Consider the following 52,555-nt stretch of genomic DNA (forward strand, 5'->3'; position numbering starts at 1 on the left):
GCTCTAATACAATGCTGACTCCCCTCCTGAGCTCTAATACAATGCTAACTCCCTAATCAAATACACTGCAGACCCCCCACTAATACAATGCCGACCCCCCTCCCCCTGTTATACTGCTGATCCCCTCCCCCTAATACACTGCTGTTCCCCTCCTCTCCCATCCCACCTAATACACTGCTGTTCCCCTCCCCTCCCCTTAATGCTGACCCCATTCCTCTCCCATCCCCCTAATACACTGCTGACCTCCCTCCCATTCCCCTAATACACTGCTCATCCCCCTCCCATCCCCCTAATACAATGCTGATCCACCCTCCCCCTAATACCATGCTGATCTCCTCTCCCCCTAATACAATGCAGATCCCTCTCCACCTAATACAATGCTGATTCCCCCATCCCCCTAATACAATGCTGATTTCCCCATCTCCCTAATACAATGCTGATTTCCCCATCCCCCAATACAATGCTTATTCCCCCATCCCCCTAATACAATGCTGACCCCCCTCCCTTTTCATCCCCCAAAAACCCTGCTGCCATCTCCCTAATACACTGCTGATCACTCCTCCCATCCCCCCTAATACAATGCTGATCCACCCCTCCCCCTAATACAATGCTGATCCCCCCGCCCCCCCCCTAATAAACTGCTGTATCCCACCCCTGTTCCCCTCCACTTTATACAATGCTGTTGTGTCCCCCCCCCCTCCCCCCCCGTCAGGGCCAGATTAAGGCTGCCTGGAAGACGGAGCACTTCTTTATGATGCCCCCCCCCCCCCGACAGATCCTTCACATTAGGTGCAGTATAGTTCCCCCACATTAGGTTGTAGTTCCCCCAGATTAGGTGCAGTATAAGTCCCCGCACATTATTGTTGGCAGTACAAGTCCCCGCACATTAGATGTGCAGTACAGTTCCCCCACATTAGGTGTGCACTACAGTTCCCCCACATTAGGTGTGCAGTACAGTTCCCCCACATTAGGTGTAGTATAGTTCCCCCACATTAGGTGCAGTACAGTTCCCCCACATTAGTTGTGCAGTACAGTTCCCCCACATTACGTGTGCAATACAATCCCCCCACATTAGGTGTGCAGTACAGTTCACCCAGATTAGGTGCTGTATAGTTCCCCCAGATTAGGTGCAGTACAGTTCCCCCACATTAGGTGCAGTACAGTTCCCCCACATTAGGTGCAGTACAGTTCCCCCACATTAGGTGCAGTACAGTTCCCCAACATTAGGTTGGCAGTATAGTTCCCCCACATTAGGTTGGCAATATAGTTCCCCACATTAGGTTGGCAGTATAGTCCTCCACACTAGTTTGGCAGTATAGTCCTCCACACTAGTTTGGCAGTATAGTCTTCATCATTAGGTGCAGTATAGTTCCCCACATTACGTGCAGTATAGTTCCCGACATTAGGTGCAGTATTGTCCCCCACATTAGGTGCAGTATAGTTACCCACATTAGGTGCAGTATAGCTCCCCCACATGGGGTGCAGTATAGTTCCCCACATTAGATGCAGTATACTTTTCCCACATTAGGTGCAGTATAGTTCCCCCACATTAGGTGCAGTATAGTATCCCACATTAGGTGCAGTATAGTTCCCCCACATTAGGTGCAGTATAGTTCCCCCACATTAGGTGCAGTATAGTCCCCCACATTAGGTGCAGTACAGTTCCCCCACAGACATTCAGCCTTCAGCCATATACAGTGTATGGTTGGAGGCTGTATGCCTGTTTACTGCCCCACTTCAGTATTCCGACCCCCACTCCGGGGTCACAATCTACTGCTATGGCCTATGGGCCACAGCAGTAGGTCCCTGGACCGGAGGTTGGATGGTCGGAACACTGAAGATGATGTGCCGCTGGTCATTTACCATGCGCGTGTGTCCTCCTCACTGCTCCGCTCTGCTCTGTTACTATGAGTGCACGCGCGAGATGTCAGTGACGTCCCTGCTTGCACTACCTCCCGGAGGCCCATGCGTTTTTGATGTTAACGCAGGGCCGCAGAGAGGTAACCGGGGCATCCTTGTGTCCTGAAAAGATTTTTCAGGACACAGGGATGTCCCTAATGTGACGCGTGCCCCCTGCGGGCACAGGGTCCGGAGCAGGCGCTGGATGGGGACAAAAATGCAGCCACATCTCAAAGCGGCCCCAGGGCCTGTGGCCCATCGGGAAATTTCCCAGTATTCCCGGAAGGCCAGTCCGGCCCTGTCCCTATGTTACCCATGTACACTCCTCTACACCCCCATCACCCCTCTGTCACCCATATACACCACTTTATCACCCATGTAGACTCCTCTACACACCTGTACACTCCTCTACACACACCTTAGCTCTAATACAATGCTAACTCCCTAATCAAATACACTGCAGACCCCCCCACTAATTCACTGCAGATTTCCTCCCCCTAATTTACTACAGCCCCCCCTAATACACTGCTGTTCCCCTCCTCTCCCATCCCCCCAAAATACACTGCTTTTTCCCTCCCCTCCCCTAATGCTGACCCCCTTCCTCTCCCATCCCCCCTAATACACTGCTGATCCCCCTCCCATCCCCCTAATACACTGCTGATCCCCCTCCCATCCCCCCTAATACAATGCTGATCCCTTCTCACCTAATACAATGCTGATCCACCCTCCCCCTAATACCATGCTGATCGCCCCTCCCCCTAATACAATGCTGAACCCCTCTCCCCCTAATACAATGCTGATGCCCCCTCCGCCTAATACAATGCTGATTCCCCCATCCCTCTAATACAATGCTGATCTCCCCATCCCCCTAATACAATGCTTATTCCCCCATCCCCCTAATACAATACTGATCACCCCCTCCCCCTAATACAATGCAGACCCCCTCCCCTTCCATCCCCCCAAAACACTGCTGCCATCCCCCCTAATACACTGCTGATCCCCCTGCCATCCCCCCTAACACACTGCTGATCCCCCTTCCATCTCCCCTAATACATTTCTGATCCACCCCTCCCCCTAATACAATGCTGATTCCCCCCAGCCCCCCTAATACACTGCAGTATTCCACCCCTGTCCCCCTCCACTTAATACAATGCTGTCCCCCCCCCCGGGCCAGTTTAAGGCTGCCTGGAAGACGGAGCACTTCATTATGATGCCCCCCCTCCCCGACAATTGCCCCGCATTAGGTGCAGTATAGCTCCCCCACATTAGGTTGTAGTTCCCCCAGATTAGGTGCAGTATAAGACCCCGCACATTAGGTTGGCAGTACAAGTCCCCACACATTAGGTGTGCAGTACAGTTCCCCCACAATAGGTGTGCAGTACAGTTCCCCCACATTAGGTGTGCAGTACAGTTCCCCCACATTGTGCATTGCGAGTCTCTCCCCTTTTTTTTTTCTTTACTCTTCAACTTAAGTAGGGGCGCCACGCAAATTTTTTGTCAGTGTTCTTATTCACAGTAATATTCTTATTAAGTGTTTTTCTAGTTTGATTAACCCTGATGGTCGCTTTGTGTGCCTTTATGGCGAATTTTGCCATGTGCCTTTTATATTGGCTGCAATATATCCCTCCCCCATATTCTAGTGATGTATTAAGGAGGGTGGTGTCCTTTATCTCTTCCCTGCCAGATGTGCTCCTTCTTCCGGTAGGAGATTTCAATAATCTTTTGAATCCGTCCATAGATTAATTTGGGGGTAGAGGGGCCCCTATAGAGTCTTCTGTTACCGGTCTGACTAGGTTTGTAGAGGAAGCTGGGTGGGTTGACTTATGGAGTCGGTGCAATTCTGCAGGTAGGCAGTATTCCTGCTACTCTAGTTCCCATGGTACTCTGTCACGTATTGATTTAGCGCTGGGTTATGACCTGTTCTTCCCATGGGTGGCGTTGGTGGAATATCTCCCCTTTCATTTATTGGATCATTCTCCTATTCATGTACACCTTAACTTCAGTTCTTGTGGGGGTCCTTGTGGCATCTTAATCCCTTCTGGTTTCAGGTACCCACAATAGGCCACACCCTGGTAGCGGATATTGAATCTTTCCTGGAAATTAATTGTGGCTCAGCTTCGCTGGGGGTAGTCTGGGATTCTCTGAAGGCTTTTGTCCGGGGTGTGTTTATTAGAGACATTACCACATGTAGATTGAAGAATCAAGGAATACAGGAGTTGTTGCAATTGCAGGTGCTTTCTGCTGAGAGGGAGTTCCTTGGGAGTCCATCTGGTGCTGTTCAGGTTCGCTGGCAGTCTTTGAGTACTCTACTGGATGACATCTACTGCACATGGTCGGATAATAAAGGTTTTTTTCAGCAGCAGCAATATTTTGAAAGTGGGGAAAGCAATGGCCGTTTATTGGCACATATGATTCGGGTGCAGCAGGGGTCCATGGCCATTCTCTTTCTCTGCAATGGTGCTGGGTCTCTGGTGCAGGAAGATGCTAAAATTCTTGGTGTGTTGGTCTCCTTTTATGAGGAGACGTATTCTTCCAAATTGTTTTATGATGATGTTACTGTGTATCAATTTGTTTCCTCTATCCCGGTGGCAGCCCTGTCGCAGACCCAGAGAGACTTCCTGAACATACTTTGAGAGAGTTGGAGGAGGCCCTGGGTAATTTGCAAAATCACCAAGTCATCAGGGGTGGATGGGCTACCCAATGAATATCTTAAACAATATAGTGATTTACTGCTTCATTAGTTACTAGTAGTTCTGCAGGCTGCTGAAGTTGAGAGGGGCTTAACTTCTTCTATGTCAGAGGCATTATTATAGTACTATTGCTGAAGCCTGGAAAGATTCACTTTTGGTGGGTTCTTACCGACCAATCTCATTGTTGTGTTCAAATATTAAACTTTTGCGTCATATGGGCTTCGGTCTTCAATTTCTGAAATGGGTTCAGTTGTTATACGCGGCTCCGGGGCCAGAATCAGGACTAACGGTCTACTCTCCCACTCTTTTCCCCTGGGTAGAGGCATGCGCCAGGGGTGTCCCCTGTCCCCTTTTCTTTTTGCTATAGCCATAGAAACCCTGGCCGTGTTGTTCGATCATCATTTTTCTTTTTCTTAATTTCCTTCCCTTAAAGCCTGGTTTAATATTCTCCTACTCCTAATGTGTCTTCCAACGCTTATCTTTTTCTTTTCTTTTTTGGCGACTGCTACATAGGGTTATAACATGGTGCTCTAGTTTATATTTGTCATAAGAACCTGGAGGTAGGTGTCATTCGTGGGGGTGGGGGGAAGAGGATGGGTGGTTGTTTAGATTTGTTCATGTGTGTTTTTTTATGTTTTGTCAAAAACTAAGCAAAAACCTTAATAAATCTTTCTGATTAAAAAAAATAAAAATATTGTTAAAGGGGATTCCTACAAATAAAAAACAGAGACTAAGGATCATAAATGTTGCTAATCTCTGTACCTGAGACAAGGTTGTGTTATATAAGAAGCTGTTCATAGACGATATACTTATTAACAACACATATATCTTCATGTATAAGGGAGAGACTAAAACATCTCTACAGGTCTAGATTTTACATCTAGCCTGATCGTTATCAGTAATTAATATAAATATTAATTACCTGTCTCGTGGTTCCTTTCTTGCAGCTGATGAGGGTATATGTCACGTTCACCTTCTCACCGGGCATCAGTCACCTGTAAAAAGACACCGGTATGATAACATGCTCCTTATACATGCTACAGACGCTAATATATTTAACACTCTAGGGCCAGAACTACTTATCTCAGGGATTATGAAACCACATAAGAAAAGGGAACACAAAATAAATAAATAAAGGAACACATTGGGATCTAGATTATTATTTTTTCTTACATAAAATGTTTTGTACATTTTAAATACTTTTTTTTATAAAATATTTTATCACATTTTTTTATAATATATAAAACAGTTAATCATGTAATAGGAATGTATGCCCTTTAATTCTGAAAGGGGGGGGCGTTGAATTATTTTATTAATTGTTTTACCCCTCTGTCCACCCTCTTTTATTCCCCTTGTCATCCTTGTCCACCCCTGTTAACTCCCTCCCCCCCGTCTCCCATGTCCACCCCCATTTCTCCCGAGTCCACCCTCTTGTCATCAATGTCTACCTTGGCCAACCCTTTCCAACCCCTGTTACCTATGTTCACCATCTCCGTCCACCCTTCTGACAACCCCCAACCCCCCCCTCCCCACATCTACCTCTCTGTCACCCATGTCCATTCCATATTCTCCCCTCTGTCCCTTTGTCACTCCTGTCCACCCTTATTTTACCCCCCTTGTCACCCTTGTCCACCCTTCTAACCCCCTGTCTCCCATGTACACCTTGGCCACCCCTATGTCACCCATGTTCACCCCCCCGACCCCCCATTCTCCACCCCACTGGCCACAACCTTGTCACCTATGTCCATCTGTTCTGTCCCTTTGTCACCCTTGTCCACCCCTCTGTCACCCCCTACACCCACCTGTCACCCATCTACACTCTTCTACACCCATCACCCTAGTCTTTCTCCCTCAACCTATTTACATTTCCTTCCCCACAAATATATATAAAATTAAAATATATAATCACGGATTTGCTGACCCACCATGTTGGCCTGTATTTGTTATTTTCCATTCTGCGATGATTGTTGCTCTTTTGGCCTATGTGTCGATATTATATGACCCAGTATTCACTTTCTGTACATGATGCGCTGCACTGGAGTTTTTGTTTTACTGTTTACTTTCAATAAAACATGTTTTGAATATATAAAAAAATATATATAATCACCACAGCCCAAGTTGCCTAACTTTAGACCCCTACATAATATAATCTAAAAATGCCTCATCTCAAAATCCCATGTCAGATGTTTCCCATCCTCCACTCTTTCCTGTGCTCTAATACAATGCTGACTCCCCTCCTGAGCTCTAATACAATGCTAACTCCCTAATCAAATACACTGCAGACCCCCCACTAATACAATGCCGACCCCCCTCCCCCTGTTCTACTGCTGATCCCCTCCCCCTAATACACTGCTGTTCCCCTCCTCTCCCATCCCCCTAATACACTGCTGACCTCCCTCCCATTCCCCTAATACACTGCTGATCCCCCTCCCATCCCCCTAATACAATGCTGATCCACCCTCCCCCTAATACCATGCTGATCTCCTCTCCCCCTAATACAATGCTGATCCCCCTCTCCCCCTAATACAAAGCTGATTCCCCCATCCCCCTAATACAATGCTGATTTCCCCATCTCCCTAATACAATGCTGATTTCCCCATCCCCCAATACAATGCTTATTCCCCCATCCCCCTAATACAATGCTGACCCCCCCTCCCTTTTCATCCCCCAAAAACCCTGCTGCCATCTCCCTAATACACTGCTGATCACTCCTCCCATCCCCCCTAATACAATGCTGATCCACCCCTCCCCCTAATACAATGCTGATCCCGCCGGCCCCCCCTAATAAACTGCTGTATCCCACCCCTGTTCCCCTCCACTTAATACAATGCTGTTGTTCCCCCCCCCCCCCCCCCGTCAGGGCCAGATTAAGGCTGCCTGGAAGACGGAGCACTTCTTTATGATGCCCCCCCCCCCCCCGACAGTTCCTTCACATTAGGTGCAGTATAGTTCCCCCACATTAGGTTGTAGTTCCCCCAGATTAGGTGCAGTATAAGTCCCCGCACATTATTGTTGGCAGTACAAGTCCCCGCACATTAGATGTGCAGTACAGTTCCCCCACATTAGGTGTGCACTACAGTTCCCCCACATTAGGTGTGCAGTACAGTTCCCCCACATTAGGTGTAGTATAGTTCCCCCACATTAGGTGCAGTACAGTTCCCCCACATTAGTTGTGCAGTACAGTTCCCCCACATTACGTGTGCAATACAATCCCCCCACATTAGGTGTGCAGTACAGTTCCCCCAGATTAGGTGCTGTATAGTTCCCCCAGATTAGGTGCAGTACAGTTCCCCCACATTAGGTGCAGTACAGTTCCCCCACATTAGGTGCAGTACAGTTCCCCCATTAGGTGCAGTACAGTTCCCCCACAACTTAGGTGCAGTACAGTTCCCCCACATTAGGTTGGCAGTATAGTTCCCCACATTAGGTTGGCAATATAGTTCCCCACATTAGGTTGGCAGTATAGTCCCTCCACACTAGTTTGGCAGTATAGTCCTCCACACTAGTTTGGCAGTATAGTCTTCATCATTAGGTGCAGTATAGTTCCCCACATTACGTACAGTATAGTTCCCGACATTAGGTGCAGTATTGTCCCCCACATTAGGTGCAGTATAGTTCCCCCACATTAGGTGCAGTATAGCTCCCCCACATTGGGTGCAGTATAGTTCCCCACATTAGATGCAGTATACTTTCCCCACATTAGGTGCAGTATAGTTCCCCCACATTAGGTGCAGTATAGTATCCCACATTAGGTGCAGTATAGTTCCCCCACATTAGGTGCAGTATAGTTCCCCCACATTAGGTGCAGTATAGTCCCCCACATTAGGTGCAGTACAGTTCCCCCACAGACATTCAGCCTTCAGTCATATACAGTGTATGGCTGGAGGCTGTATGCCTGTTTACTGCCCCACTTCAGTATTCCGACCCCCACTCCGGGGTCACAATCTACTGCTATGGCCTATGGGCCACAGCAGTAGGTCCCTGGACCGGAGGTTGGATGGTCGGAACACTGAAGATGACGTGCCACTGGTCATTTACCATGCGCGTGTGTCCTCCTCACTGCTCCGCTCTGCTCTGTTACTATGGGTGCACGCGCGAGATGTCAGTGACGTCCCTGCTTGCACTACCTCCCGGAGGCCCATGCGTTTTTGAAGTTAACGCAGGGCCGCAGAGAGGTAACCGGGGCATTCCTTGTGTCCTGAAAAGATTTATCAGGACACAGGGATGTCCCTAATGTGACGCGTGCCCCCTGCGGGCACAGGGTCCGGAGCAGGCGCTCCATAAGCGCCAATGATGATCCGGCCCTGGCGGCCCGCCGGATGGGGACAAAAATGCAGCCACATCTCAAAGCGGCCCCAGGGCCTGTGGCCCATCGGGAAATTTTCCAGTATTCCCGGTAGGCCAGTCCGGCCCTGCCCCTATGTTACCCATGTACACTCCTCTACACCCCCATCACCCCTCTGTCACCCATATACACCACTTTATCACCCATGTAGACTCCTCTACACACCTGTACACTCCTCTACACACCTTAGCTCTAATACAATGCTAACTCCCTAATCAAATACACTGCAGACCCCCCCACTAATTCACTGCAGATTCCCTCCCCCTAATTTACTACAGCCCCCCCCTAATACACTGCTGTTCCCCTCCTCTCCCATCCCCCCCTAATACACTGCTTTTTCCCTCCCCTCCCCTAATGCTGACCCCCTTCCTCTCCCATCCCCCCTAATACACTGCTGATCCCCCTCCCATCCCCCTAATACACTGCTGATCCCCCTCCCACCCCCCTAATACAATGCTGATCCCTTCTCACCTAATACAATGCTGATCCACCCTCCCCCTAATACCATGCTGATCGCCCCCTCCCCCTAATACAATGCTGAACCCCTCTCCCCCTAATACAATGCTGATCCCCCCTCCGCCTAATACAATGCTGATTCCCCCATCCCTCTAATACAATGCTGATCTCCCCATCCCCCCTAATACAATGCTTATTCCCCCATCCCCCTAATACAATGCTGATCACCCCCTCCCTCTAATACAATGCAGACCCCCTCCCCTTCCATCCCCCAAAACAATGCTGCCATCCCCCCTAATACACTGCTGATCCCCCTCCCATCCCCCCTAACACACTGCTGATCCCCCTTCCATCTCCCCTAATACATTTCTGATCCACCCCTCCCCCTAATACAATGCTGATTCCCCCCAGCCCCCCTAATACACTGCAGTATCCCACCCCTGTCCCCCTCCACTTAATACAATGCTGTCCCCCCCCCCCCCCCGGGCCAGTTTAAGGCTGCCTGGAAGACGGAGCACTTCATTATGATGCCCCCCCCCCCCCGACAATTGCCCCGCATTAGGTGCAGTATAGCTCCCCCACGTTAGGTTGTAGTTCCCCCAGATTAGGTGCAGTATAAGTCCCCGCACATTAGGTTGGCAGTACAAGTACCCACACATTAGGTGTGCAGTACAGTTCCTCCACAATAGGTGTGCAGTACAGTTCCCCCACATTAGGTGTGCAGTACAGTTCCCCCACATTGTGCATTGCGACTCTCTCCCCTTTTTTTTTCTTTACTCTTCAACTTAAGTAGGGGCGCCACGCAAATTTTTTGTCAATGTTCTTATTCACAGTAATATTCTTATTAAGTGTTTTTCTAGTTTGATTAACCCTGATGGTCGCTTTGTGTGCCTTTATGGCGAATTTTGCCATGTGCCTTTTATATTGGCTGCAATATATCCCTCCCCCATATTCTAGTGATGTATTAAGGAGGGTGGCGTCCTTTATCTCTTCCCTGCCAGATGTGCTCCTTCTTCCGGTAGGAGATTTCAATAATCTTTTGAATCCGTCCATAGATTAATTTGGGGGTAGAGGGGCCCCTATAGAGTCTTCTGTTACCGGTCTGACTAGGTTTGTAGAGGAAGCTGGGTGGGTTGACTTATGGAGTCGGTGCAATTCTGCAGGTAGGCAGTATTCCTGCTACTCTAGTTCCCATGGTACTCTGTCACGTATTGATTTAGCGCTGGGTTATGACCTGTTCTTCCCATGGGTGGCGTTGGTGGAATATCTCCCCTTTCATTTATTGGATCATTCTCCTATTCATGTACACCTTAACTTCAGTTCTTGTGGGGGTCCTTGTGGCACCTTAATCCCTTCTGGTTTCAGGTACCCACAATAGGCCACACCCTGGTAGCGGATATTGAATCTTTCCTGGAAATTAATTGTGGCTCAGCTTCGCTGGGGGTAGTGTGGGATTCTCTGAAGGCTTTTGTCCGGGTAGTGTTTATTAGAGACATTACCACATGTAGATTGAAGAATCAAGGAATACAGGAGTTATTGCAATTGCAGGTGCTTTCTGCTGAGAGGGAGTTCCTTGGGAGTCCATCTGGTGCTGTTCAGGTTCGCTGGCAGTCTTTGAGTACTCTACTGGATGACATCTACTGCACATGGTCAGATAATAAAGGTTTTTTTCAGCAGCAGCAATATTTTGAAAGTGGGGAAAGCAATGGCCGTTTATTGGCACATATGATTCGGGTGCAGCAGGGGTCCATGGCCATTCTCTTTCTCTGCAATGGTGCTGGGTCTCTGGTGCAGGAAGATGCTAAAATTCTTGGTGTGTTGGTCTCCTTTTATGAGGAGACGTATTTCTCCAAATTGTTTTATGATGATGTTACTGTGTATCAATTTGTTTCCTCTATCCCGGTGGCAGCCCTGTCGCAGACCCAGAGAGACTTCCTGAACATACTTTGAGAGAGTTGGAGGAGGCCCTGGGTAATTTGCAAAATCACCAAGTCATCAGGGGTGGATGGGCTACCCAATGAATATCTTAAACAATATAGTGATTTACTGCTTCATTAGTTACTAGTAGTTCTGCAGGCTGCTGAAGTTGAGAGGGGCTTAACTTCTTCTATGTCAGAGGCATTATTATAGTACTATTGCTGAAGCCTGGGAAAGATTCACTTTTGGTGGGTTTTTACCGACCAATCTCATTGTTGTGTTCAAATATTAAACTTTTGCGTCATATGGGCTTCGGTCTTCAATTTCGGAAATGGGTTCAGTTGTTATACGCGGCTCCGGGGCCAGAATCAGGACTAACGGTCTACTCTCCCACTCTTTTCCCCTGGGTAGAGGCATGCGCCAGGGGTGTCCCCTGTCCCCTTTTCTTTTTGCTATAGCCATAGAAACCCTGGCCGTGTTGTTCGATCATCATTTTTCATTTTCTTAATTTCCTTCCCTTATAGCCTGGTTTAATATTCTCCTACTCCTAATGTGTCTTCCAACGCTTATCTTTTTCTTTTCTTTTTTGGCGACTGCTACATAGGGTTATAACATGGTGTTCTAGTTTATATTTGTCATAAGAACCTGGAGGTAGGTGTCATTCGTGGGGGTGGGGGGAAGGGATGGGGGGTTGTTTAGATTTGTTCATGTGTGTTTTTTATGTTTTGTCAAAAACTAAGCAAAAACCTTAATAAATCTTTCTGATTAAAAAAAATAAAAATATTGTTAAAGGGGATTCCTACAAATAAAAAACAGAGACTAAGGATCATAAATGTTGCTAATCTCTGTACCTGAGACAAGGTTGTGTTATATAAGAAGCTGTTCATAGACGATATACTTATTAACAACACATATATCTTCATGTATAAGGGAGAGACTAAAACATCTCTACAGGTCTAGATTTTACATCTAGCCTGATCGTTATTGTCACGATGCCGGCTGGCAGGAGGCGGATCCTCTGTGCCAGAGAGGGATTGGCGTGGACCGTGCTAGTGGACCGTTCTAAGTCACTACTGGTATTCACCAGAGCCCGCCGCAAAGCGGGATGGTCTTGCTGTGGCGGTAGTGACCAGGTCGTATCCACTAGCAACGGGCTCGCTCAACCTCTCTGACTGCTGAAGATAGGCGCGGTACAAGGGAGTAGACAGAAGCAAGGTCGGACGTAGCAGAAGGTCGGGGCAGGCAGCAAGGATCGTAGTCAGGGGCAACGGCAGGAGGTCTGGAACACAGGCTAGGAACACACAAGGGAACGCTTTCACTGGCACAATGGCAACAAAATCCGGCGAGGGAGTGCAGGGGAAGTGAGGTATACATAGGGAGTGCACAGGTGAACACACTGATTAGAACCACTGCGCCAATCAGCGGCGCAGTGGCCCTTTAAATCGCAGAGACCCGGCGCGCGCGCGCCCTAGGGAGCGGGGCCGCGCGCGCCGGGACAGGACCGACGGAGAGCGAGTCAGGTACGGGAGCCGGGGTTGCGCATCGCGAGCGGGCGCCACCCGCATCGCGAATCGCATCCCGGCTGGAGGCGGTATCGCAGCGCACCCGGTCAGTGGATCCGACCGGGGCGCTGCGGAGCGAGAGTGTAGCGAGCGCTCCGGGGAGGAGCGGGGACCCGGAGCGCTCGGCGTAACAGTACCCCCCCCCTTGGGTCTCCCCCTCTACTTGGAGCCTGAGAACCTGAGGACCAGATTTTTATCTAGGATATTGTCCTCAGGTTCCCAGGATCTCTCTTCAGGACCACAGCCCTCCCAGTCAACCAAAAAGAAGGTTTTTCCTCTGACCTTTTTGGAGGCCAGAATCTCCTTTACGGGGAAAGATGTCAGAAGAACCGGAGACAGGAGTGGGAGAGATAAGTTTAGGAGAGAAACGGTTGATGATGAGTGGTTTAAGAAGAGAAACGTGAAAAGCATTAGGAATACGAAGAGAAGGAGGGAGGAGAAGTTTATAAGAGACAGGATTAATCTGGCACAGAATTTTGAAAGGACCAAGATAGCGTGGGTCCCAATTTGTAGCTAGGAACACGGAAGCGGACATATTTAGCGGAGAGCCATACCTTGTCTCCGGGAGAAAAAATGGGGGGAGCTCTTCTTTTCTTATCAGCAAACTTCTTCATGCGTGATGAAGCCTGTAAGAGAGAATTTTGGGTCTCTTTCCATATGGTGGAAAGATCACGAGATATTTCATCCACAGCGGGTACACCAGAGGGCAAGGGAGTAGGGAGGGGGGGAAGAGGGTGACGGCCGTACACCACGAAAAACGGGGATTGGAAGAAGATTCAGAAACTCTGAAGTTATACGAGAATTCGGCCCATGGTAGAAGATCTGCCCAGTCATCCTGGCGGGAGGAAACAAAATGCCGTAAATAATCACCCAGGACCTGGTTAATTCTTTCTACTTGCCCATTGGATTGAGGATGATAAGCAGAAGAAAAGTTTAATTTAATCTTGAGTTGTTTCAGAGAGCCCTCCAGAATCTAGACACGAATTGGACGCCTCTATCCGAGACGATCTGCGTGGGCAACCGTGAAGACGAAAAATGTGTACAAAAAATTGTTTTGCCAACTGAGGCGCAGAAGGAAGACCAGGAAGAGGGATGAAATGTGCCATCTTGGAGAATCGATCAACGACCACCCAAACAACAGTGTTGCCACGGGATGAGGGTAAGTCTGTAATAAAGTCCATACCAATCAGAGACCAAGGCTGTTCGGGAACAGACAGAGGATGAAGAAGGCCAGCGGGCTTCTGGCGAGGAGTCTTATCCCGGGCACAGACAGTGCAGGCTCGCACAAAATCCACAACATCCGTCTCCAGAGTCGGCCACCAATAGAAACGAGAGATGAGTTGCACGGATTTCTTGATGCCCGCATGACCTGCGAGATGGGAGGAGTGACCCCATTTGAGGATTCCGAGGCGTTGGCGTGGGGAGACGAAGGTCTTCCCTGGAGGAGTTTGCCTGATGGAGGCTGGAGAAGTGGAGATCAGGCAGTCCGGAGGAATGATGTGTTGCGGAGAGGGCTCTACTTCCGAGGCATCCGAGGAACGAGAGAGAGCATCGGCCCTAATGTTCTTATCGGCAGGCCGAAAGTGAATTTCAAAATTAAATCGGGCAAAGAACAGAGACCACCTGGCCTGGCGAGGATTCAGCCGTTGGGCAGACTGGAGATAGGAGAGGTTCTTGTGATCGGTGTAAATAATAACTGGAAATCTTGATCCCTCCAGCAGATGCCTCCATTCCTCAAGTGCTAATTTAATGGCTAGTAGCTCTCGATCCCCGATGGAGTAGTTCCTCTCCGCCGGAGAGAAGGTCTTAGAAAAAAAACCACAAGTAACAGCATGCCCGGAAGAATTTTTTTGTAGAAGGAGCGCTCCAGCTCCTACTGAGGAGGCATCAACCTCCAATAGGAAGGGTTTAGATGGGTCAGGTCTGGAGAGCACGGGAGCTGAAGAAAAGGCAGACTTGAGCTGTTTAAAGGCGTCTTCCGCTTGAGGAGGCCATGACTTAGGATTGACATTCTTTTTGGTTAAAGCCACGATAGGAGCCACAATGGTGGAAAAATGTGGAATAAATTGTCTGTAATAATTGGCGAACCCCAAAAAACGTTGGATAGCACGGAGTCCGGAGGGGCGTGGCCAATCTAAGACGGCAGAGAGTTTGTCTGGATCCATTTGTAGTCCCTGGCCAGAGACCAAGTATCCTAGGAAAGGAAGAGATTGACATTCAAACAGACATTTCTCCATTTTGGCATAAAGTTGATTGTCACGAAGTCTCTGAAGAACCATGCGGACATGCTGGCGGTGTTCTTCTAGGTTGGCAGAAAAAATCAGGATATCGTCCAGATACACAACAACACAGGAATATAAGAGATCACGAAAAATTTCATTAACAAAGTCTTGGAAGACGGCAGGGGCGTTGCACAGGCCAAAGGGCATGACCAGATACTCAAAGTGTCCATCTCTAGTGTTAAATGCCGTTTTCCATTCATCCCCCTCTCTGATGCGGATGAGATTATAAGCACCTCTTAAGTCCAGTTTGGTAAAGATGTGAGCACCTTGGAGGCGATCAAAGAGTTCAGAGATGAGAGGTAGAGGGTAGCGGTTCTTTACCGTGATTTTATTAAGACCGCGGTAGTCAATGCAAGGACGTAGGGAGCCATCTTTTTTGGACACAAAGAAAAATCCAGCTCCGGCAGGAGAGGAGGATTTGCGGATAAAGCCCTTTTTTAAATTTTCCTGGATGTACTCAGACATAGCAAGAGTCTCTGGGGCAGAGAGAGGATAAATTCTGCCCCGGGGTGGAGTAGTGCCCGGGAGGAGGTCAATAGGACAGTCATAAGGCCTGTGAGGAGGTAGAGTCTCAGCTTGTTTTTTGCAAAAAACATCCGCAAAGTCCATATAGGCCTTAGGGAGACCGGTTACAGGGGGAACCACAGGGTCACGGCAAGGAGTACTGGTAACCGGTTTAAGGCAGTCCTTGAAACAAGAGGGACCCCAACTCTTGATCTCCCCTGTGGACCAATCCAGGGTTGGGGAATGGTGTTGAAGCCAGGGTAGTCCAAGGAGAATTTCGGAAGTGCAATTGGAGAGGACCAAAAACTCAATTTTTTCGTGGTGAGGTCCGATGCACATTAGGAGGGGTTCCGTGCGGTAACGCACGGCACAGTCCAATCTTTCATTGTTAACGCAATTGATGTAGAGAGGTCTGGCGAGACTGATCACTGGGATGTTGAACCTGTTGATGAGAGAGGCCAGAATAAAGTTTCCTGCAGATCCGGAGTCCAAGAAGGCCTTAGTGGAGAAGGAGAAGGTAGAGGCCGATATCCGCACAGGCACAGTAAGACGTGGAGAAGCAGAGTTGACATCAAGGACAGTTTCACCTTTGTGCGGAGTCAGCGTACGTCTTTCCAGGCGGGGAGGACGGATAGGACAATCCTTCAGGAAGTGTTCGGTACCGGCACAGTACAGGCAAAGATTCTCCATGCGGCGTCGTGTCCTCTCTTGAGGTGTCAGGCGAGACCGGTCAACTTGCATAGCCTCCACGGCGGAAGGCACAGGAACGGATTGCAGAGGACCAGAGGAGAGAGGAGCCGGGGAGAAAAAACGCCTCGTGCGAACAAAGTCCATATCCTGGCGGAGCTCCTGACGCCTTTCGGAAAAACGCATGTCAATGCGAGTGGCTAGATGAATGAGTTCATGTAGGTTAGCAGGAATTTCTCGTGCGGCCAGAACATCTTTAATGTTGCTGGATAGGCCTTTTTTAAAGGTCGCGCAGAGGGCCTCATTATTCCAGGAAAGTTCTGAAGCAAGAGTACGGAATTGCACGGCGTACTCGCCAACGGAAGAATTACCCTGGACCAGGTTCAGCAAGGCAGTCTCAGCAGAAGAGGCTCGGGCAGGTTCCTCAAAGACACTTCGAACTTCCGAGAAGAAGGAGTGTACAGAGGCAGTGACGGGGTCATTGCGGTCCCAGAGCGGTGTGGCCCATGACAGAGCTTTTCCAGACAGAAGGCTGACTACGAAAGCCACCTTAGACCTTTCAGTAGGAAACTGGTCCGACATCATCTCCAAGTGCAGGGAACATTGTGAAAGAAAGCCACGGCAAAATTTAGAGTCCCCATCAAATTTATCCGGCAAGGATAGTCGTAGGCCTGAGGCGGCCACTCGCTGCGGAGGAGGTGCAGGAGCTGGCGGAGGAGATGATTGCTGAAGCTGTGGTAGTAGCTGCTGTAGCATCACGGTCAGTTGAGACAGCTCGTGGCCTTGTTGCGCTATCTGTTGTGAGTGCTGGGCGACCACCGTGGTGAGGTCAGCGACATCTGGCAGAGGTACTTCAGCGGGATCCATGGCCGGATCTACTGTCACGATGCCGGCTGGCAGGAGGCGGATCCTCTGTGCCAGAGAGGGATTGGCGTGGACCGTGCTAGTGGACCGGTTCTAAGTCACTACTGGTATTCACCAGAGCCTGCCGCAAAGCGGGATGGTCTTGCTGCGGCGGTAGTGACCAGGTCGTATCCACTAGCAACGGCTCAACCTCTCTGACTGCTGAAGATAGGCGCGGTACAAGGGAGTAGACAGAAGCAAGGTCGGACGTAGCAGAAGGTCGGGGCAGGCAGCAAGGATCGTAGTCAGGGGCAACGGCAGGAGGTCTGGAACACAGGCTAGGAACACACAAGGGAACGCTTTCACTGGCACAATGGTAACAATATCCGGCGAGGGAGTGCAGGGGAAGTGAGGTATACATAGGGAGTGCACAGGTGAACACACTGATTAGAACCACTGCGCCAATCAGCGGCGCAGTGGCCCTTTAAATCGCAGAGACCCGGCGCGCGCGTGCCCTAGGGAGCGGGGACGCGCGCGCCGGGACAGGACCGACGGAGAGCGAGTCAGGTACGGGAGCCGGGGTGCGCATCGCGAGCGGGCGCCACCCGCATCGCGAATCGCATCCCGGCTGGAGGCGGCATCGCAGCGCACCCGGTCAGTGGATCCGACCGGGGCGCTGCGGGAGCGAGAGTGTAGCGAGCGCTCCGGGGAGGAGCGGGGACCCGGAGCGCTCGGCGTAACAGTTATCAGTAATTAATATAAATATTAATTACCTGTCTCGTGGTTCCTTTCTTGCAGCTGATGAGGGTATATGTCACGTTCACCTTCTCACCGGGCATCAGTCACCTGTAAAAAGACACCGGTATGATAACATGCTCCTTATACATGCTACAGACGCTAATATATATAACACTCTAGGGCCAGAACTACTTATCTCAGGGATTATGAAACCACATAAGAAAAGGGAACACAAAATAAATAAATAAAGGAACACATTGGGATCTAGATTATTATTTTTTCTTACTTAAAATATTTTGTACATTTTAAATACTTTTTTTATAAAATATTTTATCACATTTTTTTATAATATATAAAACAGTTAATCATGTAATAGGAATGTATGCCCTTTAATTCTGAAAGGGGGGGCGTTGAATTATTTTATTAATTGTTTTACCCCTCTGTCCACCCTCTTTTATTCCCCTTGTCATCCTTGTCCACCCCTGTTAACTCCCGCCCCCCCCCCCGTCTCCCATTTCCACCCCCATTTCTCCCGAGTCCACCCTCTTGTCATCAATGTCTACCTTGGCCAACCCTTTCCAACCCCTGTTACCTATGTTCACCATCTCCGTCCACCCTTCTGACAACCCCCAACCCCCCCCCCACATCTACCTCTCTGTCACCCATGTCCATTCCCTATTCTCCCCTCTGTCCCTTTGTCACTCCTGTCCACCATTATTTTACCCCCTTGTCACCCTTGTCCACCCTTCTAACCCCCTGTCTCCCATGTACACCTTGGCCACCCCTATGTCACCCATGTTCACCCCCCCATTCTCCACCCCACTGGCCACAACCTTGTCACCTATGTCCATCTGTTCTGTCCCTTTGTCACCCTTGTCCACCCCTCTGTCACCCCCTACACCCACCTGTCACCCATCTACACTCTTCTACACCCATCACCCTAGTCTTTCTCCCTCAACCTATTTACATTTCCTTCCCCACAAATATATATAATATTAAAATATATAATCACGGATTTGCTGACCCACCATGTTGGCCTGTATTTGTTATTTTCCATTCTGCGATGATTGTTGCTCTTTTGGCCTATGTGTCGATATTATATGACCCAGTATTCACTTTCTGTACATGATGCGCTGCACTGGAGTTTTTGTTTTACTGTTTACTTTCAATAAAACATGTTTTGAATATATAAAAAAATATATATAATCACCACAGCCCAAGTTGCCTAACTTTAGACCCCTACATAATATAATCTAAAAATGCCTCATCTCAAAATCCCATGTCAGATGTTTCCCATCCTCCACTCTTTCCTGTGCTCTAATACAATGCTGACTCCCCTCCTGAGCTCTAATACAATGCTAACTCCCTAATCAAATACACTGCAGACCCCCCACTAATACAATGCCGACCCCCCTCCCCCTGTTATACTGCTGATCCCCTCCCCCTAATACACTGCTGTTCCCCTCCTCTCCCATCCCCCCTAATACACTGCTGTTCCCCTTCCCTCCCCCTAATGCTGACCCCATTCCTCTCCCATCCCCCTAATACACTGCTGACCTCCCTCCCATTCCCCTAATACACTGCTGATCCCCCTCCCATCCCCCTAATACAATGTTGATCCACCCTCCCCCTAATACCATGCTGATCTCCTCTCCCCCTAATACCATGCTGATCTCCTCTCCCCCTAATACAATGCTGATCCCCTCTCCCCCTAATACAATGCTGATTCCCCCATCCCCCTAATACAATGCTGATTTCCCCATCTCCCTAATACAATGCTGATTTCCCCATCCCCCAATACAATGCTTATTCCCCCCATCCCCCTAATACAATGCTGACCCCCCTCCCTTTTCATCCCCCAAAAACCCTGCTGCCATCTCCCTAATACACTGCTGATCACTCCTCCCATCCCCCCTAATACAATGCTGATCCACCCCTCCCCCTAATACAATGCTGATCCCCCCGGCCCCCCCTAATAAACTGCTGTATCCCACCCCTGTTCCCCTCCACTTAATACGATGCTGTTGTCCCCCCCCCCCCCCCCCCGTCAGGGCCAGATTAAGGCTGCCTGGAAGACGGAGCACTTCTTTATGATGCCCCCCCCCTCCCGACAGTTCCTTCACATTAGGTGCAGTATAGTTCCCCCACATTAGGTTGTAGTTCCCCCAGATTAGGTGCAGTATAAGTCCCCGCACATTATTGTTGGCAGTACAAGTCCCCGCACATTAGATGTGCAGTACAGTTCCCCCACATTAGGTGTGCACTACAGTTCCCCCACATTAGGTGTGCAGTACAGTTCCCCCACATTAGGTGTAGTATAGTTCCCCCACATTAGGTGCAGTACAGTTCCCCCACATTAGTTGTGCAGTACAGTTCCCCCACATTACGTGTGCAATACAATCTCCCCACATTAGGTGTGCAGTACAGTTCCCCCAGATTAGGTGCTGTATAGTTCCCCCAGATTAGGTGCAGTACAGTTCCCCCACATTAGGTGCAGTACAGTTCCCCCACATTAGGTGCAGTACAGTTCCCCCACATTAGGTGCAGTACAGTTCCCCCACATTAGGTTGGCAGTATAGTTCCCCACATTAGGTTGGCAATATAGTTCCCCACATTAGGTTGGCAGTATAGTCCTCCACACTAGTTTGGCAGTATAGTCCTCCACACTAGTTTGGCAGTATAGTCTTCATCATTAGGTGCAGTATAGTTACCCACATTACGTGCAGTATAGTTCCCGACATTAGGTGCAGTATTGTCCCCCACATTAGGTGCAGTATAGTTCCCCCACATTAGGTGCAGTATAGCTCTCCCACATTGGGTGCAGTATAGTTCCCCACATTAGATGCAGTATACTTTCCCCACATTAGGTGCAGTATAGTTCCCCCACATTAGGTGCAGTATAGTATCCCACATTAGGTGCAGTATAGTTCCCCCACATTAGGTGCAGTATAGTTCCCCCACATTAGGTGCAGTATAGTCCCCCACATTAGGTGCAGTACAGTTCCCCCACAGACATTCAGCCTTCAGCCATATACAGTGTATGGCTGGAGGCTGTATGCCTGTTTACTGCCCCACTTCAGTATTCCGACCCCCACTCCGGGGTCACAATCTACTGCTATGGCCTATGGGCCACAGCAGTAGGTCCCTGGACCGGAGGTTGGATGGTCGGAACACTGAAGATGACGTGCCGCTGGTCATTTACCATGCGCGTGTGTCCTCCTCACTGCTCCGCTCTGCTCTGTTACTATGGGTGCACGCGCGAGATGTCAGTGACGTCCCTGCTTGCACTACCTCCCGGAGGCCCATGCGTTTTTGAAGTTAACGCAGGGCCGCAGAGAGGTAACCGGGGCATCCTTGTGTCCTGAAAAGATTTTTCAGGACACAGGGATGTCCCTAATGTGACGCGTGCCCCCTGCGGGCACAGGGTCCGGAGCAGGCGCTCCATAAGCGCCAATGATGATCCGGCCCTGGCGGCCGCCGGATGGGGACAAAAATGCAGCCACATCTCAAAGCGGCCCCAGGGCCTGTGGCCCATCGGGAAATTTTCCAGTATTCCCGGTAGGCCAGTCCGGCCCTGCCCCTATGTTACCCATGTACACTCCTCTACACCCCCATCACCCCTCTGTCACCCATATACACCACTTTATCACCCATGTAGACTCCTCAACACACCTGTACACTCCTTTACACACCTTAGCTCTAATACAATGCTAACTCCCTAATCAAATACACTGCAGACCCCCCCACTAATTCACTGCAGATTCCCTCCCCCTAATTTACTACAGCCCCCCCCTAATACACTGCTGTTCCCCTCCTCTCCCATCCCCCCTAATACACTGCTTTTTCCCTCCCCTCCCCTAATGCTGACCCCCTTCCTCTCCCATCCCCCCTAATACACTGCTGATCCCCCTCCCATCCCCCTAATACACTGCTGATCCCCCTCCCATACCCCCTAATACAATGCTGATCCCTTCTCACCTAATACAATGCTGATCCACCCTCCCCCTAATACCATGCTGATCGCCCCTCCCCCTAATACAATGCTGAACCCCTCTCCCCCTAATACAATGCTGATCCCCCCTCCGCCTAATACAATGCTGATTCCCCCATCCCTCTAATACAATGCTGATCTCCCCATCCCCCTAATACAATGCTTATTCCCCCATCCCCCTAATACAATACTGATCACCCCCTCCCCCTAATACAATGCAGACCCCCTCCCCTTCCATCCCCCCAAAACACTGCTGCCATCCCCCCTAATACACTGCTGATCCCCCTCCCATCCCCCCTAACACACTGCTGATCCCCCTTCCATCTCCCCTAATACATTTCTGATCCACCCCTCCCCCTAATACAATGCTGATTCCCCCCAGCCCCCCTAATACACTGCAGTATCCCACCCCTGTCCCCCTCCACTTAATACAATGCTGTCCCCCCCCCCCCCCCTGGGCCAGTTTAAGGCTGCCTGAAAGACGGAGCACTTCATTATGATGCCCCCCCCCCGACAATTGCTCCGCATTAGGTGCAGTATAGCTCCCCCACATTAGGTTGTAGTTCCCCCAGATTAGGTGCAGTATAAGACCCCGCACATTAGGTTGGCAGTACAAGTCCCCACACATTAGGTGTGCAGTACAGTTCCCCCACAATAGGTGTGCAGTACAGTTCCCCCACATTAGGTGTGCAGTACAGTTCCCCCACATTGTGCATTGCGACTCTCTCCCCTTTTTTTTTTCTTTACTCTTCAACTTAAGTAGGGGCGCCACGCAAATTTTTTGTCAGTGTTCTTATTCACAGTAATATTCTTATTAAGTGTTTTTCTAGTTTGATTAACCCTGATGGTCGCTTTGTGTGCCTTTATGGCGAATTTTGCCATGTGCCTTTTATATTGGCTGCAATATATCCCTCCCCCATATTCTAGTGATGTATTAAGGAGGGTGGTGTCCTTTATCTCTTCCCTGCCAGATGTGCTCCTTCTTCCGGTAGGAGATTTCAATAATCTTTTGAATCCGTCCATAGATTAATTTGGGGGTAGAGGGGCCCCTATAGAGTCTTCTGTTACCGGTCTGACTAGGTTTGTAGAGGAAGCTGGGTGGGTTGACTTATGGAGTCGGTGCAATTCTGCAGGTAGGCAGTATTCCTGCTACTCTAGTTCCCATGGTACTCTGTCACGTATTGATTTAGCGCTGGGTTATGACCTGTTCTTCCCATGGGTGGCGTTGGTGGAATATCTCCCCTTTCATTTATTGGATCATTCTCCTATTCATGTACACCTTAACTTCAGTTCTTGTGGGGGTCCTTGTGGCATCTTAATCTTTTCTGGTTTCAGGTACCCACAATAGGCCACACCCTGGTAGTGGATATTGAATTTTTCCTGGAAATTAATTGTGGCTCAGCTTCGCTGGGGGTAGTGTGGGATTCTCTGAAGGCTTTTGTCCGGGGTGTGTTTATTAGAGACATTACCACATGTAGATTGAAGAATCAAGGAATACAGGAGTTGTTGCAATTGCAGGTGCTTTCTGCTGAGAGGGAGTTCCTTGGGAGTCCATCTGGTGCTGTTCAGGTTCGCTGGCAGTCTTTGAGTACTCTACTGGATGACATCTACTGCACATGGTCGGATAATAAAGGTTTTTTTCAGCAGCAGCAATATTTTGAAAGTGGGGAAAGCAATGGCCGTTTATTGGCACATATGATTCGGGTGCAGCAGGGGTCCATGGCCATTCTCTTTCTCTGCAATGGTGCTGGGTCTCTGGTGCAGGAAGATGCTAAAATTCTTGGTGTGTTGGTCTCCTTTTATGAGGAGACGTATTCCTCCAAATTGTTTTATGATGATGTTACTGTGTATCAATTTGTTTCCTCTATCCCGGTGGCAGCCCTGTCGCAGACCCAGAGAGACTTCCTGAACATACTTTGAGAGAGTTGGAGGAGGCCCTGGGTAATTTGCAAAATCACCAAGTCATCAGGGGTGGATGGGCTACCCAATGAATATCTTAAACAATATAGTGATTTACTGCTTCATTAGTTACTAGTAGTTCTGCAGGCTGCTGAAGTTGAGAGGGGCTTAACTTCTTCTATGTCAGAGGCATTATTATAGTACTATTGCTGAAGCCTGGGAAAGATTCACTTTTGGTGGGTTCTTACTGACCAATCTCATTGTTGTGTTCAAATATTAAACTTTTGCGTCATATGGGCTTCGGTCTTCAATTTCTGAAATGGGTTCAGTTGTTATACGCGGCTCTGGGGCCAGAATCAGGACTAACGGTCTATTCTCCCACTCTTTTCCCCTGGGTAGAGGCATGCGCCAGGGGTGTCCCCTGTCCCCTTTTCTTTTTGCTATAGCCATAGAAACCCTGGCCGTGTTGTTCGATCATCATTTTTCATTTTCTTAATTTCCTTCCCTTATAGCCTGGTTTAATATTCTCCTACTCCTAATGTGTCTTCCAACGCTTATCTTTTTCTTTTCTTTTTTGGCGACTGCTACATAGGGTTATAACATGGTGCTCTAGTTTATATTTGTCATAAGAACCTGGAGGTAGGTGTCATTCGTGGGGGTGGGGGGAAGGGATGGGGGGTTGTTTAGATTTGTTCATGTGTGTTTTTTATGTTTTGTCAAAAACTAAGCAAAAACCTTAATAAATCTTTCTGATTAAAAAAAATAAAAATATTGTTAAAGGGGATTCCTACAAATAAAAAACAGAGACTAAGGATCATAAATGTTGCTAATCTCTGTACCTGAGACAAGGTTGTGTTATATAAGAAGCTGTTCATAGACGATATACTTATTAACAACACATATATTTTCATGTATAAGGGAGAGACTAAAACATCTCTACAGGTCTAGATTTTACATCTAGCCTGATCGTTATCAGTAATTAATATAAATATTAATTACCTGTCTCGTGGTTCCTTTCTTGCAGCTGATGAGGGTATATGTCACGTTCACCTTCTCACCGGGCATCAGTCACCTGTAAAAAGACACCGGTATGATAACATGCTCCTTATACATGCTACAGACGCTAATATATATAACACTCTAGGGCCAGAACTACTTATCTCAGGGATTATGAAACCACATAAGAAAAGGGAACACAAAATAAATAAATAAAGGAACACATTGGGATCTAGATTATTATTTTTTCTTACTTAAAATATTTTGTACATTTTAAATACTTTTTTTTATAAAATATTTTATCACATTTTTTTATAATATATAAAACAGTTAATCATGTAATAGGAATGTATGCCCTTTAATTCTGAAAGGGGGGGCGTTGAATTATTTTATTAATTGTTTTACCCCTCTGTCCACCCTCTTTTATTCCCCTTGTCATCCTTGTCCACCCCTGTTAACTCCCGCCCCCCCCCCCCCCCGTCTCCCATGTCCACCCCCATTTCTCCCGAGTCCACCCTCTTGTCATCAATGTCTACCTTGGCCAACCCTTTCCAACCCCTGTTACCTATGTTCACCATCTCCGTCCACCCTTCTGACAACCCCCAACCCCCCCCCCCCACATCTACCTCTCTGTCACCCATGTCCATTCCCTATTCTCCCCTCTGTCCCTTTGTCACTCCTGTCCACCCTTATTTTACCCCCTTGTCACCCTTGTCCACCCTTCTAACCCCCTGTCTCCCATGTACACCTTGGCCACCCCTATGTCACCCATGTTCACCCCCCCGACCCCCCATTCTCCACCCCACTGGCCACAACCTTGTCACCTATGTCCATCTGTTCTGTCCCTTTGTCACCCTTGTCCACCCCTCTGTCACCCCCTACACCCACCTGTCACCCATCTACACTCTTCTACACCCATCACCCTAGTCTTTCTCCCTCAACCTATTTACATTTCCTTCCCCACAAATATATATAATATTAAAATATATAATCACGGATTTGCTGACCCACCATGTTGGCCTGTATTTGTTATTTTCCATTCTGCGATGATTGTTGCTCTTTTGGCCTATGTGTCGATATTATATGACCCAGTATTCACTTTCTGTACATGAGGCGCTGCACTGGAGTTTTTGTTTTACTGTTTACTTTCAATAAAACATGTTTTGAATATATAAAAAAATATATATAATCACCACAGCCCAAGTTGCCTAACTTTAGACCCCTACATAATATAATCTAAAAATGCCTCATCTCAAAATCCCATGTCAGATGTTTCCCATCCTCCACTCTTTCCTGTGCTCTAATACAATGCTGACTCCCCTCCTGAGCTCTAATTCAATGCTAACTCCCTAATCAAATACACTGCAAACCCCCCACTAATACAATGCCGACCCCCCTCCCCCTGTTATACTGCTGATCCCCTCCCCCTAATACACTGCTGTTCCCCTCCTCTCCCATCCCACCTAATACACTGCTGTTCCCCTTCCCTCCCCCTAATGCTGACCCCATTCCTCTCCCATCCCCCTAATACACTGCTGACCTTCCTCCCATTCCCCTAATACACTGCTGATCCCCCTCCCATCCCCCTAATACAATGCTGATCCACCCTCCCCCTAATACCATGCTGATCTCCTCTCTCCCTAATACAATGCTGATCCCCTCTCCCCCTAATACAATGCTGATTCCCCCATCCCCCTAATACAATGCTGATTTCCCCATCTCCCTAATACAATGCTGATTTCCCCATCCCCCAATACAATGCTTATTCCCCCATCCCCCTAATACAATGCTGACCCCCCTCCCTTTTCATCCCCCAAAAACCCTGCTGCCATCTCCCTAATACACTGCTGATCACTCCTCCCATCCCCCCTAATACAATGCTGATCCACCCCTCCCCCTAATACAATGCTGATCCCCCCGGCCCCCCCCTAATAAACTGCTGTATCCCACCCCTGTTCCCCTCCACTTAATACAATGCTGTTGTCCCCCCCCCCCCCCCCCCCCGTCAGGGCCAGATTAAGGCTGCCTGGGAGACGGAGCACTTCTTTATGATGCCCCCCCCCCTCCCGACAGTTCCTTCACATTAGGTGCAGTATAGTTCCCCCACATTAGGTTGTAGTTCCCCCAGATTAGGTGCAGTATAAGTCCCCGCACATTATTGTTGGCAGTACAAGTCCCCGCACATTAGATGTGCAGTACAGTTCCCCCACATTAGGTGTGCACTACAGTTCCCCCACATTAGGTGTGCAGTACAGTTCCCCCACATTAGGTGTAGTATAGTTCCCCCACATTAGGTGCAGTACAGTTCCCCCACATTAGTTGTGCAGTACAGTTCCCCCACATTACGTGTGCAATACAATCTCCCCACATTAGGTGTGCAGTACAGTTCCCCCAGATTAGGTGCTGTATAGTTCCCCCAGATTAGGTGCAGTACAGTTCCCCCACATTAGGTGCAGTACAGTTCCCCCACATTAGGTGCAGTACAGTTCCCCCACATTAGGTGCAGTACAGTTCCCCCACATTAGGTTGGCAGTATAGTTCCCCACATTAGGTTGGCAATATAGTTCCCCACATTAGGTTGGCAGTATAGTCCTCCACACTAGTTTGGCAGTATAGTCCTCCACACTAGTTTGGCAGTATAGTCTTCATCATTAGGTGCAGTATAGTTACCCACATTACATGCAGTATAGTTCCCGACATTAGGTGCAGTATTGTCCCCCACATTAGGTGCAGTATAGTTCCCCCACATTAGGTGCAGTATAGCTCCCCCACATTGGGTGCAGTATAGTTCCCCACATTAGATGCAGTATACTTTCCCCACATTAGGTGCAGTATAGTTCCCCCACATTAGGTGCAGTATAGTATCCCACATTGGGTGCAATATAGTTCCCCCACATTAGGTGCAGTATAGTTCCCCCACATTAGGTGCAGTATAGTCCCCCACATTAGGTGCAGTACAGTTCCCCCACAGACATTCAGCCTTCAGCCATATACAGTGTATGGCTGGAGGCTGTATGCCTGTTTACTGCCCCACTTCAGTATTCCGACCCCCACTCCGGGGTCACAATCTACTGCTATGGCCTATGGGCCACAGCAGTAGGTCCCTGGACCGGAGGTTGGATGGTCGGAACACTGAAGATGACGTGCCGCTGGTCATTTACCATGCGCGTGTGTCCTCCTCACTGCTCCGCTCTGCTCTGTTACTATGGGTGCACGCGCGAGATGTCAGTGACGTCCCTGCTTGCACTACCTCCCGGAGGCCCATGCGTTTTTGAAGTTAATGCAGGGCCGCAGAGAGGTAACCGGGGCATCCTTGTGTCCTGAAAAGATTTTTCAGGACACAGGGATGTCCCTAATGTGACGCGTGCCCCCTGCGGGCACAGGGTCCGGAGCAGGCGCTCCCATAAGCGCCAATGATGATCCGGCCCTGGCGCCGCCGGATGGTGACAAAAATGCAGCCACATCTCAAAGCGGCCCAGGGCCTGTGGCCATCGGGAAATTTTCCAGTATTCCCGGTAGGCCAGTCCGGCCCTGCCCCTATGTTACCCCATGTACACTCCTCTACACCCCCATCACCCCTCTGTCACCCATATACACCACTTTATCACCCATGTAGACTCCTCAACACACCTGTACACTCCTCTACACACCTTAGCTCTAATACAATGCTAACTCCCTAATCAAATACACTGCAGACCCCCCCACTAATTCACTGCAGATTCCCTCCCCCTAATTTACTACAGCCCCCCCCTAATACACTGCTGTTCCCCTCCTCTCCCATCCCCCCTAATACACTGCTTTTTCCCTCCCCTCCCCTAATGCTGACCCCCCATTCCTCTCCCATCCCCCCTAATACATGCTGATCCCCCTCCATCCCCCTAATACACTGCTGATCCCCCTCCCATACCCCCTAATACAATGCTGATCCCTTCTCACCCAATACAATGCTGATCCACCCTCCCCCTAATACCATGCTGATCGCCCCTCCCCCTAATACAATGCTGAACCCCTCTCCCCCTAATACAATGCTGATCCCCCCTCCGCCTAATACAATGCTGATTCCCCCATCCCTCTAATACAATGCTGATCTCCCCATCCCCCTAATACAATGCTTATTCCCCCATCCCCCTAATACAATACTGATCACCCCCTCCCCCTAATACAATGCAGACCCCCTCCCCTTCCATCCCCCCAAAACACTGCTGCCATCCCCCCTAATACACTGCTGATCCCCCTCCATCCCCCCTAACACACTGCTGATCCCCCTTCCATCTCCCCTAATACATTTCTGATCCACCCCTCCCCCTAATACAATGCTGATACCCCACCAGCCCCCCTAATACACTGCAGTATCCCACCCCTGTCCCCCTCCACTTAATACAATGTCCCCCCCCCCCCCTGGGCCAGTTTAAGGCTGCCTGGAAGACGGAGCACTTCATTATGATGCCCCCCCCCCCCCCCCGACAATTGCTCCGCATTAGGTGCAGTATAGCTCCCCCACATTAGGTTGTAGTTCCCCCAGATTAGGTGCAGTATAAGACCCCGCACATTAGGTTGGCAGTACAAGTCCCCACACATTAGGTGTGCAGTACAGTTCCCCCACAATAGGTGTGCAGTACAGTTCCCCCACATTAGGTGTGCAGTACAGTTCCCCCACATTGTGCATTGCGACTCTCTCCCCTTTTTTTTTTCTTTACTCTTCAACTTAAGTAGGGGCGCCACGCAAATTTTTTGTCAGTGTTCTTATTCACAGTAATATTCTTATTAAGTGTTTTTCTAGTTTGATTAACCCTGATGGTCGCTTTGTGTGCCTTTATGGCGAATTTTGCCATGTGCCTTTTATATTGGCTGCAATATATCCCTCCCCCATATTCTAGTGATGTATTAAGGAGGGTGGTGTCCTTTATCTCTTCCCTGCCAGATGTGCTCCTTCTTCCGGTAGGAGATTTCAATAATCTTTTGAATCCGTCCATAGATTAATTTGGGGGTAGAGGGGCCCCTATAGAGTCTTCTGTTACCGGTCTGACTAGGTTTGTAGAGGAAGCTGGGTGGGTTGACTTATGGAGTCGGTGCAATTCTGCAGGTAGGCAGTATTCCTGCTACTCTAGTTCCCATGGTACTCTGTCACGTATTGATTTAGCGCTGGGTTATGACCTGTTCTTCCCATGGGTGGCGTTGGTGGAATATCTCCCCTTTCATTTATTGGATCATTCTCCTATTCATGTACACCTTAACTTCAGTTCTTGTGGGGGTCCTTGTGGCATCTTAATCTTTTCTGGTTTCAGGTACCCACAATAGGCCACACCCTGGTAGTGGATATTGAATTTTTCCTGGAAATTAATTGTGGCTCAGCTTCGCTGGGGGTAGTGTGGGATTCTCTGAAGGCTTTTGTCCGGGGTGTGTTTATTAGAGACATTACCACATGTAGATTGAAGAATCAAGGAATACAGGAGTTGTTGCAATTGCAGGTGCTTTCTGCTGAGAGGGAGTTCCTTGGGAGTCCATCTGGTGCTGTTCAGGTTCGCTGGCAGTCTTTGAGTACTCTACTGGATGACATCTACTGCACATGGTCGGATAATAAAGGTTTTTTTCAGCAGCAGCAATATTTTGAAAGTGGGGAAAGCAATGGCCGTTTATTGGCACATATGATTCGGGTGCAGCAGGGGTCCATGGCCATTCTCTTTCTCTGCAATGGTGCTGGGTCTCTGGTGCAGGAAGATGCTAAAATTCTTGGTGTGTTGGTCTCCTTTTATGAGGAGACGTATTCCTCCAAATTGTTTTATGATGATGTTACTGTGTATCAATTTGTTTCCTCTATCCCGGTGGCAGCCCTGTCGCAGACCCAGAGAGACTTCCTGAACATACTTTGAGAGAGTTGGAGGAGGCCCTGAGTAATTTGCAAAATCACCAAGTCATCAGGGGTGGATGGGCTACCCAATGAATATCTTAAACAATATAGTGATTTACTGCTTCATTAGTTACTAGTAGTTCTGCAGGCTGCTGAAGTTGAGAGGGGCTTAACTTCTTCTATGTCAGAGGCATTATTATAGTACTATTGCTGAAGCCTGGGAAAGATTCACTTTTGGTGGGTTCTTACTGACCAATCTCATTGTTGTGTTCAAATATTAAACTTTTGCGTCATATGGGCTTCGGTCTTCAATTTCTGAAATGGGTTCAGTTGTTATACGCGGCTCCGGGGCCAGAATCAGGACTAACGGTCTATTCTCCCACTCTTTTCCCCTGGGTAGAGGCATGCGCCAGGGGTGTCCCCTGTCCCCTTTTCTTTTTGCTATAGCCATAGAAACCCTGGCCGTGTTGTTCGATCATCATTTTTCTTTTTCTTAATTTCCTTCCCTTATAGCCTGGTTTAATATTCTCCTACTCCTAATATGTCTTCCAACGCTTATCTTTTTCTTTTCTTTTTTGGCGACTGCTACATAGGGTTATAACATGGTGCTCTAGTTTATATTTGTCATAAGAACCTGGAGGTAGGTGTCATTCGTGGGGGTGGGGGGAAGGGATGGGGGGTTGTTTTGATTTGTTCATGTGTGTTTTTTATGTTTTGTCAAAAACTAAGCAAAAACCTTAATAAATCTTTCTGATTAAAAAAAATAAAAATATTGTTAAAGGGGATTCCTACAAATAAAAAACAGAGACTAAGGATCATAAATGTTGCTAATCTCTGTACCTGAGACAAGGTTGTGTTATATAAGAAGCTGTTCATAGACGATATACTTATTAACAACACATATATCTTCATGTATAAGGGAGAGACTAAAACATCTCTACAGGTCTAGATTTTACATCTAGCCTGATCGTTATCAGTAATTAATATAAATATTAATTACCTGTATCGTGGTTCCTTTCTTGCAGCTGATGAGGGTATATGTCACGTTCACCTTCTCACCGGGCATCAGTCACCTGTAAAAAGACACCGGTATGATAACATGCTCCTTATACATGCTACAGACGCTAATATATATAACACTCTAGGGCCAGAACTACTTATCTCAGGGATTATGAAACCACATAAGAAAAGGGAACACAAAATAAATAAATAAAGGAACACATTGGGATCTAGATTATTATTTTTTCTTACTTAAAATGTTTTGTACATTTTAAATACTTTTTTTTATAAAATATTTTATCACATTTTTTTATAATATATAAAACAGTTAATCATGTAATAGGAATGTATGCCCTTTAATTCTGAAAGGGGGGGCGTTGAATTATTTTATTAATTGTTTTACCCCTCTGTCCACCCTCTTTTATTCCCCTTGTCATCCTTGTCCACCCCTGTTAACTCCCGCCCCCCCCCCCCCCCCGTCTCCCATGTCCACCCCCATTTCTCCCGAGTCCACCCTCTTGTCATCAATGTCTACCTTGGCCAACCCTTTCCAACCCCTGTTACCTATGTTCACCATCTCCGTCCACCCTTCTGACAACCCCCAACCCCCCCCCCCACATCTACCTCTCTGTCACCCATGTCCATTCCCTATTCTCCCCTCTGTCCCTTTGTCACCCTTGTCCACCCTTCTAACCCCCTGTCTCCCATGTACACCTTGGCCACCCCTATGCCACCCATGTTCACCCCCCCGACCCCCCATTCTCCACCCCACTGGCCACAACCTTGTCACCTATGTCCATCTGTTCTGTCCCTTTGTCACCCTTGTCCACCCCTCTGTCACCCCCTACACCCACCTGTCACCCATCTACACTCTTCTACACCCATCACCCTAGTCTTTCTCCCTCAACCTATTTACATTTCCTTCCCCACAAATATATATAATATTAAAATATATAATCACGGATTTGCTGACCCACCATGTTGGCCTGTATTTGTTATTTTCCATTCTGCGATGATTGTTGCTCTTTTGGCCTATGTGTCGATATTATATGACCCAGTATTCACTTTCTGTACATGATGCGCTGCACTGGAGTTTTTGTTTTAGTGTTTACTTTCAATAAAACATGTTTTGAATATATAAAAAAATATATATAATCACCACAGCCCAAGTTGCCTAACTTTAGACCCCTACATAATATAATCTAAAAATGCCTCATCTCAAAATCCCATGTCAGATGTTTCCCATCCTCCACTCTTTCCTGTGCTCTAATACAATGCTGACTCCCCTCCTGAGCTCTAATACAATGCTAACTCCCTAATCAAATACACTGCAGACCCCCCACTAATACAATGCCGACCCCCCTCCCCCTGTTATACTGCTGATCCCCTCCCCCTAATACACTGCTGTTCCCCTCCTCTCCCATCCCACCTAATACACTGCTGTTCCCCTTCCCTCCCCCTAATGCTGACCCCATTCCTCTCCCATCCCCCTAATACACTGCTGACCTCCCTCCCATTCCCCTAATACACTGCTGATCCCCTCCCATCCCCCTAATACAATGCTGATCCACCCTCCCCCTAAAACCATGCTGATCTCCTCTCCCCCTAATACAATGCTGATCCCCTCTCCCCCTAATACAATGCTGATTCCCCCATCCCCCTAATACAATGCTGATTTCCCCATCTCCCTTATACAATGCTGATTTCCCCATCCCCCAATACAATGCTTATTCCCCCATCCCCCTAATACAATGCTTATTCCCCCATCCCCCTAATACAATGCTGACCCCCCTCCCTTTTCATCCCCCAAAAACCCTGCTGCCATCTCCCTAATACACTGCTGATCACTCCTCCCATCCCCCCTAATACAATGCTGATCCACCCCTCCCCCTAATACAATGCTGATCCCCCCGGCCCCCCCTAATAAACTGCTGTATCCCACCCCTGTTCCCCTCCACTTAATACAATGCTGTTGTCCCCCCCCCCCCCCCGTCAGGGCCAGATTAAGGCTGCCTGGAAGACGGAGCACTTCTTTATGATGCCCCCCCCCCCCGACAGTTCCTTCACATTAGGTGCAGTATAGTTCCCCCACATTAGGTTGTAGTTCCCCCAGATTAGGTGCAGTATAAGTCCCCGCACATTATTGTTGGCAGTACAAGTCCCCGCACATTAGATGTGCAGTACAGTTCCCCCACATTAGGTGTGCACTACAATTCCCCCACATTAGGTGTGCAGTACAGTTCCCCCACATTAGGTGTAGTATAGTTCCCCCACATTAGGTGCAGTACAGTTCCCCCACATTAGTTGTGCAGTACAGTTCCCCCACATTACGTGTGCAATACAATCTCCCCACATTAGGTGTGCAGTACAGTTCCCCCAGATTAGGTGCTGTATAGTTCCCCCAGATTGAGTGCAGTACAGTTCCCCCACATTAGGTGCAGTACAGTTCCCCCACATTAGGTGCAGTACAGTTCCCCCACATTAGGTGCAGTACAGTTCCCCCACATTAGGTTGGCAGTATAGTTCCCCACATTAGGTTGGCAATATAGTTCCCCACATTAGGTTGGCAGTATAGTCCTCCACACTAGTTTGGCAGTATAGTCCTCCACACTAGTTTGGCAGTATAGTCTTCATCATTAGGTGCAGTATAGTTACCCACATTACGTGCAGTATAGTTCCCGACATTAGGTGCAGTATTGTCCCCCACATTAGGTGCAGTATAGTTCCCCCACATTAGGTGCAGTATAGCTCCCCCACATTGGCTGCAGTATAGTTCCCCACATTAGATGCAGTATACTTTCCCCACATTAGGTGCAGTATAGTTCCCCCACATTAGGTGCAGTATAGTATCCCACATTAGGTGCAGTATAGTTCCCCCACATTAGGTGCAGTATAGTTCCCCCACATTAGGTGCAGTATAGTCCCCCACATTAGGTGCAGTACAGTTCCCCCACAGACATTCAGCCTTCAGCCATATACAGTGTATGGCTGGAGGCTGTATGCTTGTTTACTGCCCCACTTCAGTATTCCGATCCCCACTCCGGGGTCACAATCTACTGCTATGGCCTATGGGCCACAGCAGTAGGTCCCTGGACCGGAGGTTGGATGGTCAGAACACTGAAGATGACGTGCCGCTGGTCATTTACCATGCGCGTGTGTCCTCCTCACTGCTCCGCTCTGCTCTGTTTCTATGGGTGCACGCGCGAGATGTCAGTGACGTCCCTGCTTGCACTACCTCCCGGAGGCCCATGCGTTTTTGAAGTTAACGCAGGGCCGCAGAGAGGTAACCGGGGAATCTTTGTGTCCTGAAAAGATTTTTCAGGACACAGGGATGTCCCTAATGTGACGCGTGCCCCCTGCGGGCACAGGGTCCGGAGCAGGCACTCCATAAGCGCCAATGATGATCCGGCCCTGGCGGCCGCCGGATGGGGACAAAAATGCAGCCACATCTCAAAGCGGCCCCAGGGCCTGTGGCCCATCGGGAAATTTCCCAGTATTCCCGGTAAGCCAGTCCGGCCCTGCCCCTATGTTACCCATGTACACTCCTCTACACCCCCATCACCCCTCTGTCACCCATATACACCACTTTATCACCCATGTAGACTCCTCTACACACCTGTACACTCCTCTACACACCTTAGCTCTAATACAATGCTAACTCCCTAATCAAATACACTGCAGACCCCCCCCCACTAATTCACTGCAGATTCCCTCCCCCTAATTTACTACAGCCCCCCCCCTAATACACTGCTGTTCCCCTCCTCTCCCATCCCCCCTAATACACTGCTTTTTCCCTCCCCTCCCCTAATGCTGACCCCCTTCCTCTCCCATCCCCCCTAATACACTGCTGATCCCCCTCCCATCCCCCCTAATACACTGCTGATCCCCCTCCCATCCCCCCTAATACAATGCTGATCCCTTCTCACCTAATACAATGCTGATCCACCCTCCCCCTAATACCATGCTGATCGCCCCTCCCCCTAATACAATGCTGAACCCCTCTCCCCCTAATACAATGCTGATCCCCCCTCCGCCTAATACAATGCTGATTCCCCCATCCCTCTAATACAATGCTGATCTCCCCATCCCCCTAATACAATGCTTATTCCCCCATCCCCCAAATACAATACTGATCACCCCCTCCCCTAATACAATGCAGACCCCCTCCCCTTCCATCCCCCCAAAACACTGCTGCCATCCCCCCTAATACACTGCTGATCCCCCTCCCATCCCCCCTAACACACTGCTGATCCCCCTTCCATCTCCCCTAATACATTTCTGATCCACCCCTCCCCCTAATACAATGCTGATTCCCCCAGCCCCCCTAATACACTGCAGTATCCCACCCCTGTCCCCCTCCACTTAATACAATGCTGTCCCCCCCCCCCCCCCCGGGCCAGTTTAAGGCTGCCTGGAAGATGGAGCACTTCATTATGATGCCCCCCCGACAATTGCCCCGCATTAGGTGCAGTATAGCTCCCCCACATTAGGTTGTAGTTCCCCCAGATTAGGTGCAGTATAAGTCCCCGCACATTAGGTTGGCAGTACAAGTCCCCACACATTAGGTGTGCAGTACAGTTCCCCCACAATAGGTGTGCAGTACAGTTCCCCCACATTAGGTGTGCAGTACAGTTCCCCCACATTGTGCATTGCAACTCTCTCCCCTTTTTTTTTTCTTTACTCTTCAACTTAAGTAGGGGCGCCACGCAAATTTTTTGTCAGTGTTCTTATTCACAGTAATATTCTTATTAAGTGTTTTTCTAGTTTGATTAACCCTGATGGTCGCTTTGTGTGCCTTTATGGCGAATTTTGCCATGTGCCTTTTATATTGGCTGCAATATATCCCTCCCCCATATTCTAGTGATGTATTAAGGAGGGTGGTGTCCTTTATCTCTTTCCTGCCAGATGTGCTCCTTCTTCCGGTAGGAGATTTCAATAATCTTTTGAATTCGTCCATAGATTAATTTGGGGGTAGAGGGGCCCCTATAGAGTCTTCTGTTACCGGTCTGACTAGGTTTGTAGAGGAAGCTGGGTGGGTTGACTTATGGAGTCGGTGCAATTCTGCAGGTAGGCAGTATTCCTGCTACTCTAGTTCCCATGGTACTCTGTCACGTATTGATTTAGCGCTGGGTTATGACCTGTTCTTCCCATGGGTGGCGTTGGTGGAATATCTCCCCTTTCATTTATTGGATCATTCTCCTATTCATGTACACCTTAACTTCAGTTCTTGTGGGGGCCCTTGTGGCATCTTAATCCCTTCTGGTTTCAGGTACCCACAATAGGCCACACCCTGGTAGCGGATATTGAATTTTTCCTGGAAATTAATTGTGGCTCAGCTTCGCTGGGGGTAGTGTGGGATTCTCTGAAGGCTTTTGTCCGGGGTGTGTTTATTAGAGACATTACCACATGTAGATTGAAGAATCAAGGAATACAGGAGTTGTTGCAATTGCAGGTGCTTTCTGCTGAGAGGGAGTTCCTTGGGAGTCCATCTGGTGCTGTTCAGGTTCGCTGGCAGTCTTTGAGTACTCTACTGGATGACATCTACTGCACATGGTCGGATAATAAAGGTTTTTTTCAGCAGCAGCAATATTTTGAAAGTGGGGAAAGCAATGGCCGTTTATTGGCACATATGATTCGGGTGCAGCAGGGGTCCATGGCCATTCTCTTTCTCTGCAATGGTGCTGGGTCTCTGGTGCAGGAAGATGCTAAAATTCTTGGTGTGTTGGTCTCCTTTTATGAGGAGACGTATTCCTCCAAATTGTTTTATGATGATGTTACTGTGTATCAATTTGTTTCCTCTATCCCGGTGGCAGCCCTGTCGCAGACCCAGAGAGACTTCCTGAACATACTTTGAGAGAGTTGGAGGAGGCCCTGGGTAATTTGCAAAATCACCAAGTCATCAGGGGTGGATGGGCTACCCAATGAATATCTTAAACAATATAGTGATTTACTGCTTCATTAGTTACTAGTAGTTCTGCAGGCTGCTGAAGTTGAGAGGGGCTTAACTTCTTCTATGTCAGAGGCATTATTATAGTACTATTGCTGAAGCCTGGGAAAGATTCACTTTTGGTGGGTTCTTACTGACCAATCTCATTGTTGTGTTCAAATATTAAACTTTTGCGTCATATGGGCTTCGGTCTTCAATTTCTGAAATGGGTTCAGTTGTTATACGCGGCTCCGGGGCCAGAATCAGGACTAACGGTCTATTCTCCCACTCTTTTCCCCTGGGTAGAGGCATGCGCCAGGGGTGTCCCCTGTCCCCTTTTCTTTTTGCTATAGCCATAGAAACCCTGGCCGTGTTGTTCGATCATCATTTTTCTTTTTCTTAATTTCCTTCCCTTATAGCCTGGTTTAATATTCTCCTACTCCTAATGTGTCTTCCAACGCTTATCTTTTTCTTTTCTTTTTTGGCGACTGCTACATAGGGTTATAACATGGTGCTCTAGTTTATATTTGTCATAAGAACCTGGAGGTAGGTGTCATTCGTGGGGGTGGGGGGGAAGGGATGGGGGGTTGTTTTGATTTGTTCATGTGTGTTTTTTATGTTTTGTCAAAAACTAAGCAAAAACCTTAATAAATCTTTCTGATTAAAAAAAATAAAAATATTGTTAAAGGGGATTCCTACAAATAAAAAACAGAGACTAAGGATCATAAATGTTGCTAATCTCTGTACCTGAGACAAGGTTGTGTTATATAAGAAGCTGTTCATAGACGATATACTTATTAACAACACATATATCTTCATGTATAAGGGAGAGACTAAAACATCTCTACAGGTCTAGATTTTACATCTAGCCTGATCGTTATCAGTAATTAATATAAATATTAATTACCTGTCTCGTGGTTCCTTTCTTGCAGCTGATGAGGGTATATGTCATGTTCACCTTCTCACCGGGCATCAGTCACCTGTAAAAGACACCGGTATGATAACATGCTCCTTATACATGCTACAGACGCTAATATATATAACACTCTAGGGCCAGAACTACTTATCTCAGGGATTATGAAATCACATAAGAAAAGGGAACACAAAATAAATAAATAAAGGAACACATTGGGATCTAGATTATTATTTTTTCTTACTTAAAATTTTTTTACATTGTAAATACTTTTTTTTATAAAATATTTTATCAAATTTTTTTATAATATATAAAACAGTTAATCATGTAACAGGAATGTATGCCCTTTAATTCTGAAAGGGGGGGCGTTGAATTATTTTATTAATTGTTTTACCCCTCTGTCCACCCTCTTTTATTCCCCTTGTCATCCTTGTCCACCCCTGTTAACTCCCGCCCCCCCCCCGTCTCCCATGTCCACCCCCATTTCTCCCGAGTCCACCCTCTTGTCATCAATGTCTACCTTGGCCAACCCTTTCCAATCCCTGTTACCTATGTTCACCATCTCCGTCCACCCCTCTGACAACCCCCAACCCCCCCCCCACATCTACCTCTCTGTCACCCATGTCCATTCCCTATTCTCCCCTCTGTCCCTTTGTCACTCCTGTCCACCCTTATTTTACCCCCTTGTCACCCTTGTCCACCCCTCTAACCCCCTGTGTCCCATGTACACCTTGGCCACCCCTATGTCACCCATGTTCACCCCCCCGACCCCCCATTCTCCACCCCACTGGCCAAAACCTTGTCACCTATGTCCATCTGTTCTGTCCCTTTGTCACCCTTGTCCACCCCTCTGTCACCCCCTACACCCACCTGTCACCCATCTACACTCTTCTACACCCATCACCCTAGTCTTTCTCCCTCAACCTATTTACATTTCCTTCCCCACAAATATATATATTATTAAAATATATAATCACGGATTTGCTGACCCACCATGTTGGCCTGTATTTGTTATTTTCCATTCTGCGATGATTGTTGCTCTTTTGGCCTATGTGTCGATATTATATGACCCAGTATTCACTTTCTGTACATGATGCGCTGCACTGGAGTTTTTGTTTTACTGTTTACTTTCAATAAAACATGTTTTGAATATATAAAAAAATATATATAATCACCACAGCCCAAGTTGCCTAACTTTAGACCCCTACATAATATAATCTAAAAATGCCTCATCTCAAATTCCCATGTCAGATGTTTCCCATCCTCCACTCTTTCCTGTGCTCTAATACAATGCTGACTCCCCTCCTGAGCTCTAATACAATGCTAACTCCCTAATCAAATACACTGCAGACCCCCCACTAATACAATGCCGACTCCCCTCCCCCTGTTATACTGCTGATCCCCTCCCCCTAATACACTGCTGTTCCCCTCCTCTCCCATCCCCCCTAATACACTGCTGTTCCCCTCCCCTCCCCCTAATGCTGACCCCATTCCTCTCCCATCCCCCTAATACACTGCTGACCTCCCTCCCATTCCCCTAATACACTGCTGATCCCCCTCCTCTCCCCCTAATACAATGCTGATCCCCTCTCCCCCTAATGCAATGCTGATTCCCCCATCTCCCTAATACAATGCTGATTTCCCCATCCCCCTAATACAATGCTGATTTCCCCATCCCCCAATACAATGCTTATTCCCCCATCCCCCTAATACAATGCTAACCCCCCCCCCTTTTCATCCCCCAAAAACCCTGCTGCCATCCCCATAATACACTGCTGATCCCTCCTCCCATCCCCCCTAATGCAATGCTGATCCACCCCTCCCCCTAATACAATGCTGATCCCCCCGGCCCCCCCTAATAAACTGCTGTATGCCACCCCTGTTCCCCTCCACTTAATACAATGCTGTCGTCCCGTCCCCCCCCCCCCCCCCCGCCAGGGCCAGATTAAGGCTGCCTGGAAGACGAAGCACTTCTTTATGATGCCCCCTCCCGACAGTTCCTTCACATTAGGTGCAGTATAGTTCCCCCACATTAGGTTGTAGTTCCCCCAGATTAGGTGCAGTATAAGTCCCCTCACATTATTGTTGGCAGTACAAGTCCCGGCACATTAGATGTGCAGTACAGTTCCCCCACATTAGGTGTGCACTACAGTTCCCCCACATTAGGTGTGCAGTACAGTTCCCCCACATTAGGTGTAGTATAGTTCCCCCACATTAGGTGCAGTACAGTTCCCCCACATTAGGTGTGCAGTACAGTTCCCCCACATTACGTGTGCAATACAATCCCCCCACATTAGGTGTGCAGTACAGTTCCCCCAGATTAGGTGCTGTATAGTTCCCCCAGATTAGGTGCAGTACAGTTCCCCCACATTAGGTGCAGTACAGTTCCCCCACATTGGGTGCAGTACAGTTCCCCCCCATTAGGTGCAGTACAGTTCCCCCACATTAGGTTGGCAGTATAGTTCCCTCACATTAGGTGCAGTATAATTCCCTCACATTAGGTACAGTATAGCTACCCCACATTAGGTGCAGTATAGTCCCCCCACATTAGGTTGGCAGTATAGTTCCCCACATTAGGTTGGCAATATAGTTCCCCATATTAGGTTGACAGTATAGTCCTCCACACTAGTTTGGCAGTATAGTCCTCCACACTAGTTTGGCAGTATAGTCTTCATCATTAGGTGCAGTATAGTTCCCCACATTACGTGCAGTATAGTTCCCGACATTAGGTGCAGTATAGTTCCCCCACATTAGGTGCAGTATAGCTCCCCCACATTGGGTGCAGTATAGTTCCCCACATTAGATGCAGTATACTTTCCCCACATTAGGTGCAGTATAGTTCCCCCACATTAGGTGCAGTATAGTATCCCACATTAGGTGCAGTATAGTTCCCCCACATTAGGTGCAGTATAGTTCCCCCACATTAGGTGCAGTATAGCTCCCCCACATTGGGTGCAGTATAGTTCCCCACATTAGATGCAGTATACTTTCCCCACATTAGGTGCAGTATAGTTCCCCCACATTAGGTGCAGTATAGTATCCCACATCAGGTGCAGTATAGTTCCCCCGCATTAGGTGCAGTATAGTTCCCCCACATTAGGTGCAGTATAGTCCCCCACATTAGGTGCAGTACAGTTCCCCCACAGACATTCAGCCTTCAGCCATATACAGTGTATGGCTGGAGGCTGTATGCCTGTTTACTGCCCCACTTCAGTATTCCGACCTCCACTCCGGGGTCACAATCTACTGCTATGGCCTATGGGCCACAGCAGTAGGTCTCTGGACCGGAGGTTGGATGGTCGGAACACTGAAGATGACGTGCCGCTGGTCATTTACCATGCGCGTGTGTCCTCCTCACTGCTCCGCTCTGTTACTATGGGTGCACGTGCGAGATGTCAGTGACGTCCCTGCTTGCACTACCTCCCTGAGGCCCACGCGTTTTTGAAGTTAACGCAGGGCTGCAGAGAGGTAACCGGGGCATCCTTGTGTCCTGAAAAGATTTTTCAGGACACAGGGATGTCCCTAATGTGACGTGTGCCCCCTGAGGGCACAGGGTCCGGAGCAGGCGCTCCATAAGCGCCAATGATGATCCGGCCCTGGCGGCCGCCGGATGTGGACAAAAATGCAGCCACATCTCAACGCGGCCCCAGGGCCTGTGGCCCATCGGGAAATTTCCCAGTATTCCCGGTAGGCCAGTCGGCCCTGCCCCTATGTTACCCATGTACACTCCTCTACACCCCCATCACCCCTCTGTCACCCATATACACCACTTTATCACCCATGTAGACTCCTCTACACACCTGTACACTCCTCTACACACCTTAGCTCTAATACAATGCTAACTCCCTAATAAAATACACTGCAGACCCCCCCACTAATTCACTGCAGATTCCCTCCCCCTAATTTACTACAGCCCCCCCCTAATACACTGCTGTTCCCCTCCTCTCCCATCCCCCCTAATACACTGCTTTTTCCCTCCCCTCCCCTAATGCTGACCCCCTTCCTCTCCCATCCCCCCTAATACACTGCTGATCCCTCTCCCATCCCCCTAATTCACTGTTGATCCCCCTCCCATCCCCCCTAAAACAATGCTGATCCCTTCTCACCTAATACAATGCTGATCCACCCTCCTCCTAATACCATGTTGATCGCCCCTCCCCCTAATACAATGCTGAACCCCTCTCCCCCTAATACAATGCTGATCCCCCCTCCGCCTAATACAATGCTGATTCCCCCATCCCTCTAATACAATGCTGATCTCCCCATCCCCCTAATACAATGCTTATTCCCCCATCCCCCTAATACAATACTGATCACCCCCTCCCCCTAATACAATGCAGACCCCCTCCCCTTCCATCCCCCCCAAAACACTGCTGCCATCCCCCCTAATACACTGCTGATCCCCCTCCCATCCCCCCTAACACACTGCTGATCCCCCTCCCATCTCCCCTAATACATTTCTGATCCACCCCTCCCCCTAATACAATGCTGATTCCCCCAGCCCCCCTAATACACTGCAGAATCCCACCCCTGTACCCCTCCACTTAATACAATGCTGTCCCCCCCCCCCCCGGGCAAGATTAAGGCTGCCTGGAAGATGGAGCACTTCATTATGATGCCCCCCCCCGACAATTGCCCCTCATTAGGTGCAGTATAGCTCCCCCACATTAGGTTGTAGTTCCCTCAGATTAGGTGCAGTATAAGTCTCCGCACATTAGGTTGGCAGTACAAGTCCCCACACATTAGGTGTGCAGTACAGTTCCCCCACAATAGGTGTGCAGTACAGTTCCCCCACATTAGGTGTGCAGTACAGTTCCCCCACATTGTGCATTGCGACTCTCTCCCCTTTTTTTTTTCTTTACTCTTCAACTTTGGTAGGGGAGCCGCGCAAATTTTTTGTCAGTGTTCTTATTCACAGTAATATTCTTATTAAGTGTTTTTCTAGTTTGATTAACCCTGATGGTCGCTTTGTGTTCCTTTATGGCGAATTTTGCCATGTGCCTTTTATATTGGCTGCAATATATCCCTCCCCCATATTCTAGTGATGTATTAAGGAGGGTGGTGTCCTTTGTCTCTTCCCTGCCAGATGTGCTCCTTCTTCCGGTAGGAGATTTCAATAATCTTTTGAATCTGTCCATAGATTAATTTGGGGGTAGAGGGGCCCCTATAGAGTCTTCTGTTACCGGTCTGACTAGGTTTGTAGAGGAAGCTGGGTGGGTTGACTTATGGAGTCGGTGCAATTCTGCAGGTAGGCAGTATTCCTGCTACTCTAGTTCCCATGGTACTCTGTCACGTATTGATTTAGCGCTGGGTAATGACCTGTTCTTCCCATGGGTGGCATTGGTGGAATATCTCCCCTTTCATTTATTGGATCATTCTCCTATTCATGTACACCTTAACTTCAGTTCTTGTGGGGGTCCTTGTAGCATCGTAATCCCTTCTGGTTTCAGGTACCCACAATAGGCCACACCCTGGTAGCGGATATTGAATCTTTCCTGGAAATTAATTGTGGCTCAGCTTCGCTGGGGGTAATGTGGGATTCTCTGAAGGCTTTTGTCCGGGGTGTGTTTATTAGAGACATTACCACATGTAGATTGAAGAATCAAAGAATACAGGAGTTGTTGCAATTGCAGGTGCTTTCTGCAGAGAGGGATTTCCTTGTGAGTCCATCTGGTGCTGTTCAGGTTCGCTGGCAGTCTTTGAGTACTCTACTGGATGACATCTACTGCACATGGCGGATAATAAAGGTTTTTTTCAGCAGCAGCAGCAATATTTTGAAAGTGGGGAAAGCAATGGCCGTTTATTGGCACGTATGATTCGGGTGCAGCAGGGGTCTATGGCCATTCTCTTTCTCTGCAATGGTGCTGGGTCTCTGGTGCAGGAAAATGCTAAAATTCTTGGTGTGTTGGTCTCCTTTTATGAGACGTATTCCTCCAAATTGTTTTATGATGATGTTACTGTGTATCAATTTGTTTCCTCTATCCCGGTGGCAGCCCTGTCGCAGACCAAGAGAGACTTCCTGAACATACTTTGAGAGAGTTGGAGGAGGCCCTGGGTAATTTGCAAAATCACCAAGTCATCAGGGGTGGATCGGCTACCCAATGAATATCTTAAACAATATAGGGATTTACTGCTTCATTAGTTACTAGTAGTTCTGCAGGCTGCTGAAGTTGAGAGGGGCTTAACTTCTTCTATGTCAGAGGCATTATTATAGTACTATTGCTGAAGCCTGGGAAAGATTCACTTTTGGTGGGTTCTTACCGACCCATCTCATTGTTGTGTTCAAATATTAAACTTTTGCGTCATATGGGCTTCGGTCTTCAATTTCTGAAATGGGTTCAGTTGTTATACGCTGCTCCGGGGCCAGAATCAGGACTAACGGTCTACTCTCCCACTCTTTTCCCCTGGGTAGAGGCATGCGCCAGGGGTGTCCCCTGTCCCCTTTTCTTTTTGCTATAGCCATAGAAACCCTGGCCGTGTTGTTCGATCATCATTTTTCTTTTTCTTAATTTCCTTCCCTTATAGCCTGGTTTAATATTCTCCTACTCCTAATGTGTCTTCCAACGCTTATCTTTTTCTTTTCTTTTTTGGTGACTGCTACATAGAATTATAACATGGTGCTCTAATTTATATTTGTCATAAGAACCTGGAGGTAGGTGTCATTCGTGGGGGTGGGGGGAAGGGATGGGGGGTTGTTTTGATTTGTTCATGTGTGTTTTTTATGTTTTGTCAAAAACTAAGCAAAAACCTTAATAAATCTTTCTGATTAAAAAAATAAAAATATTGTTAAAGGGGATTCCTACAAATAAAAAACAGAGACTAAGGATCATAAATATTCCTAATCTCTGTACCTGAGACAAGGTTGTGTTATATAAGAAGCTGTTCATAGACGATATACTTATTAACAACACATATATCTTCATGTATAAGGGAGAGACTAAAACATCTCTACAGGTCTAGATTTTACATCTAGCCTGATCGTTATCAGTAATTAATATAAATATTAATTACCTGTCTCGTGGTTCCTTTCTTGCAGCTGACGAGGGTATATGTCATGTTCCCCTTCTCACCGGGCATCATTCACCTGTAAAAAGACACCGGTATGATAACATGCTACTTATACATGCTACAGACGCTAATATATATAACACTCTAGGGCCAGAACTACTTATCTCAGGGATTATGAAACCGCATAAGAAAAGGGAAAAAAAATACATAAATAAAGGAACACATTGGGATCTAGATAATTTTTTCTAACTTAAAATAGTTTGTACATTTTAACTACTTTTTTATAAAATATTTTATCTAAATTTCTTTATAATATATAAAACAGTTAATCATGTAATAGGAATGTATGCCCTTTAATTCTGAAAGGGGGTTGTTGAATTATTGTATTAATTGTTTTACCCCTCTGTCCCTCCTCTTTTATTCCCCTTGTCATCCTGGTCCACCCCTGACCCCTGTTAACTACCGCCCCCTGAGTCCACCCTCTTGTCATCCATGTCTACCGTGGCCAACCCTTTCCAACCCCTGTTACCTATGTTCACCATCTTCGTCCACCCCTCTGACAACCCCCAACCCCCCCCCCACGTCTACCTCTCTGTCACCCATGTCCATTCCCTATTCTCCCCTCTGTCCCTTTGTCACTTCTGTCCACCCTTATTTTACCCCCTTGTCACCCCTGTCCACCCCTCTAACCCCCTGTCTCCCATGTACACCCTCCTGTCATCCATGTCCACCTTGGCCACCCCTCTGTCACCCATGTTCACCCCCCCCATTCTCCACCCCACTGGCCACATCCTTGTCACCTATGTTCATCTGTTCTGTCCCATTGTCACCCCTGTCCACCCCTCTGTCACCCCCTACGCCCACCTGTCACCCATCTACATTCTTCTACACCCATCACCCTAGTCTTTCTCCCTCAACCTATTTACAGTTCCTTCCCCACTAATATATATAATATTAAAATATATAATCACGGATTTGCTGACCCACCATGTTGGCCTGTACTTGTTATTTTCCATTCTGTCATGATTGTTGCTCTTTTGGCCTATGTGTCGATATTATATGACCCAGTATTCACTTTCTGTACATGATGCGCTGCACTGGAGTTTTTATTTTATTGTTTACTTCCAATAAAACATGTTTTGAATATTTAAAAAAATATATATAATCACCACAGCCCAAGTTGCCTAACTTTAGACCCCTACATAATATAATCTAAAAATGCCTCATCTCAAATTCCCATGTCAGATGTTTCCCATCCTCCACTCTTTCCTGCGCTCTAATACAATGCTGACTCCCCTCCTGAGCTCTAATACAATGCTAACTCCCCAATCAAATCCACTGCAGACCCCCCACTAATACACTGCAGACCCCCCTCCCCCTGTTATACTGCTGATCCCCTCCCCCTAATACACTGCTGTTCCCCTCCTCTTCCTTCCCCCCTAATACACTGCTGTTCCCCTCCCCTCCCCCTAATGCTGACCCCCTTCCTCTCCCATCCCCTAATACACTGATGATCCCCCTCCCATCCCCCTAATACACTGCTGATCCCCCTCCCATCCCCCTAATACAATTCTGATCGCCCCTCCCCCTAATACAATGCTGATCCCCTCTCCCCCTAATGCAATGCTGATCCCCCTCCCCTAATACAATGCTGATTCACCCATCCCACTAATACCATGCTGATCGCCTCTCCCCCTAATACAATGCTGATCCCCACTCCCCCTAATACAATGCTGATTCCCCCCTCCCCCTAATACAATGCTGATTCCCCCATCCCCCTAATACAATGCTGATTCCCCCATCCCCCTAATACAATGCTGATCTCCCCATCCCCCAATACAATGGTTATTTCCCCACCCCCCTAATACACTACTGATCACCCCCTCCCCCTAATACAATGCTGACCCCCCTCATCTTCCATCCCACAAAAACACTGCTGCCATCCCCCCTAATACACTGCTGATCCCCCCTCCCATCCCCCCTAATACACTGCTGATCCCTCCTCCCATCTCCCCTAATACAATGCTGATACACCCCTCCCCCTAATCCTTCCCTCCCTCTAATACAATGCTGATCCCCCTTTGCCCCCCTAATACACTGCTGTATCCCACCCCTGTCCCCCTCCACTTAATACAATGCTGCCCCACCCCCACCCCAGGGCCAGATTAAGGCTGCCTGGAAAGCGGAGCACTTCATTATGATGCCCCCCCCCGACAGTTCCCTCACATTAGGTGCAGTATAGTTCCCCCACATTAAGTTGTAGTTCCCCCAGATTAGGTGCAGTGTAAGTCCCCGCACATTATTGTTGGCAGTACAAGTCCCCGCACATAAGATGTGCAGTACACTTCCCCCACATTAGGTGTGCACTACAGTTCCCCCACATTAGGTGTGCAGTACAGTTCCCCCACATTAGGTGTAGAATAGTTCCCCCACATTAGGTGCAGTACAGTTCCCCCACATTAGGTGTGCAGTACAGTTCCCCCACATTAGGTGTGCAATACAGTCCCCCCACATTAGGTGTGCAGTACAGTTCCCCCAGATTAGGTGCAGTATAGTTCCCCCAGATTAGGTGCAGTACAGTTCTCCCACATTAGGTGCAGTTCAGTTCCCCCACATTAGGTGCAGTACAGTTCCCCCACATTAGGTTGGCAGTATAGTTCCCTCACATTAGGTGCAGTATGATTCCTTCACATTAGGTGCAGTATAGCTCCCCCACATTAGGTGCAGTATAGCTCCCCCACATTAGGTTGGCAGTATAGTTCCCCACATTAGGTTGGCAGTATAGTTCCCCACATTAGGTTGGCAGTATAGTCCTCCACACTAGTTTGGCAGTATAGTCCTCCACACTAGTTTGGCAGTATAGTCTGCCACATTAGGTGCAGTATAGTTCCCCACATTACGTGCAGTATAGTTCCCAACATTAGGTGCAGTAAAGTCCGCCACATTAGGTGCAGTATTGTTCCCCCACATTAGGTGCAGTATAGCTCCCCCACATTAGGTGCAGTATAGTTCCCCACATAAGGTGCAGTATACTTTCCCCACATTAGGTGCAGTATAGTTCATCCACATTAGGTGCAGTATAGTTCCCCACATTAGGTGCAGTATAGGTCCCCTACATTAGGTGCAGTATAGTTCCCCCACATTAGGTACAGTATAGTCCCCCACATTAGGTGCAGTACAGTTCCCCCTCAGACATTCAGCCTTCATCATTGGGCTGGGAATTGGTGGCGCAAAAAATAAGAGATCATATGAATTTTTAGGTGAAAGATTGAAAGAGTTATGATTTTTAAAGGTAAGAAGGAAAAAACGAAAATGCAAAAACGGAAAAACCCCGGGTCCTTAAGGGGTTAAAAATTCAAAAAAAATAAAAATTGAGAAAAAAAAAGTGAAAAACACACACACTACATTTTTATTATTGTCGGCTACATTTTTAGTGCCCTGCCCGCACACACAAATTGATCCCTGTTTAAAAATTAATACAAATTTTGTTTTGCTGGAAGTGTCTCCATCACTTTTTTGGAAAAGTATAAAAACTTTAAAAAGAATAAAAACCGCCTGCAAAAATGTCAAAGTTAAAACCCACATGGCGTTTTTCCTGGTGTTTTTTTTTTACTTCCATAGACTTCTATGGGAGAAAAACGCCATGATTTCAGGGAAAAAAAACACCATAGGCTCAACATTCTGCGATTTCGCATAACTGCCAAGGAGCTGAAAAAGAGTGGGAAAAAAAACGCCAAACTGAAAAACGCTAAGTGCAAAAATAATTTTGCGATTTCTCATTGATTTACAGCTAACAGCGTTTTTTGGCCGATATATTGCCATACAGCAGAAAAAAACAAGTGGAATTCCAGCCTTACTATGTCACAGACACAAAGATATTTAGACATTTAGGTGCTTTTGCCTTTACATGTATGCAACACTACAAATATGAATATACAATACTTCCACCCCATCTCTTTGTGTAATAGAATTGAATAGACAGCATATACTTGGTCAATTGTAAACATCAGCAAAGTGTATAGTTAACTAATTAGATTGAAAACAATTTACATTAATATTTTGACACATTATATTTAGAGATGAGCGAATCGAATCTGACGAACCCGAATTCTATTGAATTTCAGGAAAAATTCGATTCTGATCGAATACGAACTTCGCTGTGATTCGATCGCACGAATCGATTTATTAAACTCCATTTTCCTGCGTTCTAGGCTGTTTTAGACCTAAGATGGCGGCTCCACATGTCAGTACATGGGGCAAGGCACCATGGGAGGGCAGGAAGCTGGCGCGGGAATCAAGGTAGGCGGGCTGACCCTGAATCACATGTCAGATGCAGCCTATCAGTGTTCACTGACCCCTGTGATGTCACAGCCCTATATAATCGGCGGCCATCTTCCCTCTGGTCATATCTTCTCCACACGAGATAGGGAAAGGAAGTGACTGCACGTCTGTATGCTGATCGCATACAACGGCGTTATACAGCATCCAACCGCTACGAGTAGCAGTGACATCAGCATTAGGGAAAGATACAGGGCACAGTGTTGCTGCAGTTCTGACCGAGAGCGATTCTAGCAAAACCTCGTATTCTCATTACTCAATATAGCAGGCATAGAGGTGCTGCATAGCAGTCACCTGCGTCATAGATCTCACAGCTGTTTTACCTGTATGGAGCATCTAATCTCCTCTTTTTTCAGCCCAATTGAGTTTTTTCTGTTGCTCCACAAATCTGATTCTCACAATTGTGTGACAGAGTGCAATTTAGGGCTTAATCCCTGTAAAAAAAAATTCTGTGGTGCTGCCCAGTTGGGTCCTGCTGCTGTTCAGAAATAAGTCATATTAGTGTGGACTTTAGTGCCTTTTTACCATTTTTCACCTGTTACTCTGTCTCTGTGCTAAATTCAGTGTTATACCACACGTTATACACCTGCCGGTGTATGAAAGAAAAAAAAAGTATTTCCTGCGTACAAATGCGCTTAACAGTGCCCTTATCATTGCAAAGGGCCTACATACAAGCAAATAGCGTACCATATACCACCTTTTTTTCTGTCTCTGTGCTAAATTCAGTGTTATACAACATGTTATACACCTGCCGGTGTATTAAAGAAAAAAAAAGTTTTTCCTGTGTACAAATACGCTTAACAGTGGCCTTATCATTGCAAAGGGCCTACATACAAGCAAATAGCGTGCCATATACTACCTTTTTTTCTGTCTCTGTGCTAAATTCAGTGTTATACCACACGTTATACACCTGCCGATGTATTAAAGAAAAAAAAGTTTTTCCTGCGTAGAAATACGCATACCAGTGTGCTCATCATTGTAAAGGGCATACATACAACAAAGGAGTGTACTATTTAGTAACTGTTATTCTGTCTAGGGCCTATATACTGTGAAAGGACAGCCGTAAGTAATCGCCTGCTGCTGTTCTAGACAAATACCGTTTAAAGAGTAGTGTGGCGTATTGTAATACCCTCATAAACGCATTAAGTATGTCAGGCAGGGAAGTGCCAGGGTGTGCACAGAGAAGGGGCAGAGGCCTACATACGTCAGGCAGAGTTGGCAGCAGACTTGGGGCGAGTGGCAGCAGGAGTCGCAGCAATAGGCCTGAGCTCCCGTTAACACCCAGCGGTCGTGTCGTCGACCCATCTCTCCTCGTCAATTGGTTTGCACACTCATCCCCATCATCACAAGTGACATCTGACAACCCCAGTCAAGAGTCGGTGGGTTCCTCAGACACAACCCTCAGTTGGCATGGCCCGGGAGCAGTCCCCGTAATCCCATTGCCTTTGTCCTATGCTGTTCCCTCTCCCAAAGAAGTATCTCATGCTTTGGGTTCAGCTCCACTATTTAGTGGGGACGATGTAATAGAGGACAGTCAGCAGCTAATGGGCAGCCAAGAATGTGAGGAGACATGCGTTGCTTGCTCCGCAAGGCGGCCAAGTAGTTATGCGGAGAGTGACGTGGGAGGCGGTGTTTCAATTGTTCAGGGTCCTGAAGCAGACACTGTTCTGGAACACGAGGAGGACATCAGTGACGTGCACACATCTTTTGATCATGATGAAGCCAATCGCAATTGGGAGCCGGGTGCAGAAGCCGGGGCTTCATCATCATCAGGAGAAGAGATTTGCTCTTTGTTTATGAGGCAGCAAGGCGGTAGCATGGTTGGCAATCAGCGTGGTGGTGGCAGTAGTGGAAATTCAGGAGCCAAACGTGCCAGGGGGAGACCACCTGTTTCGCGGCAAGCTGGGAGGTAGTGGAACAGGGGTTCCTGGAGACGGCGCCAATAGCAGTCAAATAGTGCGGACTGCGGGTGGGAAAAAGAGCTACTCTGTGGTGTGGTTGTTCCTCATAAAGAATCCGGAGGACCTTAGCGTAGTCACATGCAAAATCTGTCGGCAGAAAGTGAAGCGTGGCCAGGGTCCCAATCTTGGCACCACGGCCCTGCGTCAACACATGATTCGCCACCATAAAGCGGCCTGGGATAACCGTGGCTCCGATGTAGTGGTCCAGCCTGCCGCATCACCCAGCGGCCATTCGCTCCCTCCGTCATCCAGCCAAGGCTCCACCACCTCAGCTGAAGGGAGCATTGTGTCAAACCCTCCTTCTGGCGCTCCTGCTTCTTCCACTTTTTGTCAGCCATTCCGCCAACAATCGATCGGCGAAGCCATGTCCAAGAGACAACAGTATGCGCCCACTCATCCAACAGCGCAGAAGTTGAATGTGCTCCTGTCCAAGTTGCTGGTGTTGCAGTCCCTCCCTTTCCAACTGGTGGACTCTGTAGCTTTCAGGGAATTGATGGCTTGTGCCGAGCCGAGGTGGAGAGTCCCAAGCCGTCATTTCTTTGCGAAGAAGACAGTACCAGCCCTGCATAATTTTGTGCAAGAGAAGGTGGGCCAGTCCTTGAGCCTGTCGGTGTGTTCAAAAGTGCACGGCAGCGCCGACGTGTGGAGCTGTAACTACGGGCAGGGACAATACATGTCTTTTAGGGCCCACTGGGTAAATGTTGTTCCTGCACAGCCACAACAGCAACTTGGACAGGTCACACCGCTTCCTCC

At 48.0% G+C, this 52,555-nt stretch overlaps 1 long non-coding RNA gene across 1 annotated transcript; it reads right to left on the minus strand.

Moving 5' to 3' along the window:
• Window positions 1-5,502: 5,502 nt before the first annotated feature.
• Window positions 5,503-45,568, minus strand: LOC130319570 (uncharacterized). Its single transcript, XR_008865728.1, has 3 exons — window positions 45,507-45,568; window positions 17,959-18,031; window positions 5,503-5,584 (listed from the first exon to the last, which is right to left on the minus strand). It is a non-coding gene; the product is annotated as an uncharacterized LOC130319570 (long non-coding RNA).
• Between the last annotated feature and the right edge of the window lie 6,987 nt (window positions 45,569-52,555).

The sequence above is a fragment of the Hyla sarda genome, unplaced genomic scaffold (assembly GCF_029499605.1).
Source record: "Hyla sarda isolate aHylSar1 unplaced genomic scaffold, aHylSar1.hap1 scaffold_2141, whole genome shotgun sequence".
NCBI lineage: Eukaryota > Metazoa > Chordata > Amphibia > Anura > Hylidae > Hyla > Hyla sarda.